The following is a 70,650-nucleotide window of genomic DNA, read 5'->3' on the forward strand; positions in this document are numbered from 1 at the left end:
TCCATCTTTTTTTAATCTAAAAAAACATACCCAGACAATTCCAACTGTCTCACCTTTGAGAAGGGCCACAAAGATGATCAGAAGGCTGTAGCACCTCTCCTGTGAAGACAGGCTGAGAAAGTTGGGATTGTTAAGCCTGGAGAAGAGAAGGCTCCAGTGAGACCTTAGAGAACCTTGCAGGACCTAAAGGAGGCTTACAACAAGGCTGGAGAGGAATTACAAAGGCATGTAGTGACAGGACAAGGGGAAATGACTTCAAACTGAGAACAGGGTTAGGTTAAATATTATAGGAATACATTTTTACTCTGAGGGTGGTGAGGCACTGGAAGAGGTTGCCCAGAGAAGCTGTTGACAACCCATCCCTGGAAGTGTTCGAGGCCAGGTTGGATGGGGCTTTGAGCAACCTGGTCTAGGGAAAGGTGTCCCTCCCTATGGCAGGCAGGTTGGAACTGGATAATCTTCAAGGTCCTTTTCAACCCAAACCATTTTATGAGTCTACTGACACCAACAGTGTACTACAGTATTGTATTTTTTAGTCAAAACTCTAAATTAAGGATAATTCTGAAATAAACTTGGCCATTGACATGTAAGAACAGCTTAAGGCAAACTATAGTATGGTAGTCAAAACACAAAGAGAAGATGGTGTGTAAGCATCCAAAGCAAGTTAAAAAATGCATGGCAACTTTACTCTTCCTGAGTTTCCCACCCTTTATTTCTGCCCTTCTGAAGGTATTCTCCAAGCAGCTGATTATAGGACTAATTTTAAAATTCCATCTGAAACAGAAGGAAAGCCTTTTGTTCCAAGTATATGACTTAAGTAATATTCCACTTTAAAAGCTGAGCTATTAAAGTATTCTTCAGGTGATGGCCTGAAGAATAATTCCATTTGAACCAGTTCTAGAGTACAGTATAGGCTTCTATTAAGACCTGACATTAAAGCAAGGGCTAATTTTGCTAATACATGTAAAATATTTCCTACTATGCCTGCAGAGGCTACTTGGCCTTGTGACCAACTGCTGTACCTTAGTCTTGTGGTTGCCATCTGTGACTTATAGGAGTATTCAAAGCACATTAATTTTACAGACCCTTCCTGACTGAAAAAAACCCGTGTATCAGGCAGTATTCACAAAAAACCCCAACTAATAATCAAAGCCTGGTACTTGCCCAGTATTGTGATAAGAGTAGCAGTGGGGTAATATTAGTAATCAACCTACTCCCCAAGAAAACAACTTACAGTTAAATATATTACAAATTGAGTTTAACATATCAAAAGTTGAGAAATACCCCGCTTCAAAAGAGTCACAGCCTATCAGTATAAAGGAAGAATATAAAACTATTTTATTGACCACTGTTCACCAGTATTTACAATAAAGTAAACAATATACAGTCTGATAACATTCAAATTACTACAAAGTTAGTTTTCACCTGGTCTTCTTAAGACCAAGTGATCCCAAATACTAAAAAGAATGACCCTACAGGTTTAAAGGGCTAGGTTTGGGTAAAGAAGATACATGCACATCAATAGTATAGAAGACTACAAAACATCTGTGAGTTTGTTTAGACATTCATTATGATTCTGTAATAACTATGGAAGTTCATCAATGTTTTATAAAACCTTTTACCTAATATGGAGGAAGTAGTAGTATCAAATGCTCTCTTGTGATAAATGAAACAAGTTGCAGAAAGCTTTTATTTACTTGCTGTTGATGCAAAACATACTACTTCAAAAAAATATCAAATTTGAAACTTGTCAGAATGTATGCTTCTCACATTGCTAATAAATCAAATTTCAGGTTTTAATATTCTTATATATAAAAAAAGCAATGCAAACAATTATTGTGCTTCATCTTCTGGGCATGAATGCCAAGTTAGCCGTTCTTCATAAAAAGCGATTACGATCTGAGGACACTTCACATTAGCTTCTTTGGCCAGCACCAGATCTGCCTCATCAGAATCTTTCCTGATGTAGAAGAGAGCAGGATTTAGGAAAAGAAATAATCAATATTTCAAAACATTTAGCAGCTCTTGATAAGTCCTAAGTTCCAAAAAGAATGTCAGCTAGAAAACTTGGTTCATTTTGTCTCTTAAAGACTAATCAAGGCCTCAAAGACTTAACAGGACCAATCTTAAGAGCTGGTACTTACATGCAAATTACATTTACTCTTTATGCAAATAATTTCCTGTATTTCATACTGTTATTCTTGATGCTGTCTTGGGGTAACAAAGCAAGCTTGCCAGTCTGACATGCTTAAGAATCCATTTTAAAGTGTATGCTCCCTTTAAAAGTCAGCTTTATGCCTACAAACTCGTATCTGTTTGTTACCTAAGACCAAATATGAAAAACTAATCAACTGCAACTGAACAAAAAAAAAAAGTCCTCTGTGTTTGATTTTGCCAATTATCACTACAGAAATTCAAACACTCGTGATCTTTGTTTTGAAACTTTTCTAAATTTCACATAAAATTTAGAGAATTTGAGAAGGCAGAAGGGAGACAATCACCCACAGCACTAATCTTCAGGAGTCTAGGCATATCCCACGACAAATCATGTCTGAGGAGATCACTCCTTTTGACTCCAGTCTGAAAATCTGCCCTTATCCCACCACCTTAAGAAATCTGACTCTCAGCAAATGTCAATGCAATCTCTTGATTTCTCAACACGGGGAAGAAGCACTAATTTTATCCCATTTGTTCACAAAGCAAGAAATCCTTCTCTAACACTGTAGCTAATGAAGCTGGTCCCCATCTACCCTCCCAACAACACAAACTCCCCACATCACTCTCCTCTCTTACTAGCCCATTATGTCAAGCCTCTCCATATTGTTTATTCTTTATCTCCACCTCTGCTTTCTCCCCTAGTTGCTTACAAATTCCACTTTGATGCATGCAGAACAGCTGGCACTATGCTTGGTTAAACAGCAGGCTATCCAGAAGCTGGCTTTTGCTTACTGAAACCCGTAAAGCTGCATTTCTGCCTGCCATTCCCTCTGCAATTATTACCAATATATTACCAATATCCAGTTTTTCCATACAAATGCCAATTTCTCCCTATTTTATCACAAACTACCTTTCAAAGTAAAACTGAACCAACAGAAATGAAATACATTTTGGTTTTGAATGAAGATGGATTAAGTCCTAATTGAAGATAGCAGGCTTGTTTTTCTAAGAATACAAGGTTAATAAGGAGACCACCAGCTTCTATGTCTTACTCCTGGAATGAAGTTGTCTCTTTAGCCTAAGTGCAGCTGCCTGCCCTCCCTTTATGGACAAGAACTGTGGATGTAAGACTTACCATTTCATGAGGAACATAAGCTCTCCACTGCTATCCGTAGCCCCAATTATCCTCTCAGGATCAAGACCCCTTGCAAACCCTCTTGGTTTATCAACCTAGTAAGTTAGAAGATGGTTATCTAGTTTAAGACAAACTTCTGTTTTGGTTCTAGATACAGAAACTTTTGTACATACATGTATGTGTCTCTGTGTGTATCAGAACAAAAAAATATAGCCTTAAAAACCCATCACATCTATAATTACGTATTATTGTTTAAAGATGACGTGGATTTTTTTATCTCCAGGCCAAGTCATTTAGAGGGAGGGTAATAATAAAGGCTTTTATATCCATATTCCCAGCATTTATTTCTGAAAACATAACAGATGAAACAAATGGTCTAAAATAATTTCACTATATAAACAAACAAGCCTGGTTAGTAAAAATAACAAAAGCAGCAAAGTAAAAATGCACACCTGGAAGTGGAAAAAACACATCCTTTTCAGCAAAACAACAGACTTGGGTTGGCTAAACCAACAATGAAACTGCACCCTTGGGGAACACCTCAACTCTTCTTGGCTCACTGACATCGCAATGGTGACAAAAAGTACTGCAACTATTTCCTGTATTAGCTCTTTTATAGGTTCAAAATATCCTTCTAGAGATAGTGGCCACTGCTGTACCAGATGAAGTCGAACAACTGACTCTATACAGAAACCAAAATATTCTTTCTTTTATTCATGAACTGTTCTTTCTGATGCCTACCAACCTTTTGACAGTAACCACATGCCCAACTGCCTGCTGTCTTCAGTCCACGAAAATGATTGGCAGTGTTAGCAGTTTCAAACTGCTAGTTCAAAAGTTTACGGAAGAAAACGTGAACTATTGAACACACTATTACGTGTGCATTATTCTGTACTTATTAGCACTAAATGGGTCAAGTTGTTTACTCATTTAAACTGAAGGAGAAATCCAGACCTCTCAGCTAAGCTTTTTTCACTCACCCCTTTTACTCCTTCTCCACCATCGTGTCTGGTCCTAGTTTAAGTAACTGACTGGTTTTCACATTTTGCCATCTTGCCACTCACATATTCAAAATCATGCACTAAATATGGCAGCAAACCAGAACTTCATCTTCGTTCCATTCATGGACCTTTTGCTCTAATCTAAACCTATCACTTAATACCATTAATTAGTAACTCTTAACCAGTCTTACTTTCAATTATTCAGTAAGTGTTATGGGACAATGTAAGAACTTTTAATCATCACGCCAGTCAGTCATATTTTACTAACCATTTGGACAGTCTCATTAACCACAATGAAAGCATACCCTTTTCAAACCACAGATCCAAATGCTATGAATTTTTTTCAGTTTTAAATCAGTGTTCAGTATTCATTCTCAACATCACAATATGATTTTTGGGGGATGGAAAGGTAGGGGAGAGATGCAGGGAAACAAAAGCTTAACACATGAACACATACTTACAGAATCACGCTTTTTCTTTGATTTACTATCATCAGATTCGCTATCTGACAAAGATTTTCTTTTTGCACCATCTGTTTTTTCTTTGCCAGCTTTCTGAGAGTTCAGAAAAGCTTCAATTAACTCTGGACAATCTAAGTTCTCTTCAGGTTCCCATGTGTTGTCAGCACTGAAACATACACACATTTACGTAAAACTAGGTAAAGAAGAAAAATGTAAAACTAGCCCCATGGCTCCCCTTAAATAAGCAACTTAATTTTTGTCTCTCTAAGGTAGCTTTGTTAAACCCTAAGGACATTTATCTTGCCACTTTTAGTAGCCTTCATGTACTGCATTTGATGATTCAATTTGATGATTGAAAGGATGCTCCACTAGTATTGAAAAACAATGTTCTTAACCTGAAGGTAACACAAAAGCAGCTCCATTAACACCTGTATTCTCAGTGGGGTATGAGAGCTGAAACAAGCAATCTGCACCCTACCAAAACTTACCTGCCCATTTAAACTGACTCACTTCTCTGGTTCCTCTAAAGACTGTCCATGAAAACAATATGATACAAGCACTAGTATTTACAGAGAACAGAGTGTACCTAACAGTCATTACAAACAGCTTAATATATACATATATATACACATAAGCTTTCATATATGAGAAACACTCAAAAGCTGTCTCCAAGCACTGAACACAGCTATATGTAGAACTATCTGCTTCCTTCAGTTTACTGATTGAAGGAGGGAACAAAGGTGGGCAGAGCTGGGCACTGCATATATTTCAGTGAGTGTGCACTTTGCTAACTAAAATTTTAAGAAGTCCACAAATATTTCCCAAAACCACAATGCATCTCATGTGCAAATACTGGCACAGCACTACCACACCAGCAGGATACCTACAAATTCTTTTCCATTACAATACTGTATTATTACAAGTTCAAATCAGACCCTCAAATACTAAATACATTGTGCTTTGTGTTTATGCACACATCATTACAGACATTTCAGGTGCCAGAGTGCACAATGTTGCAATGCACTCCCTTTGGGAGGTATGCAACAATATCACTGCATACATAACCATTTATGCACAAATTCAAGGTGCATAATCTTCTTTCAGCTGGTAAAGCAAGCTGCCAAAGTGTCACTGGAAGGAGATACAACTATGTTCCTTCTTAAACAATCAGCTTCTTAAGTCTACTGTCAAGTTTTCACACACATATGTAAGTCCCGGGAAAGATACTCAAAAATTCCTTTCAAGTATGCTTAATGAAGGCAACCATTCCACAGGCAAATTCAGTCAATTTGAGAAAAGTTCAGGAAAATTAATAATAAGCACACTCTGTGCTTCAGAGCTGCCTGCAGTTTACATTCCTGCATGATTTGTTACTCTGAAGTACCATTCATTCTGCTATATATACAATAACTGTCAATCTATCTTACCTTGATAGCTCTGGACACAAGCTCAAGAGCGGTAAAAGAACAATCATTAAGAACTTGGTAGAAGTCCTCAAGTATTTTATATAGTGCCAACAATGAAGTAAATTATCTTCTATTTTATTTTCATACTTGACTGTCCCACTTGACTATTCATTTATGGATACCCTTCCCTCAAGGTTCTTTAAAGTGGATGCCCATCATCCAATCTCCTGTTTGCACTGTTTTTTCAAATCAATGGTGTTTATAATTCTATCAGAAAAAGAAAAAAAGGGAACACCTTACTCTGTAAATCCTTTCCACTTCAAGTAGTATTCCACCTTTCCATTTACAACACGTCTGTCCAGGACCTTCTCCACAACAAACTCTTCAGGCTCTGCCTCTTCAACTTTTTTACCTTTGCCATTCTGTTTCTTTCCCATTTTGTGCTAAAAAAGAAATTCAGAATGACATTATTCTTTTTTTTCTTTACAGAGTTACTTCACTGGCTTATTAACACTAAAGCCAGAAGCTCAGACTCCTTTCATGTTAGTGCATGTGGTCAGGTAACCTGAGCAAGACATGTTAATCTTTTGGGTTTTTTTCAGTTGCTTAATGAGATACCCAACACCAGTTTTTAAAAAGGTGACAATTTTTTTGTCCACATACTCAGTGACTATACTCCCCTTAAAAATTTAATTCTCAGTGCTACGTGCTCAAAACATCAGAAAGCTTCTAAAAGTTAACTCTATGCCTGTGAAAAGGCTGAGGGCAAGGCAGAAGTAAAGAGAAGTAATAAGGGAACTGTGAAAATGCGTAAAATAGAAAAGGGATGGTACTGAAAAAAGGCGGTTTCTACCTTTTCCAAAAAAAAAGAAGGAGAAACTGATGGCAGCAAAGTTTATGATGTACTGCTACAATAAGCAAAATACTCAATAATCCACAACTATTGAACAGGACACATACTAGGAGCATTCCATTACTGCAGTCCCTTCTCAATCTTAGCCATGCACCCATGTAACTTACAAAGAGATGTCACAGAGGTGCATAAATTTAAGACTACACTTAAGTACAGCACTTAACACATAAATGGAATTTTGCTAACTTACAAAACTTTTTAAGTGTTTTAAAACTTACATTTGATAGTTCAGGTAATATTCTTTTAAGTTCTTAAAACAAATATTACATCCACATCATCCTCAAGGCATTCCCAGTTTAATAAGGCACAATTATAGCAGTAGAAGGACACATTTCAGAATTTCCTTGTTTGTAATCTTAAAAAAGTTGGAACAAACCTATCATGTTGTATCACATTCCTGGAGGACTAGCAGACCAAAAGCAGTTTGCTTGCCATTTTGGACTGCACCTCATAAGGAAATTTTCAAATGGCAGCCATAAACTAAGTATTAAGCTCCTAAAACATAGAATTATGCAGCACCCTAAATCGAAGTGGACAGAACTAACTCCTCACTAAAGTACTCCCTTTACAACAGAACACAGACAAGCAAAAATCACAAAGCACCTCTATTGGCTTGATAGTCATTCTCTAGTCCTCTCTAATGTGGGTTAGTTTGACAATACTGTAATTTTGAAATTTTCAAACTTTTAGACTTAGTAGAATTTTGTATTGATGAGTGAAAGGTAAAAAAAAAAGTATGTTAGACAGAACAAAAACTGTCTTCTTTTAGTGAAGACTGGAAGATGATTCTCTTGCCAAAGCCCTGTCTTTGTATCCCTTATATTTCATAATTAATTTTCCCCCCTCCCCAAAATACTTTACTCTTTATGGTTAGCAACCCATAAATTGAAGGTTCAAACAACAAAGAGGAGAAAAAGTTCCTAATTTCTCATTTAAACAGCAAGTTTCTGTATATATCTCACATGGCAATTGTTTTGATTCGAGAGCATGGAAGAGAGAACAGAGCACATATTTCCAATTAGATTTTAAGTGCCTGCATATCCCAGGTATATTTTGACCACAGCATTCATGTCTGAAAAGTGGTAACTTAAGCATATTGGCTTTTTTTGCCTCCAAAGGAAAAAGAATGTAAGACTGATATTGAAGGGAAATACAACATGAAGATGTCCAAGGCTTCTATGAGGGCAGCTTCTTTCAAAAAATGGAAGTGTGAAATAGAAAGGGGTAGATATGAGGAAAATAAACAAACAATAAAAGTAGCAGAGGGAAAAACGACAACACAGAAAAAGACAGACTCACTATACCATAGTAATAACATTATAATTACTGGTGATGAGGCAAGCAGGCTACAAGTGGGGAACATCTCCATCTGTATTCTCCGTTGGACTAAAATTCTTTGATTCAATGGAAGACTGTTTTCTGGCACTCTTTTCGGCTTCACTAATTCTTGTCACTTAAAGATCAATGTTTTGGATTTCTGTATCAAAGCAACAATTTGGTTTTTTACTTTCTAAGACTTAAGTATCTTCCACAGAGGAAAATGAATGTCATGGGGGGGGGTCTGTATTTTTTTTCTTGAAGTGCAGTATGAAACAGCAAAATAAATAATATGATGCTTATGTTTTAAATATTAGAGATCTATTGGGTCTTGTGCATCAGCACTGCTCTTCAAACTCTTGAGCCTATTAAAATAACAGTTGATTGCAGAGCCTGCAGAAATACTGAACATGTTAAAAACCTGTACATTCTGGGATAATACAAGGCCATGCAAATCTCAGCCCACAAGTGAATTGTGACACCTGACTGAACTTAAAGCACACTGAATGTCCACTTGATCCCCTGAAGCTCTCTTCTCTAGGGTTGCATGTTGTAAGCTGTAACTTGGGCATCTGACCATTGAAGGCTCATGTATAGCTCATTTCTCTTTCTGCATTCGGAAGTCATATGACAGATGCAGATCTATGGATAATCATTCTTTCTTTGAGGGGCAAGGTTAAAACACTGATGTGACACCGTGATGTAGAATTTTAACGTACATGTGTAAGAAAATTGGAATTACAGCTCTAGAGCTACCCTATCCCTTAATACATTTAGGTTTTGCATGCAAATATATAATGAAGCAGGATGAGTTATGGTTCCCATGGGAACCATAACTGATTTTCCTGACCTGTGCAGCAGAATTCTAAACAACATCAAAAGATTAAAAATACTGCATTCGTAAATTTTTTTCCTCTCCACAAAGCACCCCTCCCCAGGCTGGCTAACTCCTCTTCTTCAAATTAGGGATAAGTGGACAATCAATTACTAACAGAAAGTTTAGACATTCATCTTGGTGAAATACTTTAAAACAGCACAGAGGAAGCACTCCATTGCACTTCTAAGGCAGGAGCTAATACAAATTTTGAATATATTGAGCTTGAGCACTTCTGTAAATTTAAGAACAGGCCTTTTGAGTGTATTATAAACCAGCTGTTCTACTACTGAAGTTTGGAATTGTGCACATATATTTTTGGCTTACTTCCCCATCCCAACCTCAGATATATCTCACATTATACTTCTATAGGTCTGTCTTTCATGAAACTATTTATCATGATTAGTTGAATTGTAACCAGCAACCAACTGCCCTTAGGAGTCCATATTTTAATGTCAAGCAAAGCTTTAGAGGACTTGAGATCCATGAATGCATCATTAAAATGGTCCAGGAGGGGTTGACATCTGATAATCTCTGCTCCTATGAAATTCAAAGAAACTGTTATTTGTTAAAAATCATTTCAAAAGGCATCTTAATTATGCCACATCATTTCTCAATAATGTTACTTTTCATCTCTAAAGACTGCCTTTTGTCAGGCAAATAGTTTTCTCCAAATACACTGGGAGAAATTAAATGAATACATGATTTGGACTTTATTTTTTACATGTATGATGAATTACATGGTATGCTGAAAGGAGGCTAAAAAAATCCTTAGTGTTTTCTATTGAAGGATAGATGATATAGTGCAGAGTCCTTTCACATTTTTTTCCCAACAAGTTTCTCTTTAGAAATGGCAGATTTATTAAAACCAAAGACAATGTCCTTTCTAGTAGCCTTACTTTCTGGATCTGAATTTTTGGTCAGAATAATGCTGGGGAGGGGAGATGTGGATGTATCTTTTAAATGGAGATGCCAAGTTATAAGTTTGAAGAAAAATATGTTGATTAAATCCTTATATACTTTAGGTGTGCATGAACTTACCAATGTAGTTTTATTGGAGGCCATTTTTATTGCAGACTTGCAGAGCTTTTACTAGAAAAATGCATGACAATTAAAAGGAAGTTTGCATTACTCAAAGAAAGGCATCCCAAGACAAGCATGGTCCTTGTTCCAACCCCCATGTATTCACTGCATACAACATTTCTTACATGGATTAAATCCAGAACAAAAAGTAGGTTACTACTTTGTCCGGCATAACCCAGTAATGCACCATTAGGCTAGCCAGGATAAATTATACTGACAAGGTGATATACAGGGTTGAAAAAAGATTTTTCCCAAGGCCTTCAAAAGCATAGTCATGTTTCTAGGGAAAAGGGGGAGGACCATCAGGGATGCTTATTTCCTTAAACCAAATAGAACAAGAGTTCAGATTCTAGCAGTTGAAGATATACCTAATGTATATTAACTGCAAATCTGATGGGGAACAGATACATATTCGTGGTGTAATGAATCACCCATAATTCTTACATTACAGCGAATTCTTATAAACAGGAAATATTTATCTTAATGCAACTATAACGTTGCCTTCTCATTCTCAAGGTTGCAAGAGTTAAGGTCCTACAACGATATTAACTCAGCTAAGATGTACATACTACATATTCAACTTATGCAAATTACGTTGAACACAATCCATCCCCTTTTCCGTATCATTTCTCATACCGACCAGCTCCATAGGCATGTATTGTCCCCGCCCCGCAGAAAGCTATAGAACTGCTAGAATTCCCCATATGCCTGGGTAAGGCAGAAAAGTCCTTTAAGACCAGAAAGCCTCCCGGACTCAGCAATCCCGCCCAATCCTCCCCTGACACGGGAGGTGGATTTTGGCAGTCCCATGGGCGGTGGGGTAGGCGACATGGGAGAAGGGCCGGGGCCAGGGCGCCAGTGCCGGAGGTCTTGCCTTGTGTGTCCCCGCTTGAGAGGTAGCAGAAAGGGGTAAAAAAAAAACCCCAAAAAACAAACCCAAAACCCAGTAACAATCACCCCACCAGAAAACAGAGGCAGCCCTGCGGAGGCCTGCTAGAGGTGGCTGCGCCTCGGGCCTGCGGCGGGCGCACATGAGGCCGGCGGGGCCGCCCCGGGCGAGGTAACGGGGACGCAGGCCCCGGGACGCTTCCGCCGCCGTTGACAGGGCCCCTTCCACGCCGTCTTCCCTCCGTCCCTTCACGTTTCCCCCGGGCCGGGCCCACGCAGGAACCGCCAGCGGGCCGGCTTTGTCTACCGCGCGGGTGTCGCTGCCCCCGCCCCCGGCGCTGCTCTCCTGCCCAGGGGCGACAGCCACCGCGGGTCCGGGGGCCTCCCTCCCTTCCCGTGCGGCTGCCGAGACCCCGATCCCCCGACAGCCCCGACCCCCCGACAGCCCCGCTTCGCCCGCCACCCCCCACCGCCAAGGAAGCGGGGGTGGGGGGAGGTGGGCGGGCTGCGCACCGCATCTCCCCGCGGCGGCCCGCAGCAAGCCGCAGAGGAAAGGGGAGTCAGGGAAGGGGACTCGAGGGCGAGTGGGGTGAAAGGAGGCAGCTGCAGCGAGAGAAAAGAGGGAGAGAGAGAGAGAGAAGGATACAGACTTCAATGGTGCCCAGCCGCTTGGGTCTCCCGTCTCCTCCTGGCTCCCGCCCTGCGCGCACTGAGCGGCGGCGGCGGCAGCAACAGCGACATCCGCGGGGGGCTGAGGCGGGGGGTGGGGGCAGGGAGGGAGAGAGAGGGAGAGAGGGAGAGAGAGAGAGAGAGAGGGAGGGCGGGAGGCGGAGGGCGGGGAGCGGCGCGGCGGTGGCTGGTGGGGCTGGGCTGGGCTGGGCGAGCACTGCGCGCCGGCGGCTGTGACGGGGCAGAGCGCACGACGCCGCCGCCGCCCACGCGCGGGCCGCTACAACCTCCGACCGTCGTCGCCGCCGGCACAGGAGGGGGGCCAAGACGTCTCTCCAACGCGGGGCGAGCGCAGGACCGCGCCAGGCGTCCAAAAGAAGGAAGATGCCTCGCGGCGACAGGGAAAGCGACTGGGTAAGTCTGGGGGAGCGGACGGGTTTGGCGGACCCCGGGAGCCGCGGCCGCCATCATGGCCGCCGCTGCAAATGCGCGCCGGGCCGATGCTGCCCGCCGCCGCGGAGCGAGGCCCTCGGTCGGTGGGGCCGGGCGGGCGCAGGGCGCGGGCAGGGCGGGCGAGGAGCGCTGGGGTAGGTTTGAAGCTCGCTTGGAGGGACCCCCATTGGAGCTGCGGCCATTTCCCGCGTTGCGGCGGGGAGGCCCGGGCGTGAACGAGGGGCGGGGGGAGGGAAGCGGGCTCGGAAACCAGCAGAGCTCTGGGGCCCGAAAACTCATTCATAAGTGGGAAAAGGGGTCGAGGGAGTCCGCTGGGGAGGCTTCACTGCGGGCGGGAGATCCGCGGGTGGATCCGCGGTGAAGCTGGAAGGAAGAGGGAGCGGAGGGGGCGGGAAAAAAGGAGCCGCTCCAGCGCCATTTCTCTGGCTCGCGGGGCGGCAGCACTCACCCTTTGTCGCGGTGCGTGCAGGGCCGCCGGAGAGAGAAAAAAGAAGGGAGGGAGGGAGGGGATGAAGGAGGGGAGGAGAACAGAGCGGCGGAGCGGGCGGCGCGCCCGATGCCGACGGTGCGGGATAGAGCGGAGCGGGCTGCGGCGAAGTCCGCCTCCCTCCGCCGGGGCCCCGCAATGTGTCGTGCTTGTGTCAAAATCTGTGTAGTTCTTACTTCCTTCTGCCCGGGCGGAGGGGGAAGAGGGCCAGGGCGAGGTTTCGGGGGCCGATGAGCGCCCCCCCCCCCGACTGATACGAACGCCGAGGTTTTAGCCTTCGGGGCCTTTTGTCAATTTCCGGAAAAAACAAACTGACACGGTGCCAGCTGCGTTCGAGGCCGCTTCGGCTGCGCTCGGGCACGTCTCGCGAGCCTGTCGGTTGTCGGAAACTGCCGAGCTGGCTGAAGTAGTCGATGACTTGCTGCGTCTTTCTGTCCGGAAATTGCCGAGCTGGAGCCGAGCGCAATTTTCGCGTGCTGCGGCAGATTCCGGAAATTACCGAAGCGAGCCGAATGGGCTTCCATTCCTGGTTCGGCTTTTTCCGGCGGGTGTCGAGGCGGATAAGCTCTACGAGGACATCTCCCTCGGCTCATTTCGGAGACGGCCATTACTAACGGAGTCCATGACTTTTCATTACATGATAAATACATGTAGGGGCGTTATTCAGAACTGCAGCCCCTTTGGAGATATTTAAGCTCCAGACCCGTTTGGTTTTTTCTCTATTTTTCCTTTTTTTTTTTTTTTTTTTTTTTTTTTTTTTAATTAAACCTCGGAAGCGAGTCCGGGCTGGAGTAGGAGGGCGCTAACACTACGCGAAGCTGAATTTCAAATTACGTAACAGCGCAGGCAGCCATTACCGACCGGTTGTACGGTACTCTCGAGCAGGAATACGTAAACCATGAAGAACATGGTACGTGGAATGGGAGGATTTAGAGTTTGCTTTTAAGGAGGGAGACGCGATTGCTTGTGCAGACGAAGTGAATTTTTTCGGGGCTGGGAATTACAAGCAAGCTTGAGTCGTCCGCGCAAGTCCGGGCGCTGCTGCCGGGTCGCAACGCGGGGCGGATGCTGGATGCCTTTGCGCAGAGGAAGGTTCTGGAAGCGGCGGCTGGCGCTGGCGCTCAGCCGGGCGAGGTGGCGGAAGCTGCGGTAACCGCGCATGGCGGACAGCGCGTTCTTGAGCCCATGGCCATGGCTATTAGCTGCGCTGCTGCTGAGGTGTCGGAGGAGGAGGGGGAGTTGGAGCTCCGCGGGCCAGGGGCCGTCTTGGCCCCGCGAGACGCGGAGCGGCCGAGGCGGCGCTACGGGTAATGGCGGTGGCGAAGGGGAGGGGTAAAATGGCGGCCTGGCCCAGACTCGCGGCTGCGAGGGGCAGTGGGGATGGCTCCGGCAGAGCGGGCAGGGTGGGGTCCACCTGTAGACGTCTGGTATCCACGGGGGCGAGAAGGAGCGCGGGAAAGGACATAATACCGTGTGTTCGTAGAATTGTAGAAGCAATTTGCAGCGCTCACCCTGGAGGCGGCGGCTGCTCGCGGGCGCCATTTTCCCCGCCCGGCTCGGGACTCCGGTGTTCCCGTTGCCGCCACATGGCGGAGCCGGCGCGGCCGCTGCGTCCCTGCCGTCACAGGCGGCGGGAGAGCAGCCGCTGAGGGGTTGCAGAGCCTTGGAATTAAGGGATCCCCCTCGCTTGTCTCCGGTAAACATTTTTGTTACCCGAATTCTTAATTCTGCATTCAGCGTGGATTTTGTGTGCACAGGTTATTGCTGTAAAACACCTTTCCTTGGTCTGGTGATCAATTTTTCAGTAGGGGTTATGCGTTTTCTTGTCCTTCTAAGTTTCTTCAAGCATGTGAAGGAAAGCTTGAAATACACGCGGATGAAGATCCTACAGAAATTATAAAAGTTTCCTCTGGCCTTTGGTTTCTGCCACAATAGTACTGCTTATTGTGGAAATCTTGAAAGAAGTGTTACTTCCAACTTTTATATTGTGGCCCTTCATAGGCATGAGGTGACTGTGTCTTTACCAAAAGAGTATTTTATATCTCAGGATTCTAAGAGGTACTGACATGGTGATAGTTATTGTTGTACATTTTACATTTTCAGCACATACTTTAGATGGGCAGAACTCTCTGGTCTCTGGTGGAACGTTAGTGTTAGGCTAGCCAGAGTTTCTTGAAACTGGCTCGTTTAAGACAAATAGCTTCTCCGCATCTAGAGTTTGTTTGCGTGGTAGTGGAGCAGCATGTGTGTACTGTTTTTGCACAATAGTTTTCATTAAAGAACTGGTAATGAATTTCGTTATTGCTGTGTTCTGACGTGTGGTAACTAGCTGTTCGGGGTAGGGCATGATCCTAAATGCATCTGTAAATGCATTACTATTCTCTTCAATGGCTGTTACGTGTAGTATATTTTTATCGTTGTTACAGCTGGTAGATTCCATTTTTTCCTTGAGTTCTGTTTTTAGCTGTTTTCGGGGGAAAATGTAACATTGGAAAAATCCTACCTACCCACTAAATTTTTTTGAGTCTAATATTTTTATAATAATGTCCATTATTAAGTGCATAGCAACTGATTATATAGAGAAAGTGTCTTTTGTAGACCTATGAAACTTTAAGCAAGTGGTCCATAATTCTAAAGCAGCAGAGCTAAAGGGAGGATTTTTGTTTTATTATTTTTTTCTTTCCAGTATTTAAAATGTATAAAATAAAATACATATCCAGTTGCTTAAGTTTTTTTCTTTGCTATCCTAGTCAAAATTAATAAATTAGAGTATGGCATATGATGAATGTATGATTTTTTTTTAATACTTGTATAATATGCAGTTTTCTTTCATTTGTTACTTCTTTGGAATAAGGTGAAAGGAAATAGCTTTAAAACATGTGTCTGCTGCTTTTAAACTTGTCTCATTTTGCCTGTCTCTGCAAGGAGGAGACTACTAGCTGTCTTTGTGTTCCTAGCAGAAAAAAAAAACAGATTCAGCAGCAGGTTCCAAGTATTTTCAAGAGAAATTTGGACTGATCAGTCTCAAATAGAGTATGTGGAGGAGAGAGGGGAGAAAGTTGACTTCTGTGTCAGACCTGCAGTATGTCAAGGTGGTAATACGGAGGTGTATTTTGAAAAAAAAAAAAAAAGCTGGTTTGTTTCTGCCTGCAGCAGTTGTCTTCTATTATATGCATTTTGATGCAGGCCTGCCTTGGACGATCTCAGAAAACGTGTTGGTCTACATGCAGATTGTCTTAATACTTCTAAAAGCATATGTGCACTGAAGTGTTTTGTTGTTTTCTTAGCCTCATTGTTTTTCTAGTTTCCTTTTTAAATTTATGTTAATGCCCATTGCACAGTTAATCATGCTGTGCTTGTCAATTACACCTACTGCTGCAGTGTTTAATTTGCATAAAAAATAATCGCCACACTAAAGAAAACACAACCAAGCATCCAAGCAGATTTTCTTGATATTTAAAAGTTAGTTGACAGTATAAAGCTGAAGTGATTTGGTTTGAGTTCTTTTCAAAACAGCATTCCAAAATAGTAATTTGTGGAAGGGGACTACTTTTTAATGCATTTTTCAATTGTTTGGCATGAAATTTTCACATGTATGAACTAGTGATACTTTTGTATGTAGAACCCAGCAATTAAAAGGGCTGCTCAGTATAAAAAGTTATTCAAGTATTTTGAGTAAAAGTTGAAGTTGTCCTTTCTACTTTAGTTTACCACTAAATACAAAAGAGTAAATGCATTTCCTTATTACTAGTCCTGTTTTTTGTCGGGTTTGTTTGGGCTTTTTTAAAATGTGCTTGTCATTGCAAAAGAGATTTCTGCTGAACAAGTGCAGTGATAATTTCTGTGCAAGGAAATAAATTCTTACTGAAACAGTGATTTATGTTAGTGGATACAAATATGTATTATTCAAATTTTACTTTAAATGGAATTATTTTAATACTGCTGTTGAGGGTGTATAGGTTTGTTGCTAATTCCAGCAGTGTGGGATCCCAGATTAATTCTACAGATGATTTGATTTCATTTGTTTTAGTAATTATGGAGAGAATATGAATTGTTAACCTGTTGTAGAACATATTTAGATGTACTGAATTATTTTTTTTTTTACTTACAATGTATTTGATGAATAGTATGGTAGTATTCATGTAAAACAGTTTAAGCCAGAATGGTTTTTAGAAATGAATGTTACCTGGGATGGAATCAGGTAGTATAAATTAATATTTTCTGCAATAAAAGCAAATCCCAAAGAACAAATCCCAAAGTTCTCATTTTCATTTTCTTTAAAAAAGCATCTCATATGGGTCTTTGAGAAGAATATTCTGAAAGTCTTCAAGTGTGGTCCCTTGCTCTTGATATCTAGAGGGAGAGATGGGAATAAGGACTAGAAAAAATCTGTAAAAGTGGACCTGCAGAATTGCATAAATTGCTTAGTTTCTTTAATAGGGATAGAACCTTTAGAAGAGCTAGGTCTCATCTTTGAGACCTAGAAAATCTCAAGAAAATCTTGCTTGGTGTCTGATTTGCTAATGCAGAAGAAGTGTTTTAAATTATATTAATGTAATCTTTTTTCTGTGGCAGAGGGAAAAGGAGCAGTTCCGCAAACTGTTTATTGGCGGCTTAAGCTTTGAAACCACAGAAGAAAGCTTGAGGAGTTACTATGAGCAATGGGGAAAGCTTACAGACTGTGTGGTAAGTTTAGCATACTAATACATAGCAATGGCATGGAATGTGAAGGAATTTTAAATGGGGAGGTTTTTTTTTTAATAGCTTAGAGAAGGTGGAATGTTAGATTTTAATGCTACTGTTGGTTGGTTTATACACAGTTCAGTCTGTTGTAGCAATGCATACATTTTTCTCTTGCAAACTTGATAGAGTTAGGGAGAATTCACAATCTGTTTTCTGTAGAATTCTCTCAGATTATCTCTAACCACTGATTTCAGTAGTTGAACTTTGAAATATCATTGGCTGAAGTGCATTAGGAAGTGCTTACACAGCTAAACCATTTTTGTACGCACTGTTAGTGTGTGTCTTTTAAATACTGACGGGGTTAGTGGCTCTGGGAGAAATTCTCCACTGAATTGTCTTAGGAGTAGTAAATCATAACACAGATTTAAAGTCTGGTCTTCATAAAGTTTAAAAGAAATTATGTCTGTGACTTCCCCCCCCCCCCCCCCCCAAAACAAACATAAATATAAATGTATCTCCCTGATCTAGCAGCATTTCTGAGTTAACTGAGTTTGGAGGACAACAGAGGTTTCAATTTCTTTGATCCCAAACAGTGTCATTCATATATTAAATCAGCAAAGCCTGGTACTTTAATTGCATTTCGAAATCAAAGCTAAGAAACTGTAAATTTAGCTTACACACTTAACTCCAGATGCTGTTAGCAAAAAGCTTAACATTAGACAGTTATATATGGTTTAAATGTGTTTATTTGTTTTAGGTAATGAGGGATCCTGCAAGCAAAAGATCAAGGGGTTTTGGTTTTGTAACATTCTCTTCCATGGCTGAAGTTGATGCAGCTATGGCTGCAAGACCTCACACAATTGATGGAAGGGTGGTTGAGCCTAAGAGAGCTGTGGCTAGAGAGGTGAGTATGGCTTTGAAAGCAGATGCTTCTCCTGCTTTGAAAAATTTCTGTTCTGGTCTGAAAGGCATTGTTCTTGTTTAAGATAACCTTGGTTTAAATTACCTAGTTAAAAGCCCATAGTTGGGGCACTATTTCCCACACTTTTGGCCTCTTACATAAATATCTGTTCTTACTGTGAATTACATTGAATGTTACTCTGGCTGTGGAATCATATCTGCAAGGGACACACAGGATCTCAAAACAGTGTTGTAGAAAACATGTTGAATGTCTGTAATTATGCAAATTCTGAAGTAACTCTTCTCTGGAATAGTTACTAAGCCTCAAATTAATTAACTCCTGTCAGTCTTTCTGACTATTCCAAGATCTTCTTGAGGTATTTCTAAAAGGTAAATAAAAACAGAGAATGTAGCAAGGAAGCTTTTTCAGTGGTGATGTAGAGAATCATCTGTGGACTTGTGCTGGTTTTAGCCCCAGACATACTTGATTTCCACTTCAGGGTACAAATTAGGAGTATGTGTAGAGGAACAAGGTGAACCTGTAAGCCAGGTTACTGTGGCACAGAGGTACTTGAAGAGCAAGTGTGCTGTTCACCACAAGTGAAGTTCACCACACAGAAGCTCTGGGAGGGTTTGCCAGATGAAGCTTGGACTGAGGTTTTAATACATTTGGACTGATGAACTTGAATTGAATGTCCCAAAGGTATGAGGAAATGGAAATTGTGATCGCTGGTGCCCCCCTGTGTAGCTATCCCAGTTTTCTTTCCATTCTCTGCAGAATGGAAAGGTTTGGTTAGCATATGGAAAAAGGTAATTACAGCAGTGTGTCTGTATACTGTTTAATGGGGTTAAAATGCATAGTTGTGAATTTGCTGAGCTTGAAGGACCTTGATAAAAGTGCAATGTGGGTTCACTGCTGTTGAGGAATTGGGCAGAAGAAGCTGATGCATCTTCATTTAAATAATTATAAAAATCATGCTCTAACTTAAGTCATTAAATACTTGCAGTTCTTTTCAAACAGTTGAGCTGTATAGTTTTTCAGAGCTTTTATAGGGCTTTGGCATAAAGGGGGAGGAAAAATCTCCAAGTAATGCTGTGTTACTTTCCTCTCAGAAGGCCCCCTAAATAAGCTTGCAAGGTCATGCCTCTTAAAAGGGCTGTACCTTAGTGCTTGAAGAATCCTAGTTTATCTGAATTCTATTGGGAAATACTGGTAATACTAGTGCTTTGTGAAAATGTTTTTCTTTGTGCTAATTTAAAAAGTTCTTTTAATAGGAGTCTGGAAAACCTGGTGCTCATGTTACTGTGAAAAAATTATTTGTTGGTGGTATTAAAGAGGACACTGAGGAGCACCACCTTCGTGACTACTTCGAGGAATATGGAAAAATTGATACTATTGAAATCATTACTGACAGACAGTCTGGTAAAAAGAGAGGGTTTGGATTTGTTACATTTGATGACCATGATCCTGTGGATAAAATTGTATGTAAGTAATTTCACTATTTCCTTGGATAGTATTAATTCTTGCAGCATCGATTAGTGTAAAGCTAAACTTGCAGGTAATGGGATTAGTTATGTGCCTGTTTATTTACTACATCACAGGTTGCTATATTGTGGGGGAACATGTATTTCAAATAAGTACGGTCAATCTTGTTTAAAAAACATGTTATTTTGTGTTCTTTATATGGTTCAGAATGTGTTTGTATTGGAAGTCTAAACTCTGACTTGTTGACAGTTAAATGCTGATAGCCTTTTATTTGATACGGTTACAGTGCAGAAGTATCACACCATCAATGGCCATAATGCAGAAGTAAGGAAAGCTCTCTCTAGACAGGAAATGCAGGAAGTTCAAAATTCTAGGAGTGGGAGAGGAGGTATGTACAAGTAATGGTTAATGGTTTGTGGTTGATTTTTCTGTTCACTTTCAACAATCTCACTAATTATAAACGTTAAACTGATGCAGGGAACTTCGGTTTTGGTGATGCTCGTGGAGGCGGTGGCAACTTTGGTCCAGGACCTGGCAGCAATTTCAGAGGGGGAGCCGGTAAGACAGGCATGTTTGTAACATTTACATATTTTACCTTATTAATGCTGTCTTTCTGGTTCTGGATAACTTCGGATGCTGTGGCGCTGTTTAACTTAAACACAGCTATAGCAGTGAAGAGAATTTTTGGGAAAAGTAACTTGCAAGTGGAGTTGTATTCTGATTTTTTTGTTTTGTTTTGGTTGTGTTTTTTGAGTTATTTGTTTGGTGTTTTTTTTTTTTTTTAAGCTTCTATTGAAAGCCAAAAGTAACCTAAACTTAATTACTTGCTAAATAGGCCAGAGATTCCTCTGATTCTATGCAGTGCTTGCCTGACCTTTTAAAACTGGGTACTTATAAATGCAAGAAAAGGAAAAATGTAGAGCAATGATTGGTTCTTAATTGGTAATTTGAGATTTAGTTCTTAAAAGGTCATAAGGGTTTGAGAATTCAACTAGTTCACTACAGGTAAATTGAAGTCCTTTGGGGTTTTTTCTCTCGATAGATGGATATGGAAGTGGCCGTGGATTTGGTGATGGATATAACGGATACGGTGGAGGACCTGGAGGTTAGTTTGCTGTTTCGGTGGTGATTTTTCTCTCACTAAGAAACACTTCCATACTTATATCTGTATGTATAAAGTTTATCTGAATTACCTGAGCCTTTTTTTTTGCTCTAAGAAGTGTACATGTTTGTTGGCTTATGTCAGATTTCCATATGGCAAATTGTATGGTTATTTCTTGGACAGCCCTTCTTTCCTTTAGGACAGGAATGAGTCTTAAATTTCCTGGAAAATGAAGATTTAATTAAACCTTTTAGTTGGGGTCTTTAGGCAGTCTGGTGGGATTTGGTCATAGTTCAGTTAGGGTGGGAGTTGGTATGTGCTTTAAAAAATACTGCTCATAGAAATTCCTTTACAAAACTACTTTCTCTTTGTTCTTCTAAACAGAAATACCCTTCGTGTATAAATTGAAAGCATTCTGTATTGAAAAGTTAATTTAAAAGGATTATGTTCTCACAGGTGGCAACTTCGGTGGCAGTCCTGGTTATGGTGGAGGAAGAGGAGGCTATGGTGGAGGAGGACCTGGATATGGCAACCAGGGTGGAGGCTATGGAGGTGGTTATGACAACTATGGAGGAGGTAACATTTAGGCTTCAAACATTCAAGCATTTCAGTTACAAATCACTGCTAGTCATTTGAGGTTGGGGGGAGGGAGGGGTGTTTGTAAGTGTTGTGTAAGGAAGCTGTTGTTTTTCAAGTAGTACGAAATAGAATGAAAACATTGTTTGGTGCACGCACTGCTGGAATATATGTGTGATTTTTTTACTTAATTTAGAATTTTTATAATGGGGTGTCTTGGGAGTGTTGTATCGATTTTAGTTCACCTAGGTATTTCTACACTTTCACGTTGATAATACAGGCAATTACGGAAGTGGAAACTATAATGATTTTGGCAACTACAACCAACAACCTTCAAATTATGGTCCGATGAAGAGTGGAAATTTTGGTGGCAGCCGGAACATGGGGGGACCATATGGTGGAGGTATTGTTCATGTTGTGTATGTTTCCTTGCAGCTGGAGTGGGTGGACTTCTAGGACTTCAGGGGAAATAGAAGATAAGACGTAGGGGGGGTAACTGTTTAGAACTAAAAAAATAGATAGGCTGAGATTAGGTATCAGGAAAAAAAGGACTGTGAGGGTGATGAGGCAGTGGAACAGGTTGCTCAGAGGTGGTGTGAGTGCCCCATTGCTGGTAGTGTTCATGGTGGGGTTAGATGGGGCTTAAGAGTATCCTGGTCTAGTGACAGATAACCCTGCCCATGGCAGAGGGGTTGGAACGAGATGACCTTGAAAGGTCCCTTCCAACCCAGGTCAGTCTCTATGATTCTAAGATGGATATGTAGAAATTTGGTAACTTCTGCAATAGATGGACTGCAGTGTCCGTGTTCTTTCTGCAAGTTGGGTTCAGTGTCTCATCTTGAGATTGTAAAGCTTGTCTCAGGGAAAATTATTATTTTGAAACAGATAAAATGTACTAACTTTGCCCATAGTGTTTCACAGTTTTGAGTTAAAGGATTCTATTCCATGTTGTTTGCTGTCAGCTCACGTTATTTGTGGAGAGTCTAGTTACTTAATTTCCAGCATGTTTGTTGTGATTTCTTTTTATCCTCCTCCTGTGTCTTCTTTTCTGACACTCCTGCTTTTTGTTGTCTAAATGTTACTTAATGTGAAATGCTAGGTTTGTGGAATGGAAACAGAAACATGAAGCCCTTTCTTCTGTGGTTTAACTGGCAAGCAAATTCAGCCCTCACAGGCTTAAGACAGCACAGTGCATCAAATTACATGTGGCACTGTGGAATCTTCTAAGATTTCATCATGTTGTTCTTCCTGTGGCAGTCCTTGGAGGTTCTTTAGAGGAAGACAGTGAAATGGTAGAAGTCTTTGTTGTTATATGCTGTCACTGGAAGTAAAGCAGATGTTACTCTTTATTCAGTCGCTTTGATTGATTGTTTCAGTCAGAACTCCTGGATTGAAAAATGTACTGATGGGACCATTCTTTTTCTTGTTCTGCAACTGCAGGAAACTATGGTCCAGGGGGCAGTGGAGGAAGTGGTGGATATGGAGGGAGGAGCCGTTACTGAGTTTCCTCAAGCATGCCATGGGTAAGTATGTTTTTAAGTGTTATAATTGCAGTGATTCTTGAGAGTAGCTGCAGGAGTTAAAAGCTTTTTAGGATATTATCTTTCCTTTAAAAAATGGTTAGATGAATAATTTCATAACCTATTTTTTTACTCTTTACTTCTGTTGAAACAGGCTTCACTGTATAAATAGGAGAGGATGAGAGCCCAGAGGTAACAGAACAGCTTCAGGTTATCGAAATAACAATGTTAAGGAAACACTTATCTCAGTCATGCATAAATATGCAGTGGTATGGCAGAAGACACCAGAGCAGATGCAGAGAGCCATTTTGTGAATGGATTTGGATTATTTAATAACATTACCTTACTGTGGAGGAAGGATTGTAAAAATGCCTTTGAGACAGTTTCTTAGCTTTTTAATTGTTGTTTCTTTCTAGTGGTCTTTGTAAGTGTAGAAGCATTCCTTTGATAATGTTAAATTTGTAAGTTTCAGGTGACATGTGAAACCTTTTTTAAGATTTTTCTCAAAGTTTTGAAAAGCTTTTAGCCAGGATCATGGTGTAATAAGACATAACGTTTTCCTTTTAAAAATTTAAGTGCGTGTGTAGAGTTAAGAAGCTGTTGTACATTTATGATTTTAATAAAATAATTCTAAAGGAAATATTGTGTAATTTTAGATTTTTTTTTTAATACTGTAAAATAAGGCAAGGAGTGGGTAGTATAAGGTCCCACATAATACAAAGCTATTGTTGTACGTGTAAAATTTAATGCTGGTGAGAAAAAGTATGTTGTCTGTAAATTACCAGGTTTAAAATATCTAGGTAACTTAAGGGGTATCTCTGCAAGGAGAAACACCTTTTTAGATTTTTTAGATGCTGCTTCTTCAATGGCAAGGAAAGGAAAAACCCCCAGCAAGGTACTCTTCCAGGGACGCAGGTCTAGTACAAGAGAACTCTTGAAAACGTCACTAAAAGTTCAGCCAGTCTTAAAAAGCTGTGCTGTATCTCTGCAAAGCTTTAACTACGGTAGATTGTTTATAAGGATGGCAACGAAGGCTGAGGGTGTAGAGCAAAATAGTTCTAAGCTTCAGTTAAACTTCTTTAGGTAAGATCTTATTTACTTTTCCTTTCTTAATGTTTCAAAACCAAGAAACTAATAATGTATGACAGTATTCTTTCAGTATAGTGATTATCGTTATGTAGTTTAACATAGCAATGATTTGAGTTAACAATTACAAATTGAAAAGAAACTTGTGAATCCTGTTTTCTTGTATTATTAAATTTTTTACAAAAAAAAATGTTAATTTCAGCTACTTAACATATTTTTTTCCTACTGGAATCTAGCTATGATATGAATCCTGGACAAGCATAGACTGCTGCCACTGTACACTGCTACAGTTGAACAAATGAGACCTGCAAGTGTCCATTAGTAAAGCTTTGCAAGGGTTCCATCCCTGGTGTTGGTAGTTAAATGGTAGGTCACAAGTTAATTAAATCATACAACTTTATTTTTGCATCCTGCAACATTTTCTTTTTTCTTGGGAGTCTATGCATTATGGTGGTTGCAAGGTAATGCAATGAAGGTAGTTCTGTGCTGTTGAAAATGAACTATGTTGTTATGTGTCTTGTCTGCTGTAATCTATTCTATATAACACATTTCATCCTGAAGGTTCCCAAGTAACTGTAGACTGTTTACGTGTAAGGAAAAATTGCACCACAGAATACATCTGCCTCTGTGAAGGAATGTGTCGTCCATTCTTTTAACAACTGCATAAGCAGTTCTTTAGGAGGGGAAGTGAAACCTTCAAATGAAACTGCAGGTGGTATTTCATAAGCGTACAATGTATATATGTAAATTGGAATTTGGCTAGAATGTTGAGGTTTCCACCATTTTTTATAGTTCTTGCAGCTAACAAACCTTAGTGCCAAATTTAGTCAGCCTTACTCTCACTGCATTGAATATTTGCACCTCAAATTGATGGAAATTTATCAAGTAATGAATGAGTTATTCAGAGTAAGGGTGGCATACTTTATTTACTAGATTTGGTTTTTAAATAAAAATCAACAAAACCTATCAAAAAAAAAAAGGCAACCAAAAATGCCTTAATTTCAAAGTTCATTGCCTCTAAAAGGCTACCCATTGAAGAACGTGGACTCAGCTAAAAAAAGTCCTGTTCCTTTTGTGTTAGACACACCAGTGAACTGCTTATACTTTTTTTTTTTAAAATGGCTGAAGTTCCCCTATTGGTAATTTGGTTTAGACATATGTGATAAACATCTTCAGATACACTTTTTTTTTCTTTGGCAGGAAGGTGCCATGCTGCAGGTAACTAATGAAGAAGTGGTCAACCACAGAAACGCTTCAAGAAATAAGAAATTCTGTATCATCAGAAAATAGTTGTTTTTGCTGCCTTCATTAAAAATCTAGAGGTTAAATGAATACTGATAAAACATCACAATTAGTACAGCTCCCTGTAATGATGGGTTTTTTAAATTACAGTAATAATGTCTTGTAAACATTTCGAATAAAATTCAGATTCGTTAGGAGAAACAAATCACTAATGTTAAAATAGCAAACATTCTGTGAGTAGAAAGTTTAACTACATATATTTATAACTTTCATAGCTTTAAAATAAAGTATTTTTATACCAAAGTAGTTCTAGTGTAATGCTTAATAAAAATTTAGTGTGTATTTAACATTAAATAATGTTTATGTTTAGACCCTTTCATGATTTGAGACATTCCATTTTGAGGTGAATTTAAAACAGAATCAGTTTGACACGTGTGTTCATGGAACTTGTTTCTCTGACCATGGGCATCTGTTCTCTTTTGGGAGAAACAGTGCTGCAAATTTAAAGTGCTGATATCTGTGCTGTTGGACACAAGTGCTTAAAAGTAGGGGTTTTTTTTTGGCTGTGTTTTATATTACCTCATACTTGCCTGTTAACAAAACTACGACCTAAGTCAATTTGTCAGATGCAATAGGACAAGAGCTTTATCCTTTTCATTTTTAAAGAGCTTTTAGCATGAAGACAGACAGACCTGCTGTACAAAACTCTATTACCCATAGGTGCATCTGGGGGCAGAAGAAAAATACCAAAACAAAAAATGCCAAACCAAATGAAACCACTAAAATACCAAGTGTGAGCTTGGGAAAGCTTCAGCTGGAGAGTGTATCTTGAGGTTATACTATTTTAACATTTATCTTCATGCATGGTTTATTCAAAACTTGAAATTTATATGCTTTGGCAGAATCATCGTGTCTTTAACCTTGATAATACTGTTTAAGGATTCACATACAATTTTTTTCTGTTTAAGCTGAACTTTGAAATACTTGAATAGGTGACCGGTGGGCTGCAACGGAAGTAGAAAATGAAGATGCACAAATCTCCTTTACTTTCTTCTTTCCAACAGAATGACCAGATCATAAGGAATTTGCCTTCTTTCCTATAACTTAGATGTAGTTGATGAAAGTTTTTTCTTTACAGTTGCCAAGTTCACATTCATACACCATTTTAAAGAACTAACAAAACCACTTCAAAGGGCAGTAATTATTTTTCTGTTCAAAATACTATTTCAGTAGTTTAGTAACAAGGTTTAAAATCTACTTTAATTGAGCATGGTTTCCATAATGAGTACTGTCTTATTTTGATCTGTTGGCACTGAGGGAAGGGAGTGTACAGGGGGACAGCACTGCACAGGAGTGAAGTTACTGGATATTTAAAGTTGAGGTTTGAAAACCTGGTGTATTTTAAGTTTTCTGATGTCCTACTGTTGAACTTCCACAACTTTTCTCTTGGTGTGGTCTTAAAAGTTAAGGCACGTGACAGTCAACAGTGTTCACCAATGAATGTGGTGAGGGAAGTCACAGTTCTGAGTCAGCCTGATACTGGAAGTTTTTAGCAACTTCAAATAAAAGTGCTATTGTGTGGTCAGTCACTGGTCATCCAGTTTGTAGGCAATGGGTTCTTACTTTTATCAAGTAGGATTTTGTCACTACAGACTTCGTCTTCCAAGTAAGTGTAACATTACAGTGTTTCCAGATACTAACAGCTGAGGATCAGGTTGTCAGTACTAAGTCCAGCTTTCCCCCAGTGAACACTTTGTGCAGCAAACTGAGGGAAGAAAGAAAAACAACAGAACTTGTTGATAACTGGTGTGTGAGCCAAAGACCACCCAAAAATAGTATTACTTGTATTTATAAAATGGTGAAAAAAGGTCAGTAGTAGGGTTCTGGCCACTCAGACTTTGTGTTACTTACAATGAAAGTTGAATTTTACTTCTATTGTGCTGCAGGTGCTAAAAAACATTCAAGAAAATGTGAACAATTGCCGTTACACTGTGAAATGAACAGGACTTGAACTTTGTGATGTGTAGGAAAGATTGTATTCTTTTAGTATGATGATGAATGTACATGATCTCTTGGTGATGTAATCATACCACTTCTGGGAAAGAAAACCCAAGCCCCAGAAATGGATCTGAATTTTCAAACCGTTATCAACCCAGTTTGTTTTGGCAGCTGGACCTCATTGGTGGAGGATCATTTGCTGGGAACATACTGGGGCTGTACATTCCCTGCAGGTTTAGTGTTTCAGTTCATTTTTGAAGCAGAGTGTGTGACGCAAGTGGTACCCTGTAGTAGTGCTGTTGCTTCTTTTCTGCCTAAGGGAGATGGCTGTTCCTCTTCAGCCATGTTTTTTCAACTATACCATTCAGTGTGTCTAGGAATGCATAGAAGTGTCGTATGGAAGGGTTTGCCTGGGTAATGATCCGTTTTGCCAGAAGTACTGTCCCTTTTAATGGTCATGTTTTTACTTTGCAGCTACTGTTGGTTTGTGTTGCACAGAAATATTGTCAGGAGTTACTCCAGTTAATGGAGCAAGAACTGGTTTCTCTATCAGCAGTAAAATTAACAGTGTATAAATACTTGTGTGACTTGTCTGACAGAGTGCTATGAATATACTAGGTCAACAGTGTTTGGGCACCTCACAGACTAGCTTGTGTGACCTCCCATGCTGCTCCACTGTGCAAAAAGGTGACTGGGGGAAAGTCCTAGAAAACTGCTGTTACCAGCACTCTTCCCCCTTGCTTGGTTCATTTTGGGGCATTGAATGAAAATGGGTGGCTGATGGACATCAGAGTTCTAGTAGCTGTGTAGCAGGTGTCAAGTTTTGCAGTACTTCATGAGGTACACTACAGTAGTAAGACTTCACCTGGTTACATCTACCATCTCTATTTGGTTTACATAATAAAAGAGTTTCTTACTACGCCCTGCTGTTGAGTGTCCTGTTGCCTCATTTATAGGTCTCTGCCACCTCTCTCCTCAAGATCGTTAGAGCTGTACTTAATCTCAGAGAAAGAACTAATGTGTGTGTGTGTTTTGGGACAAAGATTGACAAGTTGATACTCACGAAGTGCTTTGTCCTTTCCTCATTGAAGTTTTTTCTGGTTCCCTATCTAAAACTAGATTGTAAGCTCTTGAGCAGGAACATCTTTAGTTTGTAAAGTTTGGCGTTGTAAAGAGCCAGAACTATTGAATAAAACCTAAAACCTAAAACGTTAATTTAAAGCTGTACTTTACTGTATTGGTCATTCTCAAAATGTGTGTAGTGTTCAGTAGCTATTACTTGGCATTTAACCTCGTATGTGTAGTTTTCACATGTTTGGTACAAGTGATTTTGAAGATACCTGAACGTAAATTTGCTCTGCTCCATTGTCATCATACCATGACTAATGAGAACTTTTTAAGTAAAGTGAACAAAAAGTATTTGTTGTTATCTAGACACTAATATTAGTAGTTATTTTCATCATAATACACCTCAACACTCCTTCCTTATCGTTCATTACAGGCCTTTTAGGTCATCTCTTTTGCAGACCTTTTTCAGGCTGTAAAACAGTAAAGGATAGGATGTTGAAAGTACATGAGTGAATAAAACCTCTTTTTAATAGCACAGATAAATGTCAAACCAAATGCTGTCTGTTCTGGGTGTGCTTGTTTGCAGGATGCCTTTATAGGACTGTCCAGCCTTACACGTCAGAAAAAGTGCAATGGGGGTTGCAGTTTGATGGAATACTTGGCTTGCATTTGTTACTGGTGGATGTTTCTCCAGAACAGGTGTGAATCTTGGCCAGCAGGTAGTACATCTTGCTGCGATCAGTAATGGGAATACAGTATGTGTGCACAGTCACGGGCACACCACCCAGTTTTTATTTTTACTTAATCTGACCTTTCCTAATTTCTTGCAGATAAGCTCTTATTAACAATACAGAAATGTAGTTTACCACTGAAGTATTACAGACTACCTAAAAGCTTTGCCATGGAACAGTATTTTAATGATTTCTCCCTCTTCTGTATTTGTTTTTTGATGTCAACAGCTGTTTATAATCATCAGCTTAATGGTTTCCTAGCTATAATTAAAATACAATTAAATAATAATATATAATTAAAAAGTGTTTTCAGCCTAACATCAGACCTGTGTTTCGGAGTAGCATTAAGGTAAGATACAGCTGTAATGGCTTTGTCACATCTGGCTCCAGAGTAGGATACCACATGGTTTCTTTTCATGCACTAAAGCTCCTGATTTGTACACTTGGGATTTTGATTTTGTGAAAATATAGGATCTGTCAATAATAAAGCCAACACAGACTTCAGCAGTTGGGTGTTATCCACATTTTACAACCCTTTCAGTAACAACTTCCTTCGACCAGTCCTGTTTACGTGAAAAGTTCAAAAATAGCGTCTATTTTGGTATAGGGGTCGCAGAGACAGTCTAAGGCCAGTATCTAAAGTGGATCAGAAGCTTCAGGCTTTCTATCCTAACCACACACCATTTGAGGACATGAAACTATAAAGCATAGCCAAGACCAGGCAATGTTTGGGGATTTTTGTTTGGTATGGATTTTTTTGTGTGTGTGTTTGGCATTTTTCTTTAAACACGTGCTAGCTGTAGAAAGGGAAAACACTTCAATGGCTTTTAGATGAAACGTGTCTACTCCAGTTACAAAATAGGACATTGGTCTGAATTCTACCTATGGTTTTGTCCTGTGGGCAGGTAGCTGATGGCTTGAAAAAATACACATCCATACATAACACTCATCGTGTCATCAATATTGCAGTCCATCCACAACTAGAATTTCAGCTCCAGTTTTTGTAGGGGTAGAGTTGCTTGTTGGGTTTTGAGGAACTGCGGTTCATCAACTTGTTAAAGACGACCGTTACTGGGCAATAACGACAGTTGAATTAGCTGAGGGCAGTTCATAATCCTTTACACTCTGCAAATTGACAGGTAATGGAATGGGATTAGGGCTGATGTCTTCAATGGATCAGTTGGAGTAAGAGGCTTTCCATTGGTATTGTGTTCTGAAAGGGTTACAGTATGCTTTATTCTTGGCACGGGCCAAAATTTAACAATGTAGCTGTTTCCCAATTTGCTGTGTACAATACTCCATTAACAGCTGGCCTTACAAAAATCCACAGAGCTCACCTGCCATTGCTATTGAAGGAGTGGGCACCAAAAAGTTCAGCCTTTTTTTTTCTCTTGTCCCCATGAGAGGCTCTAAAACAGAAATACTTGGCTTTCTGGATTTCTCAGTTATGAGCCTCATCTAGTAGCTAGCAGAATTTAGGCAGTGAAGTAGGTTTAAAGACCTCATCCTGCAGAGGCTAAGTGCATGGATTTTAAAATGTTGTCATTTAATCTATTATGATCATGCTGATTTGAATATGTACTTTTTTCCCCCTACAAAGAGAAAAAGTTCACGGTTTATCATATGTAGTATCTGACACCTATTGCATGTTTTGATTGAAGTTTGTGGCCTAGCTGGTAGACAAATTCCATGTGAATACCAACTGGGACACCTGTGTCTCATGCTTAACCAACAACAGGAAATTGCATGGCCTCAGTCATGAGACTTTCTGCTACGAATCTGTACTTAGCAATTTGAGGCTGTGGTGAAACCAGTAAAGAACACAGGCACACATTTATTTGAAGAAATCTTTTAATAGAAAATGCTGAGAAAATTGTTCAGATAGGCTGATTTCATTATTGATAGTTCAGTGCACTCGTCACTACCTTAGGACTCCCTTTTTAGAAAATGCCACTTAGTCTTATCAATTTTTACAGACTAGTGCAAGCAGTCAATGTGACTTCCATGCTACTAGCAGTTTGTTTCTTCAGTAGGTATTACTTGGCATTTAACCTCGTATGTGTAGTTTTCACATGTTTGGTACAAGTGATTTTGAAGATACCTGAATGTAAATTTGCTCCATTGTCATCATACCATGACTAATGAGAACTTTTTAAGTAAAGTGAACAAAAAGTATTTGTTGTTACCTAGACACTAATATTAGTAGTTATTTTCATCATAATACACCTCAACACTCCTTCCTTATCATTCATTACAGGCCTTTTAGGCCATCTCTTTTGCAGACCTTTTTCAGGCTGTAAAACAGTAAAGGATAGGATGTTGAAAGTACATGAGTGAATAAAACCTCTTTTTAATAGCACAGATAAATGTCAAACCAAAAAACTCTTCATTTGGAGCACTATCAAAGTGTAACTTCATAATTACAAGTATAGATAAATAGTAATTTGGTTCAATTTAATTTAAAGACTAGGTAAAATGTATATTATAAAAAACTAAATCTGGGACATTAAAGACACTTTAAAAATACTAGTTAAAAAAGCCATGGAGAAAAACTTCAAGTACTTCTTTAGGAAGGTGTCAAAATGGAAGGAAAAGAGAAGGTACACGAGTAAGTTTCACAGTCACTAGGAAACTAAACAGGAACTCCACCATTGGGCATTTTTGTGGAAGAAAGTTGAGAATGATTCAGTTGCAGAGGATGAAGGTAAGACAGGATTGAATCAGACACTTTTTCAGCATCTGTTTGCAGACTGTGAGTGTATGAGTTGTAAAATTAAGTGGCAGATTATCTTTGCTTGGCATTACGATGATGAAAGTAGTGAGGAAAAATGCAGTAGCCCCCTGGGCTGCTCTCCTCATAGGAAAACTAGGAAAAGCAGAGCTATTCTGAATAAATGCAAAGCATGCAGTTATCTCTGGAGCCTATGGAAACCCACAGTGAATTTAAGTTGAAGATGCACTAGAACTGTACTTTTTCTTTCAGTGCTAGAGAATAAAGTAAGGTCATTTTCTGTATAAAGAATCGAGTATTCAAGACTAAAACATTTTCTTGCATGTGTAACAATCGAAAGTTGAGTTTTATCCCTCACTAATCCCTCTGCCCCCATTACCAGTAATTAAATTCCTAGTTTTAACACAGGTCTGTAAAGCTACACTACACTGATGGTCTAGTTCCTTTAATTCTAACTAAAACTAAACAGATATCCTCATCTAGAGGCGTCAGCTCATGGATCTTCTAATAGATCACAGCTGGTTGGGTTTGCCAGACCTTTCAACACAGTGTTCCTCCTCAAGTGTAGTTGTTGCTGTTTGAACTGCTGTAATCACTGACCTTTAGTCTTCACTCAAGTATTCTTATCATCCTTTCAGGTGAAATAAAGGTGATTTAGGTGATCTCCAGTCATTTTACTTTTGTTTCTGCTCTTTTCTGTTCTCTTGTTTCTGTTCAGATTTGGCCAAGTGCTTGGGCATTAAGAAAACACTACCACTGCTACTGCAATGAATGACATATTGGCACGGGTTAACAGGTCTACCCTGGTCATCCCTCAGCTTGCTGAAAATTTCATGGTACAAGTAGTTTAATTTTTGCTTTATCTGGTTGATAGATTTGCTACACTGGGAGTGCTCCTTTTTAAGGGTCTCCTTTTGTGTTTGGAGGTTACACACATCTTCTTCCAAGTTAAGAATTGCATTCAGTTTGCGTTTACGACATTTTTGTGCAGCTACTTTGTTTTTTCCTCTTCGTCTGATGTCACGCAGAAGTGATACCTGAGTTTCTGTTAGCTGGTTCTTTGCTAGCATGGCGTTGAAAGAGTCAACAGACATGCTCACAATTTCATCAACTGAAAATGGTATTCTCAGAGCTTTTGCACGACATTCATCTCTGCTCCGGTTTGTAGCAGTAGAATTGTGGCACCTATCTTTCACTTCGTTTGATTTCTTCATCCACATCTGTTGATGATGCTGTGGAGTGGATGCTGTTTGACTTGGCAGCTGATTGTATGTGTGATTTTGAAGAAACTGCTGAAGTGTGGCTTCTGCAGAACACTCTGTATCACCCGGATATTCCATGTGGCTGTGCTTAATGTTTTCTTGGCAGTGGCCACCAACAGCTCCTAAGCCATGTGAAGGAGCAGATTTAACACCACTGCTGTACCAAACAGAATCTTCACAGCAGATTGAATAAGAGGTGGTGCAGTGATTTGAATTCAAAGATGGTCCCAAATCTGAGCCAGGCTCTTCAAACATCTGAGAAACTTCTATAGGACTAAAGCCTTCCTCCAAAGCCAAAGACATGAGCTTAATTTCATCAAAACTATCATCATGGGCTGTTTGATTTCTAATGTCAGCAGCTGAAAACAGCCCTGTCAAATTTGACCCATGAAACAGTGATTCTGGATTTGTGATACCAGAGCTTGACTGAGGAAAGAACTCTTGCCTTTGTAAGTGTCTTGGTTTTGAATTTAATTGAGTGGGGTAGTCTGTTCCTAGTAGCATGGCATCAGGAGGACCAAAACTGTTCTGAAGTTTCTGGGTCAAATTTATATTGTGGTCTGAGGATGATGGATCTTGGTCTTTACTAGAAGTAGCAACTTGTGTATCTTCCAGTAAGTTCACCTAAAAGATGAAAGGGGGAGAGGGAAATGGGATCTTTCATAAAACGAATGCTTCTACATCCCTTGCCTACACAGTCACAATCAATTTGTTTGTCAATATTCCACTACTTGATTCTATTAAAGCCAAATTTTTGTACATTAAGCTCTTCTTCTAGCTATTTGTAATGCTGTTTCCCATCTGTACAAAGCATAATCTGTATTGGCACATGGCAAAAGGAAGCAGGAAGGGTGCAGAACTGACTGAAGGAATGGGAGAAGGACTTGCAAAGGACAGTGTGGGACTGATGAGGATTGAGAGGTGAAAACATGACTATTGCCAAGCGTACAGACTATGGCCTACTTGTGTTATGTCTGATCTGGTTTAAGAAAAAAGTCCTTCTAGGAGGAGTGGTAATGACCCTTTCCTGGTAGTGGTATTGATGATTCTCTTAGGTTGCACTGCAAGATGTAAACAAAAGTAAAGGTTTTAAACATCTGTTAAAAACAGGTGGGGCAGTGTTCTTTATCTCTTCCACAACCCACCCTCCCTCCAAGGGGAAAACTGATAATGGGCCATTGAGTCTCACTGCATGGCTGATAAAATTACATCAGCCCACTGGGAGATGCTCCACCCAGCATTCCTACCTGGATATAGTCTGAGATTTGGAACACCACAGTCAGCCTTTTTCCACTGGATTCCCAAAGGAAGACCAGACCATTCTACACCACCACTGGACCTTCAGAGGAAAACTACAGCCTTCCACAGGATCACTGCTTCAACAGTGACTGCAGCCACCACTTAACTGGACTGCTAGCAACACCCTGGCCAGCAGGGTGTCAGGTTGTATTCTGACTCTGTCAGTGGTTTTTGTACTACCGCATTTTAAGTTTCCTATTAAGTTGTAGTTTTTTTATTTATACAAATAACTAAAGAACTGTTATTCCTACTCCTATATCTTTGCCTGAGAGGCCCTTAGTTTCAAAATTATTATAATTTGGAGGGAAGAGGTTTACATTTTCCATTTCAAGGGAGGCTCCTGCCTTCCTCAGCAGACACCTGTCTTTTCAAACCAAGACAATGATTCAAAGGTGAGCTGGTTCAAGGTGCTAAAGTGTTGGAAAATGAACTTTTAAAGAAGATAAGTAGCTCATCTGCAGAAGTTAACCAGTAGGGACAGTGAAGAAAAGAGGAGTGGAAGACAGGAACATTAAGACTGTGCTGTTGCAGTCTGACTAACTCATTTCACAGTTTATGAAGTTTCCAGGGCTGTGATGTACCACATTTGGTTTAGTTCCATTTAACAACGGTCTATTGCATCCAAAACTCAACTGAAATATTTCACTGACCAGTTTGGAAGTAACACCTCCCCCACCAAGTCATACCTTTTGTGGATGTCTTGACTTCAAATTACTACTCTGTTTTTTTACAAAACCCAAGCTGATATATGATGCCTTGGCCCTGATATTCAAACAATAAACTGGACTGGTAATGCTGTAGGTAGCACTAAGGCCCACCTTTTGTGGACCTGAGTTAAAGTTGCTGGGTCTTAGAAGCACAAAGCCACAGTCCATGATTATGTTGAGTGCTTGCTGACAAGCAGAGCAGTCATAAAACAGACAGATACAAAGTACTTGAAAATGTAAATTTATCAAGTAGGAAATGCATAGGATTCCTCCACAGTTGAGTGTCCTTTACTGAGTTTCAGGGAAGGACTTTCTGACTGCTATTCATTGAACAGACTATGTAAAAAGCACTTTCCACAGGGAAGGAATGATGTACCGTGAGGAACAGAACATCAGTTCTCTATTATGCTTACTGGGAGCTCAGGTAACAGAAGGTCTTGCCTTATTCCTGCTATGGAGTTACCCTGTATTAGAGCACCTGCCATCTGTGAGATAGAGATGCTATTTTCAACTAATCCCTTGAAAAGAACAGTTCTTAGTAAGTCAGCTATCAAAATATCCCATTCACTGTAAAGACTTGATACTTGGCAGAAACAATCAATCCATATTTAACAGATTGTCACAAGATGGCAGTGCATAAATAATGTTAAATAAAATATACAATATGTTACTGTGTATTGTAATAGCTGCATAAAGCCTACAGCCAAATTCCTTTCAAATTTTGAGAACAGAGAAAACTAAACTGATGAATTTCTACACCCTGATAGTGTGCAATCCATTTCCAGAGCTGAACAGAAGAGAAGGCTGATTTATGGGCTGGAAGGTACTATCTAAGCTACAGATTCCCAAAACCAGATAAGCATGAAGTTATATGAAAAATGCTAATGGCCCCAGAAAAGGATCCTATGATGGGAAGTGTATGTAAGATGCCCTTAAGTATTGCAAAAAAGGAATGTAGGGAGTAGCTTCATGGTCAGTGGTTGAAGCTATGAGCTTATGAGTGGGAGAAGAGGGAGACTTCAATTATGATAACAAGCATTTTTTGTGAACACGGGCACACAAAGTAAAATACAGTATCAGAGGGCCACAAGATTTAAAAAAAAACAACAAAAAACCCAAACCACAAAATGGGTTTACTGCTACTGCTGACTGATCTGATTTGCAGTGAAGATGATCTGTTCTTGAGAGTAGTAACCCTGCAAGCACTTGACACAATATTTATGACAAATGTAATCTTTCACCACAAATGCCCAACAGCTGCTCCTGTTTAATAAATCAGGGTTGTTCTACAGAAACACACCAAGAGCTGTTGCATAAATACAAACTGGTATTAAGTTTCAGAAAGACAACTATTAGTTGAACTAATTGAGTTGTCCAGTGGCTCCATCCAGTAAAGATGCAGTTTTACACCAGACAAATTTCTGGGGAAAATTTTTAAAGTAGAGCCAATGAGAGCTGCTGCAAAAGGTGGATAGTAACATCTTCAGCAGTTTCAGGTAAGTTTTACTACATTGAGTTGCTAATATATTGCCAGAGTGGGTGTGGTAAACTGTGGTTATTTGATAAAACAGAGTAACTACTGACTGCATTCCAATCTATCTGCAATAGATTTTCTGTTTTATAAATACAGATTCCTGTATTTTTTCATTTACCTCTAGCATGTTTTCCACCTGTGATGACAGAAGCTGTAAATAGCCCTCTAAGGAGAGAAGGGAATCTACATGGTTGCTGTTGCTCTGTGACAAAAGAAAGAGAAACACGGTGTAAAGCACAGTCATTTTATGTAAAAGGAGGTAAAAATCAAAGTCTGAGAGACACAGAGCACAGTGCAATACTGCTGCTGACCACCATCAAGTCTTCATACTGATGGAAGATGAACACGTTAGCAAGATCAGAACAGCTCCAGGGCCTGAGCAGCCTTACTATGCCTGCAACAGCAGAACTGGGCCTTCCTCTGAAGCTGTACCTCTCCACCAGTGCAGAAAAATCGGGTATTTTTTCAAAGCCAAACTCTCAGGGGAATGGCAAACAGGCTGGCAAGACACCTGGATCAGATGTTCTCAACTCACACAAGGTCTCAAGAAAACTGAGTGCCTTTTTCATTGTAACTCTTAGAGAAAACAAAACTGAAGAGTCCAGTGTGCCAAATGTAATTCTGCATCTGAGCATCAAGCTTTACATAAAGGGTGAGAGCAGTATTTAATTTAGCATCCATGTCTCTAGTGTTTGTAGGCAAAAACATCCTCGCCCACAAGCACAACACCTTCATAATGGAGAAAATAAACCTAAATTAAGAAATTATTAGTTGCAAGTGTTTTCTGTAAACTTGTGAATATCTCAACTACTCAAAAAATAGTGGGGGATTGAGGGAAGAAGGCAATTTTCAAAATAGTGTACAAGGGAAACATTCACAAAGCATTGTCTGGAGTGAGCATTCCTTTCCTGCCCTGGCAAGGAACACTTCAAATAAAAAAAGGAAAATTATTCCTTTCAAAACCTTTCATTACTATTTATCTTAGTCATTTCTATATCCTCCCTCACTTTCTCTTCATTTTTCTCTTCTTCCCTTTTTTTCATCACTTACTTGATTTATGTCTTTCTCTTCTTCTTCTTGCAGTTCCAACTGATCCTCTCCTTGAGGTGGACAGCAGTCACCTAAAGCTCCCTGACATGCTTTCAGGTCAACATCCTGAAGACACAAATATAATGGTTCTATTACACAGCATGCCATCAAAATTATTCTTTAAAATGCACTTTTTTCCCTCCAGTGACAGAATTCCAAATAAAATAATGCACTGAACAGGTCATGTGGATGAACTGGGTGTGTAGACTTTGGGGGCAGAATAAGACCAGTGTCAGCTCAGGGAGGCAGCCACCACCTCCTGTTTTGGTGCCCAGGCATTGAACCCATCTGCAGTAGAAATGGATACTGGAAACAAATTTTTCTAAACCAGACAAAGAACCATGATATGAATTCATGAAAAGTCTGGACTATCAATGTCTTTTGGAAGACATTTCACAACAACATATCCAAGCCAGATAGATAATCAGCGGTGGAATATTAAAATAGACAATTATACATGGCCAGTTAGCAAAACCCCTTGCTTACCTGTATTGTAATAGCAACTCTGTTTCCCATCACTTCCATGTAGACATTACCCATTTTCGTTTATCCAAATGATGGAATTTTTAATCTCCAGTGATGAGATTGTTCAAATTTAGTGGCCTCAGAAGCAATTTTCATTTTATCTATATTCATATCATCAGACTTTTTCATTGTTTATTATACAGGGCTGAAGCATTGCTAGAATAAGAAGGAATCAGTGCTAATTCCTATTTTTATAAAGTATTTATATTTAAAAGTACCTTGATATTTCAGCTTTTACAGGGCGAGTCTGTGTTTTTAAAATGTGAAACTCAGTCGAATAGCAGCTAGGAAGCCAAGTGTCCACACTGCATTAATTCCAGATATTCCCAGCAAAATGCTATGGCAGGAGCAGAAAAGACAAGTTTTCAACAGCAGCAAACATAATTAGAGTGTTCGGTTCTAAAAATCTCAAGAAACAATTTACAGATTTGTTATGAAAGCATAAACTACATAACACCTGCAATTGTAATAGTCATCAAAATATATAAAAGTTTTTAAATTGCTCCTTCATACAAAACACATTAAAAAGTAAATATAAAAAGTTTAAAATTAGGACTCTGGAGTAAAATTAATCTCAAATTAGTATTATTTTCAACTTTGTACATTCTACTTAAATATTTTAAAATATGAAAACTAATTTTATTTTAAACTATTTTTTTGTTGGCTTTCAATTTTTCTGTACTTTCTTTTCAAGATTAGAAGAGAACGTTAGCTTTATAAATGCCATTTGTAGAAGCAAATAGGTCTACAGGGCAGTCATCTGTCACTCTGATGTAAGACTGAAGAGTTTCCTTCAATGAGGCCTAACACAGTTTCTACTCATTAGAAATTATATTCCAATACATTATATCTTCTCTGTCAGCTGCATCTGGAAATGACCAGATGATTTTTTTACTGCCAAATACAAAAAAACTAATTTACTTGCCTAAAAACAGACATACACAAAACAACAAAAACAACAAAACAAACCTCCTAACCAACCGTTCTCTCTATGTAAACAGGAGAGGGCATTTAGTATACAAGACACTGAGAACATGTTAAGTAGCTACTTGCAAACACTTCAATGAGTCCAGTGGAGCAGATCACAGGCATGAAGTTACTCTCATACTTATGTGCTTGCACGATCAGGTCTAGGCTTTAATTTTACACAGAACCAACCTAACACTTGTTGAATTAATGTGATCTGTTAGTATTCTAACAGATTAATTAAATCATGAATTTAATAAAATTCATGATTATCAAAAGTGAATAAGAAGTCAAGGATGACTGCTATTAAGGACCATAAGCAGCTCCTTGGAGCCAAGTGGCCTGGAAAGCTAATGCTGTGGCAGAGCATTCAGCTCCTGGATAACACAGCAAATTCATTGCTCTACTGGCTGCAGAAGAGGCAAATGCAGGAAATAGCTAGAAACGTGGTATCTATCATGTGATGCCTCAAAAAACCAGCTGCAAGAAATGGGTTTGTATACAGAAGGTGCATGAGTCACAACTTGATCTTTCCTTTTAAAATTTCCAGGAGTATAAACCTATTCCCCTGTCAGGGAAAAGAAAGGCTTGGGGTAGCTTTAGAAAGAGCCCATCGTGTGTCCTACAGATAATTTAAAATCCTCACAGTTCAACTTCCTTAGAGTGGAAATCTGACTGCAGATGATGCTGGTCTGCTAAATGCTACAATAGAGATGGTCCTTCCCCAAACCATTCTGAGGACAACTAAATTTCTGATGTACCTGATGGGATATCTCCTTTCTGAAGGGAAACTAAATGCTCCTGAAGCTCACAGAAATTTTTGAAAACTGTCTTGTATTAATTTCCTCAAGATGACAAAGGTAACTGAATTTTATGGTCTTTTCTTATCAATATATAAAACCGTTGACTGCTAAGGAAATGGAGAATATTTCCGACTACAAATTTTGGAATTTATCTGGAGTCTGCCTTCATTTTTATGTATCTTTTAAGAAAAAAATGTATCTATTTTCTCTACTCAGCCATAGATGGTGTCATGGTACCGTAGTTTCCAGGCTGAGCCACCAACTGTACTACAGTATCACAAACCATTTTGCCTGAAGGACTCTTGGCATTCAGCACAGAATGGAGCTCAGAACCTCCCTCTGATCTTTAGTACCTGTTCCATTCACATCAGCAGGAGCTCTGTGCAGTGGTGAAGAGAGAGAAGCAGGGTCTCACATTTGCAGTCATGCCCATTCCTTGTAGCTTACCAAAGGGAATGTGTCATCTTTTCTGACTGAGTTTAGTAATGCTGCACTGTGTGGCTCTGAAGATTAGTTTTACTAACACCATTTCTTGCTCTGGCAGATGATATTAAAATATACTCATAGCTGCTTAGAGAGATTATTACTGCAGTAAGTTTTCCATCCTTTGAAAAAACCTGTTTTCATCACTACCAGAGCACTTGCTGAAGGATCCTGGCCCTGTTGACAGGTTTTCACAACAGTGGTGATATAGATACAGCACATGTAAGATATTTCACATCACAAATTTTCACCTATGGGATCATTTCAGCAAAACCCTCTACACAGCAATCAACCAGAACCTTTTCACCTTCGTTTCTCTGTTTTGTCTTTTCACAAAAATCCCCTAGATTATGCTGATAAAGGTTTATGCTCTTATTACACTTTGCACCAGCCTGTTAGTTTTCTTCAGTGATGAAGAATGACTGAAGAGCACAGCTCAACAACAGAATGCTTCCTTCCATGCCTGTTTCACCACTTGGGACTGACTCCTGGACTACTGCTATGGGGAAAATAGGAGGGGTGTCTCCCAGAGAAACAGCCACACTATGTTCTTGAATAAGGCATTTCATTAAAGATACCTTAATTCTACCAACTGGTCGTATATCTAATGACAAAAGCTTTATTACAGAGTCTGGATATTAATCTAATGAGAAGAAGGATTAGGTGTAGATACTATTTACTCAGCACTGTGCTGCCACATTCAGTGTTTCTGTCCTTCCCATCCTTAGTTTGCAAGAAGGGTAGCGAAAAAACAGTAATTGAGTTACAGTCATACCACAGAGCCAAAGAAATCAGGATAGCACGTGATTGTCTCTGTATAGAGAAAAAGACTTAATTTTTGCTGATTGCAGAAGACTTAACAATACCACCAAACCCACCTATTGCAGCAGCCTTTCCATTTCTACCACTGGAGGGTGTGGAAGTTCATGCCTCCAACAGTAGGCTGTTTCCAAATGGTAAACTACAACCCTACCTGAGGGCAGCCTTCAATTTGCATTTGGAAAGACTTCTGTGCAAGCACAAAGCCAGACAGTTACACTAAAATTCTCATCATAAAATAATAAAAAAAAAAAAATCCCAAGTATCTGAAATTTTCGTCTTGCTTCTGCCACTTATTAGTATCAGTTACATTAAAATACACAGTCTGAGATGAGTATGATTTACCAAATTATCCACCAGCCTTGTATGTGGAGGGCTGGGCTCTAACCATGCACCTGCCCTTTCCCTAAGGTACAGCTTACCACAGGTCAGCTACAGGCTTCAGTTTTTCAGCCTCTGGAATATGAAAAATAGTAGTTTATGTAAAATCTGCTACTTAAGGAGGGCCAAGAATCAATGTGGGAGAGAAAGTATGGCTTTGTGGGTGGCCTGGCCTACACTTAATTGGAAGCATGCTGCCTGCTCTGGCAGGTTTCCAGAGTTTCTTACTCTATGTTAAAAATAGAGCCTTCAGTTTCCAATTAAGTAAATCAGAGTATTGATCTCAGCAAGAACTGTTCTACTGTACAAACTATCCCTCCACATATCCCCTCCCCTTGCTTCCTTACATCCATGTCTTATCGGCTGTCCCTAAAAGAATGCACGGGGAGCAGAACCTGTAATGACACCAAAATACAAAAATGTCTACTGTGATGTACTGGATGGGTGAAGAAGATGCCTCTGAAGGAGCAGCGGAAAGCATAATCAATCTGTTTTTTACTATTGATCTGTGTGCTGTTGGCACACAGGACTAAAACTACACAACCCTGGGCTACAAGTGCACAGAAATACTTGAACTAGCTCTGGAGTAACAGAAAGGTCTTGCTGGAAGAGAGCAGACAGAGTGGCTTGCCTGGGTGCACAGGCAGCACGGAGAGGCAGGGGGTACCTGCCCCTGGAAAGCTGTTTCACTGCAGTCAGACTCTTCAGTTACCACTACAAATATCCCACTGCTGGAGCAAAAGTACATGACCACAATTATTTGCAAGAGAACATTATTTTTTGGTGCTGATTACTCATGTATCCTGTTCATGTGCTATCTTCTAATTACTCTATACTATGATCTCTTTATTTCAGTTAAGTTTTAAGCTGCTCTATTGATGTCATTAACCTTTGAGATGGTTTTCTACAATCTTTTGTTCCTTCTCCATTACTAACTGCATTTCTCTGTAGAACTAGCCCTCCACTTGTTATTTGCTGAAAAGATGTGGCACACACTTTATACCACACTTTGAAAAATTAAGTAGCATTTCCAGAATAGAATCATAGAATGGTTTGTGTTGGAATGATCCTTTAGGTTTGCATAATACCAAGAGAAGTTAAGCAAAACAGCTTCTAGTAATGTAACCAGTAGTTTCACTTTACTACTTGGTAGGATTAAATACAATTAATAATTAAATATAATGATGTGTATCTGATATCATTCAGCTCTAGTTTTAGTGATCTTGCTCTTTGCCTGTGTACTTTAAAGATGTGATAATCATCTTACAAACTGATATCTACTTGTTAAGAAAAAAAAAAAGAAAAATATTTATTGCTGTTTCTCTATATTCACAATAAGCCCTAAAATATCCTGAAAACACCAGAACAGAAGAGTACTTTATCTTCTGAAATGCAGCCAAGGTTTAGGATGTGTAGAGGGTAGAATGGTGGATGGAAACACCAAATATCAAAATAACTTCCATGTTATATATGGCTAGGCATAAAAAATGACAATACACCATGCTACCTAAGCAGTGCAATTGAGTAAATCAAATGGTTCATAGTTGGGACTCCAAATGTGGCACCTGTCAAACACTTATGACGTATTAACTCTACATCCTAATAATGCCATCTGGGCTGCAACCAGACACTCCCTGTGGGAGCCCTCCTGTGTGCTGCAGTGAGATGATAGCACCTCTCCAACCACATGCATTTCAGGGCTTTAGACAGCATGGGCCAGCTGTGTCAGCTACTACAAAACACACATACTGCGTGCACTCTGTTCCAACACAAAATTAACACCAAACTATTCCCCAGAAGGAGGCAGAGACAGGTACACATTGAAGACACAGAGACCAACAGTGTTGTCATTGAGTTCAATTAAAACATCAGTTTTCATGCTGAAAATAGCTCAATATCCTCTTCAAAACTAGCTTTTAAAACCACTTCTAACATGTACACCAAACAGGTGCACACTCCAACCTTTTGGTCCTGTGCAGATGTTTTTCACCAGAAACTGATTTCATTGTAATGACAGACAACATAGAGAATTGAAATTTTCAGTTCCCCTCGATGCTGCTAAATAGAGCTTAAAGACTAACTAGCAAAGTAGATAAAAGAATGCAAAAGTAGACACACAGGATGTAGCTGTAACAGTGCATAAACAGATAATGAGGAATATAGTGGCTTTTGTGGCAAATCCATGTAACAGGAAGCAACAGCGCATGCCCAAAGGCAAACGCAAAATAAGGTCATCTGTCACACTGGGGGCACTCAGTGAGTATAATCACCAGAGACAACCTCTTCAGACAACCCTGTAGGACCATAAAAGGACTTCCAGTAAGAGGCACATGCATGCAAACTAGTTCTAGGAAAAGTGATGTTTGTGTATCAGCTAGGAAGTACACTTTAATGAATATGTATGGTCTTGATGGAATAAATACCTTGTTGTAAAGTTTCACAGTACACCTGATTAGAAGAGATATCCTCCCGTGTGTTCAGTGCACTGAGAATAAAGAATGCCTGCTTTCTAATACTTCAAATTGCACTTGAAAGCTTGTTTTCTGCCCAACTTCAGTATCAGTAAAGTATGCAATATCCCTGAGAGTAAATGTGATGAGGGTAATTAAATTATTGCAGTCACTCTTTCAGACTGAGCACAGTAAAAAAACCCAAACGAAACTCAAAACCTCTTTCTGTGCCTCTGGTTCCCTAAGATGCTTTCTTTTGTGGTCAGTGAACTACTTGACATCAGAGTTCTGTCAGACACCTCCCTCCCTTTCTGCTCTGCCTTTGCCATAGAGTGGTTGCATACCCTCACTGGTATATGATGTAGTCAGTACTGAATAAAGACACTCAGGGACCACCATTTCATATAAAACTGTCCACAATTCACTTACAGATGTCTTCCTTTTGAGTCCTCCCAGGCAAACATACTTTCTCAGGTACCCAACTTATCCAGCTCCCAGCTTTTCCAAGCTACCAGCCTCTTTGCAACACCAAATGCCTGCCAACTCTCAGCTCTGAATACGGAGCACTGTTAAAAGTCACAGCCTGACACTTCAGAAGCTCCTCAGGGATTTAAGTATTTTCACCTTCCCTCTGACCCTCACCTGTAATTCCCCTTCTATTTTCCACATTTACCACACGCTAATTCTTCCTTCTTTATGCCTGATACTCCTCTCATCTACTTTCACATGCACTTTTCATGCACCCCCTGCACTGGGAATACCTTGGCCACTCTCCAGAGAGCAGGAAAACACTGGTGTAAGTCAGCCCTGCACCACAGCTCCAACTTCCTCTAACACCCTTCCTGAACACTCCCTTGACTAGGCTTTTTCAAACCCTTGCAAGACTAAGTTTGAGGTTCTTCTTCTATGCTACCTCTTTCTGAAACACCAAGAAGTCCTTCCCCTGCCTCCTTAAGGTGAGTTCTGGCTAAAAGGTAAGGGCCATTCACAAGCAGGGACCCAATCCATTTATCTGTTTCCAGTTGTCTGTCTCTCCACAGCAATACTGCTCAATGAATTAAAAAGAAAAAAAAGAAAATAATAATTTGAAATATGTTCTGTAAGTTACGCACACAGCTTCAGTGGGAAGTTCTCAAATGGTCTAGAGAAAAGCCTTAGGCTTTTCTCTGAAAGTTTTTTTCCGATCTGGTTCCTTCTTAACTTTCACTTTACCAAACTTTGATAATCACCAAGAAAAAAAATCTGTAACTCAAATTATTGTCACTCAATATAAATACTTCAAATGGTGTTAAAAATCTAGGATGGATTTCCCCCTTCCAGTGCTTTAATACCATAAAACTCTGCCTCTGATGGTGTTCAAAGTGTGCTTGTATGAGGTTTTACATAACCTCAAACTGCCCTTTCTAAAAAGTAACATAGAGATAACAGTACAAACAATACAAATTATTCACTGTGCACCTTCTTCCTTAAATTCTATAATTCATAAACAACAGTAATGTTATGCTGTTAATTATTAATTAGAGCAGGTGTTGTTTAATCAAGTCCAGGAATTCAGCTCTTGGGAAGGGCCTCAAAGATCTGTTGAAAGAATGCAATACATTCAGATATAACAAACCTATTTGACTTCTATGGGGGCAGAACCTTCCTTTTTATCTGTCCCATCCTGAGCTGGAGCTTGCTTCACGTGGAGTGCAAAGACCCAGCACAGCAACTCCTGCTCTCATCCAGGCACTGCCTCTTCTGCTGGCATGTGCCTGGAGTTCACATGATTTGGAACAAACATTTTAATTGTAATGTAATGTAATGTAAGACTAACACAGAAAAGAAGCTGAAGAGCTACACAGTCCATTCTTGCTAATCTAAATATTTTCCCATGTATATTCCATAAAAGATAAAGCAACCATTGAGTTTTTAAATTCCCTTTCTTCAAATGTCTACATACATACATAAACACATACTTGCACACATAAAATATTCATATACAAAAAAGAAAGGGGAAAAAAAAAATCAGTGAATCAAGTAGAGCAGTCCTGAACCCTTGCAAGACCTTCAGCTAAGACACTGCTGTGTGACAAGCTTCTCGAGACTTTCTCTATTTGGGAATACTATTACCACACACAGGATGATGCCACATCTTGCAGCACTGAGGCCTCCCATTTCCCCACAGGTTTTAAGGTGCTTTGGAAAATGCGTCTCATTCATTTTTCATATGGACTTAGGGCTTAGTGTAAGAGCTTCCAGAAGTGTTGCTGAGGCAGTGTTACATTGAGAAGCCTAAGGAAAATGCAGCTGGCAGAGTGGGGCATGGAATGTAACCCAAGTTATGCGCCTGTAGAATGGCTTCTCTTTTCCCCACCAATATAAGACCTATGCTCAGAGTCAGCTACTCGTCTTTCCCCCTGCTTCCTTTTTTTTTTTTTTTTTTTGGGGGGGGCTCTTTCTGAACTTAAAACTTCAAAATGCACACAGCCACACAGTGCCTCTATATTTCAGTTTTAGTTTTCCTTACAATAAGCTATTTCCTTGAGCAATCTAACAATACTTTTCAAGCACATTGGGGAAAAATAAACAGATATGTCCAACTTTAACTGTATGAGTAATTCAATGTGACCTACTCACAAGTGGCCCATTCAATGTGACTTACTTGTGTGAGTAGGTTTGAGTAGGACAAAAAAAGTTAGGCACTCTGTTTTCAACAGGGGATGTCAGCATTCAAACAGGTGCTGAATATTAAGGAGCAAGTGGTGTTCCCACTATAAACCCTTTCTTAAAAAAATGCAAACAAAATCAACCAGGACTGCAATTTCTTTTTCCAGCAAACTGAGAAGAGAAAGACTAGGTGCAGTACAAACACTGTTGGATCTGGGGAAAAAAATAAGTAGCATGAGAAATAATCACCCCAAAGAAAAGACCTGTCTCACTCTCAGGCTTTTTATCTACTTCCTTAGCAAACATGCCCACTGGAGCCTGAACTCTTGGTCTCAGGTGTTCTGCAAAGAGGTAGGGCCTGAATTGCCACCTTTCACTACTACAGAAATCAATCCATTTCCTTGCATGAACTAATGCATGTTTTTCAAATAGTTATCCAAAGTAAATGTTTATTTCTTTTTCACTTATTTTCCTCTAAACTCATGGTTCTCAGGGAGTTTAGTCTCAATCTTAAACATCCCTGAGAACAAAACCTATAAGCTTTGATTCTGTAGCTGACCCAGATTAGAGCAGTGCAGAGGTATTAAACTAATACCTCTAAGCCTTAGGACGCATTTACCAACACCTGCTCTGACCTGCTGTAGGGGATACAGCACAGGCAGTATGGACAGTGCAGAACTTGGAACACAAAACCTTTTTTAATGTAGTCTCTGCAGTGGTACAAACCTTGTTCTTGTTACACACATCCATCTAAGAAAATGTGTAGCAAGACACTGAGATAGTATGATTATTTTCTCCATTAAAGGGTGTATTTCAGAGGAAATCAATTTTGCTATTTTTATTACTAAGGCGATAAAATATTGTGGGGTTTACATTTCATCAGCAAGCCTATGTTTGATTACAAAAACAATCATAATGAAATAGTTTGCTGGGAATATAGCGAATACAAAGGTTAGGGCTGATCCCAGACTGGTGGGCAGCTGAGTGTAGGAACCCATCTATTCACTTTATTCCTTGTCAAAACCAAAGTGCTCAGGCTGTTCTAGAACCTCATCTTAGCACAGAGCAGAAAAACAGGCAAACCCCTGCAGTTTAGCATGCTCCAACAGCATGCTTCGGCCACTGAATTAATTTTCATCTGCAGCTGTCTTCAAGAGTAGTTTTAAGTACCAGATCTCAATGGACAAGGACCAACAGCTTGCATTGTGTTGCCAGCAATGTTCTCAGCAGGGACTGGAGTCCAATGAATAAAACCAATCCAGGAATGGCTAAATCCAGCTGCAAACTTTTCATGATGCCACTCAGTACCAAAGAGAAAAAAAACCCAACAAATACTTCCATCTGTTTACATAGATTTCTTGTCCTGATCTAGTGTTGAGAAAATAAATGCTAAAAATAACTCAAATCTATTTTTACAAAAGGCAAATTGAAGGTTATAAATCAGCTGAACCACTCTGGAATTCATTATACTATTACAATAACATTTTGACAGCATAAGTAGACCCAGTCAAAGCTACCAAAGATCACCTTAAAAACAGAGATCTACGTTTTGATCTGTTTCATGTTTTAGACCTTCCCTGCTTCAAAAGATGTCGAGTGGAAGAGACATGAGGGTTTCCAGATAGATGTCCCTCTACACTTTATTTCAACAACTGAACAATGCCTCATCTTGCTCCAATCATTATTTCACTTAAATACATTGTGCTAAAGAGAGAGGCCCAGGCTTACATTTAGCAAAGAAAGGAATCATCTTCTCTCCACATAAAAGAGTCATCCCTTATAGTCAGGGTGTTGAAATTAGTTTTGCAACTACTTTACAAAAATAACTAAGTTAACAAATGGGGAAATAGGGAAAAAGAAAAAAAATAAAAGAAAATTTAAATAGAAAAGTAAAATCTACCATGCTTGACAAATTATACAATTAACAGTTGATGCTGGTCCACTAGTTTACAAAAAGAACCAGCTATTCACAATTGTTCAAAACCAACTTGAAAAATGTTGATAGCTCAACTTGGTATTTCAAAATGTACTGAATATCAGTCACAAGCCCACCGTCTTGGCATTCCTGTACCTTCTGTATCCACAAAGTGCACCACAAAAGTCCCAGATCATAAACTACGCAGGAGACAACGAAACTCTATTCCCAATAGCAATTTAACTGGGAAAAGCCGGCCCCGCAGCTGAGTGGCTTGGCTGATCTTGGAGCTACAGCTGTGCACAGCTCTTCAGCTCTGTGCAGGACGGGGCCCTGAGTGGGTAAAAGGCGACAGAAGCGTAGCACGGACTGCAAGAGGCGCGAATAAATAGGGAACCTAGCGATCGCTGCTGGGGTTATTGCTTCAGCGGGAGTTTTGAAACTGCCTGATAATGGAGGGCAGATAAAAGGAGCCCGGAGGTTTGCCCTAGCACAGTAAGACCCTCTACGTGAAAGAAATGTTCCTGACAAGTGTAGTTACCGCACTACGGCGCACACCTGTGCCCAGGTGAAGACTGCACCACGTGAAACGCTCCGGAGAAGCTGCATTTCTGCAGCTGCGTGATATTCTTAAGAAGCCCACAAGAAGAAAACAGAAGCGATGCCGGATGAAATGCCAAGCAGAACTGTCCGTCCTGGCCTTACAGCCCTAGCTGGCAGGTGGCAGCGGCGCTGGGGCCCGGGGTGTGCCGGGGCCAGGGCAGCTCTGCGGGCTGACCCCGCTCCGCTGAGGGGAGGCTCCGCGGCAGCCCGGCCCCGCCGCTCGGTGCTTTGGCTCCGGCCGCCCGGGACACGGGCAGGGCACGGGCCAGCCCCGCACACCGCCGGGGCTGTGTGTCCCTCCTGGCCTTTTGTTTCTTTTCTTTACGGGACGCAGCCCGGCTCAGAAAAGCGTCCTCCCCCGCGTCCCCACCGCTCGCCCCTCACGAACACCCCAGACCGCCCCGGTGCGCGCCCTCCTCGCTCGGCCTAGGCGGCTCCGGGACCGCCCGGCCGGGGCCGCCCGCGCCTCCCTTACCTCCGCCATGGGGCAGCCGCCTCCGCCGGGACCGCCGCCGGCTCATCCTCCTCCCGCGGCGGGGCGGGGGACGGCTCCACCCGGGCGGGGCGGGCGGGGCCGGGGGAGCGGGCCCGCGGCCTCCGGTGCTCGGTGCCCCATGGCTGCCTGGCGCAGGGCACCCGGGGTGCGTGTGCTCGGGGGGACGCGGACCGCAGCTCCAGCTCCGCGGCTCCACAGCTGCAAAGCCGCCCCCGCTCCTCTCGCCGCCGCCGCCCCGGCCCTTCCCGCGGACGGGAGGCGGCGCCGGGGCGGGACGGGGACACCCCGGACCCGGGATCCCACCTGTGTGCCGAGGACAGGAACAGCATGCGGTTGCTGAAGCGAGCTGAAAATGAAGAGGAGTCACAAGAGGCAGGAGGCGGAAGGAAATTTAAAAATAAAAAGCTGAGAGATTCTCCACAACCCCCGGTCAATAGAATCTCCAAATAAAATTACAGGATGCAGGTTTCAACTACAATCAACTTGCTGCTTAAGTGTCTCTTCAGTGCCTTTTCTTTCCCACCTATTGAACTGCATTTTCCTCGGCACATCTACTCAGCACTACAGGAACTTACTCTCGCACATGCTCTAGCATATATATATGCTATATTTTCAATTTGTCTTCTCTCTGTCCTCTGAAAAGGTTTCTTATCACTTAGCATCCCTTCTACTTATCTGAGCGTTTCAGACTTGTTTTTTGCACAGCGTTAGGCTGTTCAGGCAGACCCTGGAAGTGTCACTTCTCCAGTGATAACTCTGTGTGTAACGGGTGCAGTTTCTCAATTTTGCTCTTATCACAGATGACATTTCCCTTTTTTTGTGGGTACCAGTGTGGTACCACCCTATGAGTGTATTGCAATATTCCTAACGTTTTATTGCAAAACCTGTTTCTTGAATTCTAACGAAGTGACAATTTCCTTTTTAAAAAAATCTAAGCATACTGGAATAGAACACAATCTTCCACTGTAAGTGGTTTTATTTTTTTAATTTATTTTTTAATTATTTTTTTTGTAAATGCTAGAGTGAGATCTCTGGCTTTTAAAGTGGAAGTAAAGTTAATGAAAATAAAATGTAAAAAATAAATTTTATGTGTGTTAAGGTAAATATATTTACAATCATGATTCACTGCATAAAAGCCAAGACAGCCACCACAAGTCCTTATATTCCACATTATGCATTGGTGTTAAGCGTTTTATTTTTGGGGGGAGGTTTTCAGCATGGTCAAAATATGCACATAATTTTTATGTTTGTAGATCAAGTCTTCTGATGATAAGAAAATACATGACAATTGAGTATAGCTTGTAGAATTTCTTGCAAGAGAAGGAATTTGGCACCTCCCACTTCCCAAGGGAGCCAGGAGCCTCTTTGTGGCCACTGTAGGCCACTGCAAGATGTGCATGAAACAGGCCTGTTCAATCGTTTAGTCCTCAACAAGTTATGTTCAAAATGCTTAACAGAAGCTCTGAACTGTTACAGCTGCTTTTGGCTGCTCGGTTTTCGTCTCAATTGAGTTTTAAATCATCATCCCTAATTAAAGACCCTCGACAACACACACAGGCCACTAGAGAGGGACTGAAACCTCAGGTTGGCTCAGATGCCTTAAACTGGAGATAACCTTCACTCAGAAGAGATTCCATGGTGACAGATTTAGGGATTCTGTTCAGGTCTCTGGCTCCCATTATTCAGAACTTTAAAATCCTGCCCTGAAATAGTGATCAACAAGAGTGTGTTCAGATAGCACTATCCTGCAGAGAAGGCATTGGTGTCAGAGAGCCCTTGTATGCCCTCTCACAAACAGTGCTGTGACTATTTTGCACATCAGACACTGTCTGCATCAACAGTCAGCCCTTCCTCCTGATCTGCAAAATCAGTATTCTTTCTGTGCATGTTTACTAAGAAACCAATGCAAAGACATTACATAGATAATGTCATAGCATGAACACTCCTTTTAGAATGAAACTCTTGAATAAGAGACCTCCCCAGACCTCTTAGTCAAGTTCAGCACAACAACAGATGTCACAATTTATACCAGCTTGCCCTGCTCTGGCAGCTCATTGCTGTGGGAAAAGAGACAATTGGCATCCCTATGTCTGACTAAAAGCTGAGCCTGTAAAAAATCATAGAATCATGGAAAATGCTAAGTTGGAAGAGGCCCATCAGGATCACAGAGTCCAGCTTCTGGCCCTGCACCCCAAGAGTCACACCCTGTACCTGAAAGCATTGTCCAAAAGCTACTTGAACTCAGATGGGCTTGGTGCTGTGACCACTTCCCTGGGGTGCCTGTTCCCATGTCCCATCACCCTCTGTGTGAAAAACTTTTATCTGGTATCCAACCTAAACCTCCCCTGACTCAGCTTCATGTAACTTCCTTGAATCCTGTCACTGGTCACGAGAGTGAAGAGATCAATGTCTGTTCCTCTGCTTTTTTGTGAGGATGTTGAAGACCATAATGAGGTCTCCCCTCAGTCTCCTCTTCTCCAGGCTGAACAGACCAAGTGACCTCCTCATAAGGCTTTCCTTCGCCATCCTGGTGGCCCTACTTTGGACACTTTCTGACAGCTTAATGGGTTTTTAGATTGTTGCACCCAAAACTGCCCCCAGCACTTGAGGTGAGGCTGCCCCAGGTACCAAGCAGAGTGGGACAATTGCCTCCTGTTATGAATGGGCCAGGAGATCAGCTCCTTTGTAAAAGGCCTTTATTGACAGACAGGTCTGAGGTGGGGGCCTGAGGGGTCACACACACCGCTGCTGCTCCCACTGGATACTGCAAAGGAGAAGGATAAGTGCAGCTTTGTCACTAGGGCAGAGCTCGGGCTTCCTTCCTCATGGGAGTCCCTAGGAAGTTGCTTGCTGGCTCTCGGTCTAGGGATGTCAGGTCCATTGAGTGCTGTTGTGAGTACAGTGACTTGCTCTGGTCGATGACCTGTTGTTTCCTTGGCTTTGCCAGCCCAGGAATATTATTTTCAGTCCTTGGTTTTACAGTGGCCCATTGTCTTTTGGGTCTTTTGTTTCCAATGTTGCCTAATATCTCTTAATTTGTATATGGGCCTGGGCACAAAGGCTTTTGGGAGCAGTAGAAGTGGTAAGTGATACCCATGGAAAAAAGGATACAGTGACATAATGAAGAAGAATGAACACTAAACAAGGACATGAAAAGATCTTTGCTTAACAACACTATATGGGGATTCGAATACATTGGCAACAGGTAAGTAGTTACCCATAACAATTATTTCAACTGGATTCCACTGGCAACAGGTTAGTAATTGCTTATGACAATTATTACAACTAGATTACATAACTTGTTTAAACTCGTAACTTTAGGATTTTATTTCCTACATCTCCCTTGCCTAGCTGGCAATGCTGTGCCTGATGTGCCAGCCAGGACATGGTTGGCCCTCCTGGCTGCCAGGGCATGTAGAAATGAAAGCTGCCATCTCCTTATTTACCTCAGTTTGCAATGCAGTAACTTCTCAGTGCTTCTCCCAAGTTACTCAAATGGAAATGGAAGTTGATCCCTGTGGCATGTGGCCCCCTACACTTGTCTCTGCATACAAGAAAGTTGGACACGTAGCCCACGTAGGTGCCACAATGGTTTTCCAAGACTCCTAGTATGAATTCCTAGAGAACAAGGAGTTCATGTATGGAGCTGCAAGTGGTTGCATCCCAGCTGTTTACAGCCTCCTAAGTGCATCTGCAGTTATTCATTCCAGAGAAATCCTTCAGTAGTTTCAAGTACTCAGTCTAACATTCAGTGAATCTGGTAAATAACTGTTGGGGTTTTTTTTCCTTATGCTAAATTCTGATAACAATTTATTTCCTTTAATGACATGACAGCAAAGTTTGTGGCATGTGACATTTCATACAGAATTCTGGGTTTTTAAAATTTATAAACCTACTTCTTGTGAAACATGCTTTTAATCAAGGTAACCTATTTAGGTAGTCTTCTCTCAGGGAAGCATTAACATCAGCTTCAGTAAGTATGTTGCTCAACTACTTGGTGTTGATTCTGCTGTGCTAGACCGGTGCATTGGTCCCCCTCATGCCTTTGTGCTTCATGCCAGTGTTGAAAAGAAGGGACAGGCTTTTTATCATCAGAGCATTTACAGCAGAAGGCAAGTGATAGACTAGAAATCCTTGTGGCAGCTAATGTAAGTATTAAGTTTGGACCCTTAGATCAGGCAGCTACTGTCAATCACAAACATACAAATGTCAAGAATTTGTTCCCTAGCTTTAGACGAATAATTTTCCTTCTTTATTATCTATCTAATTTCTCACCATGACATTGTTTGCCACACTGACTGTGACCAAGTAGCAACAGTTTTATTACTTCCCTAACAGATGTCCCTGTTCTAGTTTCACTTTCATACTTTTTGGGTCACAGGAGATTCTACAACTGGTACTGGGTTTAAACATTCTCTTACAAATTTATGCATAGGTGGTTTCAGTTATCAGTCCTAACAGTGTTATAGCTATAAAACAAATTAAGAAAAAACCAATTTTGTTAATTCTGGTCAAATTTTTGCTCTGTGCTCTGCAAAAAAATAATTAATTACAGGTGTTTGTATGGGCAGTAAGGAAAAAAAAGTGAATGAATCTGCAGTGGCCAGGTCTGGCATTTTCTGAGCCAAAAGGTACAAGCTGAGCACGGACCTGGAACCCATTTTCTAGACATCACATTTTTATCACTTTCACACACTCACCAGCTCTCCTTTATGTCAGATGCACAGATACAATGCCAGTGAAATCACTGTATAAATACCAGGCTGGATCACGTATCTTGCTATGCTCTTACTACAAATCCTTTGGAAGGGCTCTGAAATAGCTGTATTAGTGCTGCTGAGGCCATGGCTTATAAAGTTGGACACAGATCATGGGAGAGTGGCTTATGAAGTCCTCCGTAACAAGTCTGTAATGCACACATTTGTCTTGTCTCTCATTATATCTGCTTGCAAGGGATATAAGCAGATACAGATCTAATTCTATCTATCTATCTATCTATCTATCTATCTATCTATCTATCTATCTATCTATCTATCTATCTATCTATCCTCAGAGGTGGGAGGTCAGATATTCCTCAACACAGAAAGACCATAAGTTCTAGGTATTGAAAGAGTAAAAAGTAAAAAGCTTTGTCCCCTGGACATTGAGCCATTCATTCACAAATTTAGATAGTTAAGAGTATGACAGGAAGTGTTATGAAGCTGAAACCCACTTTCTTTTCACAGCCCATCCCCTAGATTCAAGCTGCCAACTCTCCTTCTCCAAATACTTACTCAAGCTGCCCCCCATGCTGGCACTCTGCCTATGCACAGCAGTCTCCCACAGGAAGGGATGGGTCCCAGTTTTCTCTGTTGACCCATACCATCCACCTACTTAGTGTTTTATCTCTATACCATCTGGAGAGCATAAAATAAATGTCAATTCCTTTCAAAACCATGGGAGATATCATTTTCCCTCCTTGACATATAGTTCAAAATGAAGCAGACATCCAGCATCCAACACTGTCTTTTTTAAGGTGTGCCTGGATATGATCCAGCTCCCTCTTCATCCTCCACAAGGAAGGCTGTTTGTCCCATTCCAGGAGCCTTAGCTCTGGGAAGTTCACTTTTTGTTCCTTTGTGGCATCTTTTTGTTACGTCAATTGATTTCAGTACCTCAAGAGTTGGTGGCAGCCCTGTATAGATGGGCTTTTTGTGAGTCTGTGCCTTAATTCTTTATTTCTTCTTCCGACAGTAGTTGGGGACCAGCTGAGGCCGCAGCTCAGCAGGAATTCCTCCTACCAACATGGTCACAACGGCATGTGCCAGAGGACAAGACAGCACTCACATACAGAAACACATTTGGAGTACAAAGCTTGTAGAAACAACAGTTGTAACCTGAGGAACACTTGACTTCTTCCTGGAGAGAGTGATAAGTAAGAAGTGATTGATCCATATTAAAAAAAGAACCAAACACTGAAAGCCAAAGGACAACAACAAAAACCCCAGTAGGGACACTAGCTGAAAGCTAAGGAAAATAAGATGGAATTTTTAAAAATCAAAGAAGGAAATCCTTTAAACAATCTCAAACAGAACAATATACACTGAAATGCAAAAAATAAAATAATTTAATGTATGTGCAATATGTTGGCTTTGTTTGGGAAGAGGACAGAATTCATCACGTACTAAGCTTGGTTAGCACTTGTCAGTAGAAAGAACTACATTTCCATTTCATTTTCAGCTGAAGCTGTCACTTCCATAGTAGTGGCATCTGTGGAATCCAAGGATATATGGTGTGATAAGAGGTCCTGACTTTTTGGAGGAAGTCAATGCCTTATCTCTTGAGAGCCTGAAGCACTGTTCTACTTTTGGCCACTAACTACCAAAGTAGAGAAAAACAGTAGAGAAGAACACTTGGTGCTTTCAAGATGTTTTTTATTTGGTTTCTTTTTCCTAACTGATGCAGTTGTATGCCAGGAACAGTTTGTCACTGAGACTGTGGTAACTTAGGATAGAAAGGAAAGATAGTGCAAGGTGAAAGGGGAAATTGCATTGCATTTTGCAGCCACAGCATTTGGAAAGATAGCATCCAGCCAGCAGTGGAGTTCATGGCTAAATGCCAAACCTGTTTTGACTCATGAGGATTTGCTGGAACAAAAAGAGTTCAGAGAAGTAGCTCTGCAGTTTGCCTCAGTCTTAAAAGACATAGGAGTTTATGTTAGAATGGAGATTTCAACAGGAGCATGGAAGTTTCTCTTTTGCTGAGGCCTACAGCAGGTCAAAAGATTTATTCTTAGGGTTTAGGAAGATTTAGGGATCCACACCTGTCAGAAAATATTTTGTTATGCCTTAAAGAAAATATTTCAGCTCTGAGTTTTCTTAGTCAAGCTGCCTTTATGCTATTGATAATTGCCTGAGCATTTTTGAAGCTCACTTCAGTGCCTGTTGGTGCTTAAATATTTTGTAACTCTATTTTCAAAACATTTAAATATTCCTAAATCTTTCTGCTGTCTTTTCCTTTTTGATATCTTAAATACATATGATTCTGTGATTCTGTCCTGACTTTTTTTTTTTTTGTCCTGCCTGCTTTGTGTCAGCAGTGCACTACAGTATAAAGCCTATTTGGCTTGGAGATGCTTTCAGAGAAAGGGTGAAAAAGGTAGAAAGTGTCAAATTATCTATGTTACTACGACAGCTTCTGCCTTTGTAAAGGCTACATCTTTACCTTGGTTAGATCAAATGCATGTTGAAGCTGGTTGCTTCTCATAATGCCTTTTCTCTTGGAAGCTGATTGCAAACAGAGGCATTGCTAACACTGTGTTTACCTGGGCACCATTTTAGTAGCATCTCTTTTTTTTTTTTTTACCCACCCTGTGTATTTTTGTGGGGTTTTTTTGCTTGTTTTTTATTTTGTTTTGTTTTTTAATTACATTTTCAGCATCAGTATAGGTCTCTTTCAGGCACCTGCTTGTGTTCTCCCATGGCATCCTTTACAGTTGGGATGACTAATACAAAACAGTTCATTGTTACCAGATTGAAAATCTTTTGCAAAATATCACTTGCATCAATTCTCCAAGTGAGGAGTGTGTTGGAAGGCACCAGTTATGCATGCCTAAATAAAAAGCTGAAATCTCTTTTATCTGCTGGGGTCCTGCATCTTAGATTTATTTTAAATCCCTTAATATGGTTGTTGTTACTAAAATGCCAACAGGGATGATAACAGTAGCAATAACAATAATATTTTAAGAACCAACAAAGAACACAGGTTCTGCTAGTGATGAGTTCTGCTCATGATGAGTTGTGCTAGTGTGGAAACTTCTACCTGCATTTATGTGCAAATTCCATGTTGGCTGAACCAGTCTCTTCTGTCTTGGTGTGTATTGAACTCACAGAATTAATAGAATAAATGGAATTAATAGAGTAATTAGAGTTAATACTTACCCTAAGTATAAAATCAACCTTAAATCCCCTAATCAAATTAGAACCACCACTTTCTCAAGCACTCTAAAAGTCCTTTGCCTTCTTTAAATACTTTAAAGAAAGGAAATGTTAATGAAAACTTGCCATCATTTCAAACACAGAGTTTCTATTTGGTCACCTGCTAGGGCATGTTTTTAAATTCACTAATGGCACAGCTCTTCACAGAAGGCAATGAAAAAGAAGCTGTCCCTCATAGGTTTGTGAGTTGGTGCAGGGAGTACAGCCACCTGCTGGGTAACCCACTGAGGTGCTGCTGGCTGCACAGCTCACAAAGCAGCGTCACCAGTGTTAGTGGCCAAAAGGAGCTGGCAGAGAAGGAGACGGGAATAACTCATATCCTTCCCATCACTTTGTTCAGGTCCAAATGAGATCCATCAGTCTTTTTCTGGAGTAGGGTCTTACAAGGACCTTGCTCCTGACTTCGTTTTCCTCCCCCCGTGGTGTCAAATGCTGACCTGCCTGATGAATGAGTTCAATAATGATTTAATAATGATTTAATAATGATTCTTTCTCCTGTGCCACACCTGCTTCTTGAGTTGCTCAGATGACACCATTATGTACATTTTGAATTAAACATTTTAATGTATTGTTTAAAATAATAAGAAGGAATAAGATACTGTCTCCTTAAATCACAATCCTGGGTAATTACAGATAGGTTAAGCACTAGAGACCAGAAATCAAACCCAAACTCTTAAATTGCTGTAGCAGAAAGTAGTTCCCTAAGATTCTGTAGCCTAAGCAGGGATACAGCAGCTTGAACTTTGTCACATTTACTGATTATCAATGATGGATTGAGCAAGGAGGGTCTGCTGATCACTGATAGGGTCGAGCAAAGGGTCTGATGTTTTTAGAGGATATGAAAGCCAGGTGCTTCCTGACTGAGGCTGGGATCAGCAAGACTATGCATGTCCTGATACAGAAGTGAGAGTCAGAAGTGTCAACCAGAAGAAACCAAAGAGCTCATAACACCTTTCCAGCAACACAATATATTTTGCTGAGTGGCAACACATAATCTAATAATGCATCTGACTGACAGTCAAACACTTTATTCTTTAAGAGGCCAATCTCACATTTTCATGGCGAGGATATCTAGCATACCTCCCTAACGTGTATGAAGAGCCTTCCCTGGCGTGCTGCCCTGCAAGTTACTCCTCAGGGCTGAGATTGGCACGGACATAGCTGTTATTTTTCTTTTATATTCATAATGAAATATCTTTCATGACATCATTTACTAGAGTGATCCAGAGCTGTTGGCTAAAGTATACATTCACAGTCAGGCTTAACAAAAAAGAATGAGATTGGGCATGTAGCCAAGCGTTTCTAGAATAGTCCTAGTAGCTCTTCAGTGCTTCAGCAAGTTATTTTCTTTCCAAAAAACATGCGTCTTTCACATATCAGCTCTGTTTGCCATCTCACACTATCTATGGATTTTTGCAAACTTCTCCAAATATTTTAAGACTAGAGTTCAAGCAGTGACATGAACCAAAATTTGGACTTCCTATGCCAACACTGAAAAGCGAAAGCTTAAATTTACTTGAAATAGAATCTAATACCTACCACCAGATTTGTGGCTCCCTGCAACCAACAGCACAAGACTTATTTTAATTTACAGAGGGCAAATCTGTCTTCTCTTACTCATGATGGATGTCTAGTTTCCTAAAACCCCCTCAGTTCTAGAAGAATATAGTAGGAGACCAAACGTGCTGCAGACTGTGGTGTCTATTCTCTGAACCCCTAACGGGAGGGGAGTCTGTGTGCCAAGTCTTGTGAACAAATAGGCACCAAAGCACTCCAGAGGGTGTCAGGGTCATTTCTTGCATTTACTTTTGTTTTTAGACTTTTGAATATGCTCCGCAGCAACCTCCCTTGGTTATCAACTACAAATTCTGATTTTTCCTTGACTACAAAAATCTGTAACTTCTTGACTCTTTTTGTAGTAGTATTCTCATTTGGCAAACTTGTACAAGAAAGTTAGGAACAGGTCACAAAGAAGTTTCACTGTGACTCACTCAATGGAAGCAAGATGTCTGATTCTAGTAGTCTGTTCTGACAAAGTAAAATTTATTTTAATAACAAAATTTTTCAGGATGGATAGGAGCAAAGTTTTGTCCCTTGTCTAGGAACCAGGCCATAGAGAAAATACAACATATTAAAAAGTGTGAGTTGTCAAGTTCAAAACCAAGATTTAATTTTATGCCTCAGTTTTTATAGTTAAAATTTACTTGATATGAATTTTTTGCAAGAATTATTACATTTAGATAATAGCTTTTAGCAATGAGATCTCTAACTGGGGTGCAACTCAGAGGTCAGAAATCAAACATGGCTTCCATATAGGATGGCTAGGCATCTAAATGGATTGCATCTACCATTACCTGTAATTTTGTGTCTTCAATTCAACACAAGGAGCTTCCCATCCTCATTTCAATATTTGGTTCACAACACTCATTTAATAGAACCTTCTCTTTTGTGCTGCACATAATGACACCAAAATACTAAGGCTAGACATTCATGACCAGTTGATGATACCAGACTAGTACATCAGAGAAAGTGTCCTGTAGATGACTGGTCAATAAATCTGCTTGACAATTTAATTGGTATAATTGATAAAATCCATATAACTACTAGGGAGGAAATTAAATTACTTTATACAAATCAGATTGGGATTTAGTTTAAAATTTTTCTGGGTCAATTCACTCTCTGTAAATTATGTTATAGAAGACCCCCTGGTTTGAAACACACTTAGTAAGCTTTCTCCTGAACAAAGTGTCCTAATTCATATAGAACGGCATAGCCTAATATCTCTGTACACTATGTATCCTTTTTTCCCATGCAGTCAGTCTTCAATTCTCCACATGGAGAAGAGATGCAAACACACAAAAATACCTCAATAACTACAGATTGTATCGCTCTTTTATTCTTGTGTGCAAGGATAGTGCCTTATGAGGCACAACAGGTTGTAGCAATGCTGAGACCTCACTGGTGTTATTCATGAAGACCTTTTGCTGCAGCAGTGGTGAGATTGAGGGCATCACCAAGTTCTCATCTAAAGGGGAAGACAGCTGGAATTGCTGAATGGAGCTCCACAGCTTGCATTATATTGTGGCAGAAAGAGTTAACAATTACAACACCTTCTTTCACACTAAAAATCCATGAAAGGAAATATATTTAGTTTTTTTGCTTTTCAAGCTTGATGGAGAGCAAAGGAAGACCTTTTTCTTTCTGTTAAGTAGTAAAAAAAATGAGAGGATTTTTTTCCAGTCTTCTTGTTTCTGTGATGATACATCTGGACCTTCTCAGGTTCTGATGGAGAGGCACAATTGCTTCTGCCAAGCCCCAGGAATCTCTACCTATTTTAGATACAGAAGAGTTTAATCAAGAGTTTAATCGTGATCCTGGCATGCAGCCTTGGGAGTGCTTGCACACACATTTGTAGGAAAGCAGAGACACACAGGAGAATTCTGCTCTAAGATGGGAGGGATAGAAAAAGCCTGGAGGCAACTTCAGTCCCACAGCCTGCTTCCAGGAGATGGTACTGCAGTCTTTGAGAGGGGAAGATGCTTTTCATGGGAACATAACAACATCTACCAGTTGTCAAGGAAAAGAAATGGTCATAAGCCTGTGCTGCTTGTGTTTACATGACTGCATACCAGCTGTACAGTAATATTGTAATAAAAGCTGTTGGGGCAATCATTGTTATGCTGCTGCTGTTTAGCAGCTTGCTTCCAATATTGCATTACAAAAATTACATATTTCATGTAATCAGGTCTGTCTCTTACTTAATCATCCCACTCTGTGTATAAATCTTTAAAGTGGACAAGTCTATAAATCACATGAATTTTTCATTTACCGTTTATTCTAGGCCAGGCAGTTTCTTATTTAAATTGCAGTATGAATAAATCTAATAATCCTTATTCACTTACATCATCTCAAACTTTAAATCTAGTTCTGACTGAGGTCATAAGTGAAATCAGTATTAAGGGCAAAACTAGCAGCTGTAACAACTATAATAGCTCACCAAATTATGTTAACAGGCTGAAATAACATTAAAAATGAGGAAAAATTGAATTATATTATTAAAGCATGCTATGCTGAATCAGGCAAACATTTAGCCTAACCAGAGATCCTGAATGCACATGTACTGCCTTTATCATCACACTAGTCCATATGCCCTGGACAAATGAGGAGTAAAGACACTGACCCAAACATTTCTATTTATAAACTGCATTTTTATATGGTATTATGCAGATTTCTGTAATGAAATAAAAAAATTCTAAACAACTGTCCTTACAACTAGAGCCAGAAATGCACTTGTTGGCTTAGAATGGGTAGTTTTGCTGGTCTTTTATTGTGTGATTGTGAACCTTTAAATCAGCAATACAGAAGATCTTGTGGAGGAGCTATCAAAAATCTTCCTCCCTCTTCCTGAAAAAACCCAACAAATCCCATTTTCCTGTTAAAGAAAATGAAAGGACTGACTCAAGCATTCCATCTGTCTAAGAAACAACTTAAAATTCCAATGAAAATTCATACACAAAAGGAAAAGAAAGAGTCTTTGGTGGCAAAGGAAACATATGTCAGAGAGGAGGGTCAGAAAATCTTCAGCATTACTCCCAAGGTTGATGGGTTTCAGAGGCTCTGCTTATAGTTGTCACCACGGTGTCAAACTGCTTGCCTTTACATGAAGCTTCCTACAGCAGCTTCTGCAAGGAAGTTTCACTCCAGAGCCTGTAGAGAAGAATTGCTATTTTTAATAGTAAGTGGACTTGTTATTTTTGTGGAATTGATATTTAGTGTTTGGATTGCTGCAGCCTATAAAGATCACTCATTACATCTACTTGTTCCCAGCACTGATGGAAAAGAGAGGATCAGGGTAGGATTCTTCCTGTGCTGAGCTCTTCCAGCTTCTGGCAACACACATACAGGGTCTTCCTTCACCAGAGACTGCCTTTGGAACATCATCTTTCTCAGCTGTCCCTGGCCCTATTTCATTTCATCCAATTCCCTTTTGAAATTGTTTGTATTTTAGATTTCCACAATATCCTCACATGGAGGTCTCCTCAATATCCTTATATGCTGCTTGGGGTAACCTGTTATCTGATCATTTTATTAATTGTGTCCTTTATCATGTGATCTATCTTATGAGAAACAGTAACAAAACAAAACAAACATTCCTTGTTACAAGAACATTACAGATCCTTCTCAGTCAAAACCTCCAGAAAAGCTAGTCCGTTCTTCTAATCCACCTTCCTGCCTGTTCCCACTCCTTTATTGGTGCCTTATGCAGTGGCATAAAGATGCTCTGTTTCCCATTAGATTTCTGACACAGCAGAACATTTAATTTACTAATGGGGTGGTTAGGAGATCCTTGGGCTTATCAGGTTCTGGGATAAGGAGAGAAGAAGCAAACCCCCAGCTCCCCAGCCTCTCCTGGCACCAACCACATCAGCACTGCTGAGCCTGAGCATCCTGAGGCAACCATTGCTTCAACTCCTTCAATTCTGTGAATTTGTTAGGATAAAACCAGATTCCCTTTATGCACCCTTTTTTTATTATAATGGATTTTCTAGAAACAGACTAATTGGCACAAGTAGCCAAAAATTACTGCAAATTTTTTTTTAATCACTGTAATTCAGAAAATTCAGCAAGCAAACACACAGACACAGGCACAGACAGACACAGACAGACACAGGCACAGGCACAGGCACAGGCACAGACACACACACAAGTAAGGTCAGGATAATGCACTGGAAATCACTGCAAGCTTATTTATTTTGCCAGCTGTAATTATTTTTTATAAAACCAAGCAGAACAATACAATTTCACAGTTGACATGCAGTAATTTCCAGGGCACTATGGGGGCTGGGTGCTCCCTGGGGCCCAGCAGCATGGGAACATCCCAGGGGCAGCAAGCCAGAGCAGGTAGGACCTGTCTCACCACCCTGGCTCTGGAGCAGGAAAGCTCTGGGCAGCCCCAGCTCCTGGCACAGGTACCCAGCTGAGGACAGCTGGGGGACCCCAGGACCATGGCAGAGTTCATCAGTGGCACAGCAGTGTGGGGAGTTCTGAAACGTGGCAGAATTCCAAGCAAGTTCAAACCAAGAGGACGCTTCTGTGCTGACCACTGTGGGCTGTGATACCTTGACATGTGTTTTGTAAAGGAATTAATTTTTAGCAATATGGGCCCTTAAGCTATTAACCAATGTTGTATTTTTACTGGGAAACAAGTCACCTCTCATCTTTTAGTGACAGTGATTGAACTTGTAATTATTGGAGAATATACTGGTGAGATCCAGTATTTAGCAAAGACATGACACCTTCCCATAGGTAAAACAAGCAACTTTTCTGTTAGGCAAATAAAGATATTTGCTAAGCCTCTGCTTTAATTCAGCTTTAAATAGTTGCCATGATTTTATTCTTTTCAGCCATATCATCATAACTATATTCTCATACATTTTGAATACATGTCTTCAAATTAGCAATGAAGGACTTGCAAATATTTCATACTAAGACCCTGTGGAGAGTGCCAGGTCCTTTTCTAGATTTTAAGTGTACCTGATAAGCAGAAGCACATCTGTGTGTACCAACATGATACACTAAACATCTGCTGCTCTCTATCAAATGGGACAGTGCTGGCTTCATAAGCAACCTCGAAGGAAATCGTATTAGGTCTCTGTGCCTTCATTACCTCTTCTATGACTTTAACATTTTCTGTGGCTTTGCAACTGCTAACAGCTGTCAAGAATAAATAGGGCACGTTTGAGTTGCTGCTTTTCACTGCCAGAGATCTCCAAGTGATTAACCAACAAAAGTCTTCATGATTCCCTCCTGTCACCTGCATATTGTTTCAGTACATTCAGTACTTACATATCAAAAGATGCTACTCTGGGGATGTCAGATCTCGTTTCTCTCTGCAGACAAGATTTGAAAAAAAAATCCATCCAATTGCTCCTGTTCTGGGCTGGTCCTGCCCTTTAAGGAAATGTACTGGGTTTGGCTGGGATTGAGTTAATTTTCTCCATAGTAGCTAATATGGGGCTGGGGTTAAACCATGACAGAATGGAGGGAACTTCTGTGGACAAATGCTCTTAATTTCAGCAATAACTTATTTTTAATGATGGAGTCAGAGAAAAAATGGTGGGTTTGGGGGGCAGGCATGGGGGAAGTTGCATCAGGGGGAGGAAATTCCTGTTTTGCATCTAGATATGCTGGTAAGGATCGGTGGTGGCAGCTACACGAGCAGAGTGCTTTAACCTCTCATTTTCCTCCAGCTGCCAGAGGGGGAAAAGTAACTCAGAGACTGCTGGGAATCGCAGTCCTAGATTTTGCCAGCCTTTAGCACAGGAATCTGGCAAAAGTCCCCGCTGGAAAATGCAGAGTGTTTATACAGAACCTTCTCTGCACATGGGAGGAAATCCAAAACACAAACCCCTGTCCCAAAATGCTGAGGAGCCTCCTTTCTTCTCAAGCAGGCTCTAAACCCCAGAGCTGCTCTTGTCCCCATGCCCCAGGGATGAAACCCTCTTTTTTCTTTCCTTCCTTTCTTTCCTTTCTTTCCTTTTCTTTCCATAATCTTAGGAGTAAGCTCCACTAGGGGTTAGTTGGCTATTTTCCCCTTCTCCAAGGTTTCCTGCTGAACACAGGGATGTCACATCTAAGTGCCTATTTCAGAGCTATGTCATGCACTGCCACCCACTCAGCACTCTGAGTCTGATATCTTCTCCATAGAGTATATCCTTATAATTAATGCTTTTTAGGGAAACCGTAAGAATTGTGGCTTTCTTTCCCTTTTGCTTTTTTTTTTCTCTTCTCTTCTCTTCTCTTCTCTTCTCTTCTCTTCTCTTCTCTTCTCTTCTCTTCTCTTCTCTTCTCTTCTCTTCTCTTCTCTTCTCTTCTCTTCTCTTCTCTTCTCTTCTCTTCTCTTCTCTTCTCTTCTCTTCTCTTCTCTTCTCTTCTCTTCTCTTCTCTTCTCTTCTCTTCTCTTCTCTTCTCTTCTCTTCTCTTCTCTTCTCATGAAAGCACAGTGAAGCTGTTTATCTTTTGTTTAGTCATCTGCTTGGTTAAAACATTCATTCTGAACAGCCATGAATTTTGGGACATTTTCCCAAGAGAAAAAGAAAGAGGTTTCATCTCTTTTCTCCTTCAGAGAACTTCATGACCACCACAAGAGCAGAGAGAAACTACAAGTATGTGGGGAATCGAGGTGCTGTCACATGGTGGAAGGGTGCTCAACAGGAAGGGAGGATTTTTATGTTTGGGCTGTAGGTTCTGGTCATGTTCATACTTTAATTAAAAAAATTGTCATGGAAAATCCATGATAACTGTCTTCTCTGTGGTGCCTGATGGCAGCTTCAGCCAGAGAAAAGGTAAACAAACCTCTCAGCCCAGAAGCCTGATACCATAAAATATGGAAATTTGAATCCCTGTGGGCCAAGAAGGGAAATCTCCAGGTTATTTAGGCTGCATGCAAAAGAGGGATGGGAGCTACAGCTCTAGCTCAGTCTTGTTATGTATCTGTGTACATGGACTAAGTAGGTCAGGCTTGGGAGATTTCGGCTGTCTGTGAGCCTGCAAGCTGATGCAGCGCTGGAGCTCCAGCTTGTGCTGCCCAGGCACCTCTGGAAGTAGGATCACAGGCACTGCCAGGGGTGGGTGTAGGCAAGTCAGCCATCCCCACAGTTCAGCAGCAGCTGCATGGCTTTTTGGAACAGAATTTTAGCCTCTGCTGTCCACAGTTTTCCTAAGCCATCTCTAGAATCTGGACATTGAGGCTTAAATAAAGACACCAAGGTGAAGACATGTGAAGTTAGAAGGGAGCTGGAAAATCTCATCCCTCTTAAGAACGTGCCATGAGTAAGGGCACTTCTACAGGGAGTTACTAGGAGAGGCCACAGAGTCTTGGGGAAAAATCCACACTTGCCTCCACACTCTGGAAAGTCCCATCCAGCACCCCTGTCCATCTGGCTTTTCTGTCTTTGGGGTTTGTAAAGGGTAAATGGGTCAAAATCATACAAAAGATAACACATACAAATGATTTCATGCATTATAGTTAATTCAAACTGATGTACACCTGTGCTTGAAGGTATGAGGGATCTGGGGCATTATTCAAGTTTCCCCTAGCACAATAATTCACATTCAGCACAACAGGGAAATGATGCACTGCACTGTGTAACATCTATGTCTTAGCATCAGTGATTAACTTTCTGTAAGCTCTGACATGCTTCTACATTAATAGGAACAAATAGAATCACAGAACAGCTGAGCCAAATTAATTGAACCATGTGATACAATTTCAAAATGAAATATATCTTTAGCTCCATTTTTATTTATAAATAGGTAAATAAATTCATGTCAAGGTAATGCCTTAATGGTCTGCTGGTAAAAAAAGGCTTTGGTAGACAGGTTTACAGGAGAAGATCTATGAACGTAATTTCTTAGCTTTTTTCTTGCACTAAAAAGAATGCAGTGGAGTTAATGTCTCTCAAATAAAACACTCTAGAAGAAGTTGTTAATATGTTTGAATAAACAGGATGTATCATGCTCTGTGCCTTTAAAACAGTATCAAGCAGTCCCTGCCAATCTTCATTGCAAGGAGATAAGGCACAGTGTTCTGTGCTTTAAGAACTGCACAAAACCCCCCATAAGAAACACACACACACACAAAAGAAAAATTAACATTTCATGTGCAAAATCTTGATTCTGTCAGACTAAAAAATGTCTTTCTTCTGCATCCTGCCTATTTCTGCCCTCAAATATTTAACATAGTTTTGGGAGCTGTATAAATAGGTAAAGCTCTTATTTGATGACAGTGTTTCAAAAAGAGTAATTTGTGAAGAGAAGTGGCTTCTTGAAGGTGAGTCATAATCTCCCATTTCACAATCTCTGTCGTGGTATAATCTATAGTACAAACTACTTGAGACAGGGATTAGCTCTCTTGCATTTAGGTCACTACAGTGTCTAGTCCAAAACATTAGGTCTGATTTCTAATTCTACAATGCTCCTAATTCCTGAGCTGTTCTGACTGCTGCAGTTGTTAATGAGTACTCGTAGATAAAAGTGCAATACAAATCTATGCTATCCATTATCCAACAAAATCGTTGGCTGCAGTATTAGCCAGTATTATTAGTAAGTGGTGAGGGTTTTTTGTTCAAATAAATAGCACTAGTCTAATTATCAGCAGAAGCCAAGTGAAGTAATTTACATTATTTTTCCTGTAAAGAAGATGATGGAGGAGGAGACCTGAAAAACATGAATTTTGTAAGGACAGGGATGAGTAATTAGGGCATACCAAAAAATTAAGCAAAGCACCAGACTCAGTACGAAAGTTAGCACTCTTGCCTTGTAAACACCAGTGGACTGAAGCCATCATACATTCTTCAAATGGAAGAGCTAATGGCCTTCTTTCAAGGTGTAAATATATTTTTTTCAGGTTTGTTTTTTTTTTTTTAACCCAGAACTGTGCACTGTTCAGAATATTTTTTCAGCATAAATTAAATCATCAGAGCTCATATTCATCTCATGGCAGTTTGAACTTCATATATATGAGGGTTTGGATCACAGGCTTTATACCTTACTTCCTTTTCTCTCTTGCCCCTCTAAGGACCACTTCCACACATCCATTAGTCCCTTTTTTTTATAAATATTTATTGGATTCAAATAAATTCTGTGTCTTTTCAAGGCACCCTTATTCTTTGCCTATATTTCTGCATGGAAGAAATGCATGAATTCTTTCAGGTCAGTCTCCTCGCTGTCTCTGCTTTTCTCTACTGCCCTCTGGCATAATTTTGGCCAGGTCTGTGCAGGAAGTATCTTTAACTCTGTAGTAGGTTTGCATGTTGTCTTTGCCATCTTCTTTCTCTGACAGAAAGGTTCTGTGCATATGTGCATATGTAAAAAACTGCTTGTTCATCACTTGCTGAACAGATGTATTCGTGAAGAAAAAAATATTTTTTCCATTACATGCTTTTTATTGGTGTAAATTACACAAGCAAACCTCTGTTAACAGGCATTAGGCACATCCCTCACCTAATGCTTGCCTACTGCTCTCTTGGTCTTTCCTCCTTTCCTTGAGTCCTGCATACTCCCAAACAACATTTTACACTTGGATCAACCACTCCTTCCTTAAGATAATTCCTTCTTTGCTTTCAAAACTCACTTCAGATGTCTTCCTTCAGCTTAGACTTCACTCCATGTGCCTCCTGCCACTATCTGCCATCATCTCTTCACTTGATCTTTTTGTTCCTATCCTCTATATTTGGATTAAATTATCTTCTTCTTGGGGTGAGATCTTGCTTTCCATGCTCTTATGGAGGGATATTTTCATATCTAGGAATGCAGAACTAGAATACAAGCCAAGAAGAAAATATTTTCAAATTCTATTCTGAAATTTCAACTGTAATTTTGCTGTTGGGTAGGCAGACTGAAACCACCATTTAAAATCTGCCAGTGTAATCTCAGAAGCAAAAAAAAAAACCAAACCAAAAACCCAACCCCTGGAGCTCAGCAATTAGATAATGAAAGAAGATTGCTTTCCATAGATATGTTATGATTTGCAAAGATCTAGATACTGGAATGAATAGTTAATTCACACGTATTATCATTTAAGAGCCAAATCTACTAAACACACCCCTGACTTGAAAGAAATCTAAGAATAGGAGGCATGTCAATTACTGTAATCCTTAAATTATGCATATCTTTCAAAATCTTCCATCAATGTCTTAGGTTTTTCTTCTTAGGTGGTTTCTGCACTTCCTTCATAAGGCAAAATGAAACAATGGTTTATTCCAGTAAATGTTGTGCCCCAGGGGCTGTTATTTGTTACTAAGAATTAAATAATTTAAGGGATCATGCCTTGTCATACCGACCTAAACGGAGTTTCGGTCCATCAGATCTTCCATCTTGCTTCAGAAGTGATCAGCAGGTAGAGGAAAATGCTCTGCTTCTGTTACCCAGAAGGGAATCAATTATTCAAAAAATGTTAATGTAGAAGCAAGCAGAGAAAAACTTCCTCCATCAGTAATTTTAAAAAAAAGCCCTTTCACATCTGTCCGTATCAGAAAAACGCAGATACAAGATGATTTTGGGTTTCTGTTTAAGAACCCTAAAATAAGAGCACCTGTTAGCTGCAAAGGTGATCACTATACAAACATATGGGTATGCAATGAAAGAAAAAAAATGTATATATCTTCATCTTTTTGTGGCTCATACAGTAAAAGGTGGGGGTAGCTCGCTTGCATAACAAAGGCAGCAGAGCCTTAGGCTACAGATTTTGAGGATCACTCTCATTCTTCAGGAAAAGCAAGTGGATAGATTATTCTTAATGCAAAGTCTGAACGCACACAATTGGATCTGAGGGAAAATGGAACTGTGGAACTGCTCTCCCCTGCTTACATGGAGAATTTCTATTTCTTTAACTCTACTGGTACCATGGCACAGCCTCCCCTCACGATTCAGCTCTGTAGGTGCAGAGATTCTTGTGCCTGAAATCTTTATCCTTGGTAATCTTTGGTAAAACCATATTTGAATTTTATCTTAAAATTATTTAAACCCTGAAAACACAAGGCACAGGCTGAAAGTCCTTTTCCAAAGCTTCTCAAAGTGTCATGTCATTCCTGCAGGAGGCTTTTCATTGATATTTCCTTTACTAATGCCATAAATCCTTTCTTTTCACCTGCAGCCTGATGACTTGAACTGAATATGAAACCGGTCAAGCTCAAATGGTCTTTTGAGCTTACTAACTAACACAGA

General features: G+C 40.3%; 3 protein-coding genes and 1 long non-coding RNA gene across 15 annotated transcripts; 2 read left to right on the top strand and 2 right to left on the bottom strand.

The window, feature by feature from the left end:
- Positions 1 to 1,315: 1,315 nt before the first annotated feature.
- On the bottom strand, positions 1,316 to 12,943 carry CBX3 (chromobox 3). 5 transcript variants are annotated; one of them, XM_005518890.3, is made up of 6 exons: positions 11,886 to 12,035; positions 10,306 to 10,356; positions 6,461 to 6,603; positions 4,755 to 4,920; positions 3,293 to 3,387; positions 1,316 to 1,960 (listed from the first exon to the last, which is right to left on the bottom strand). In XM_005518890.3, exons 2-6 carry the CDS (start codon positions 10,327 to 10,329, stop codon positions 1,834 to 1,836), a joined length of 555 nt encoding a protein of 184 aa, XP_005518947.1. In that variant the 5' UTR covers positions 10,330 to 10,356; positions 11,886 to 12,035; the 3' UTR covers positions 1,316 to 1,833. The 5 variants fall into 5 exon arrangements, with proteins under 5 accessions (XP_005518947.1, XP_014103901.1, XP_087922401.1 ...); XM_014248426.2 differs by lacking the exon at positions 10,306 to 10,356 and adding an exon at positions 8,401 to 8,550 and having other exon boundaries at positions 11,886 to 12,028; XM_088066275.1 differs by lacking the exon at positions 11,886 to 12,035 and adding an exon at positions 8,401 to 8,550 and having other exon boundaries at positions 10,306 to 10,336.
- On the top strand, positions 12,120 to 25,742 carry HNRNPA2B1 (heterogeneous nuclear ribonucleoprotein A2/B1). Of its 5 annotated transcripts, XR_001331188.2 has the most exons (12): positions 12,120 to 12,318; positions 17,420 to 17,530; positions 18,285 to 18,431; positions 19,703 to 19,913; positions 20,200 to 20,301; positions 20,391 to 20,480; positions 20,956 to 21,018; positions 21,472 to 21,591; positions 21,872 to 21,994; positions 23,032 to 23,114; positions 24,434 to 24,563; positions 25,398 to 25,742. XR_001331188.2 is itself a non-coding variant. In XM_014248423.2 (11 exons), exons 1-10 carry the CDS (start codon positions 12,289 to 12,291, stop codon positions 23,091 to 23,093), a joined length of 1,059 nt encoding a protein of 352 aa, XP_014103898.1. In that variant the 5' UTR covers positions 12,120 to 12,288; the 3' UTR covers positions 23,094 to 23,114; positions 25,398 to 25,742. The 5 variants fall into 5 exon arrangements, 4 of the variants coding, with proteins under 4 accessions (XP_014103898.1, XP_014103897.1, XP_005518950.1 ...); XM_014248423.2 differs by lacking the exon at positions 24,434 to 24,563; XM_014248422.2 differs by lacking the exons at positions 24,434 to 24,563; positions 25,398 to 25,742 and adding an exon at positions 23,266 to 23,751.
- Positions 25,743 to 31,069: 5,327 nt separating this feature from the next.
- On the bottom strand, positions 31,070 to 50,002 carry NFE2L3 (NFE2 like bZIP transcription factor 3). 4 transcript variants are annotated; one of them, XM_014248420.2, is made up of 4 exons: positions 49,928 to 50,002; positions 37,820 to 37,924; positions 36,888 to 36,971; positions 31,070 to 33,853 (listed from the first exon to the last, which is right to left on the bottom strand). In XM_014248420.2, exons 1-4 carry the CDS (start codon positions 49,934 to 49,936, stop codon positions 32,642 to 32,644), a joined length of 1,410 nt encoding a protein of 469 aa, XP_014103895.2. In that variant the 5' UTR covers positions 49,937 to 50,002; the 3' UTR covers positions 31,070 to 32,641. The 4 variants fall into 4 exon arrangements, with proteins under 4 accessions (XP_014103895.2, XP_005519193.2, XP_087922373.1 ...); XM_005519136.3 differs by lacking the exon at positions 49,928 to 50,002 and adding an exon at positions 38,345 to 38,568; XM_088066247.1 differs by lacking the exon at positions 36,888 to 36,971.
- LOC148185209 (uncharacterized) lies at positions 36,965 to 38,035 on the top strand. Its single transcript, XR_015774454.1, has 2 exons — positions 36,965 to 37,421; positions 37,853 to 38,035. It is a non-coding gene; the product is annotated as an uncharacterized LOC148185209 (long non-coding RNA).
- Positions 50,003 to 70,650: the final 20,648 nt, after the last annotated feature.

Source organism: Pseudopodoces humilis, chromosome 1 (genome assembly GCF_049639895.1).
Source record: "Pseudopodoces humilis isolate 2021_Gansu_Grassland_sample_001 chromosome 1, ASM4963989v1, whole genome shotgun sequence".
Lineage (NCBI taxonomy): Eukaryota > Metazoa > Chordata > Aves > Passeriformes > Paridae > Pseudopodoces > Pseudopodoces humilis.

What these genes read in the sequence shown, in the direction of transcription:
- CBX3 (XM_014248426.2), bottom strand. Translation starts at nt 8,442, where the DNA reads ATGGAGATGTTCCCCACTTGTAGCCTGCTTGCCTCATCACCA. An exon ending in AAGTGGAAAGGATTTACAGA is followed by an intron (nt 4,921 to 6,460) that starts GTAAGGTGTTCC and finishes TGTATGTTTCAG; the next exon opens with TGCTGACAACACATGGGAAC. An exon ending in CTTATGTTCCTCATGAAATG is followed by an intron (nt 1,961 to 3,292) that starts GTAAGTCTTACA and finishes CTTCTACATCAG; the next exon opens with GAAAGATTCTGATGAGGCAG.
- NFE2L3 (XM_005519136.3), bottom strand. Translation starts at nt 38,398, where the DNA reads ATGGGTAATGTCTACATGGAAGTGATGGGAAACAGAGTTGCTATTACA. An exon ending in GAGTTGCTATTACAATACAG is followed by an intron (nt 37,925 to 38,344) that starts GTAAGCAAGGGG and finishes TTGTGTCTTCAG; the next exon opens with GATGTTGACCTGAAAGCATG. An exon ending in AGGTGGAAAACATGCTAGAG is followed by an intron (nt 33,854 to 36,887) that starts GTAAATGAAAAA and finishes TTCATCTTTTAG; the next exon opens with GTGAACTTACTGGAAGATAC.
- HNRNPA2B1 (XM_014248423.2), top strand. Translation starts at nt 12,289, where the DNA reads ATGCCTCGCGGCGACAGGGAAAGCGACTGG. An exon ending in GCGACAGGGAAAGCGACTGG is followed by an intron (nt 12,319 to 17,419) that starts GTAAGTCTGGGG and finishes TTTCTGTGGCAG; the next exon opens with AGGGAAAAGGAGCAGTTCCG. An exon ending in AGGGGGAGCCGGTAAGACAG is followed by an intron (nt 20,481 to 20,955) that starts GCATGTTTGTAA and finishes TTCTCTCGATAG; the next exon opens with ATGGATATGGAAGTGGCCGT.